Consider the following 72,089-nt stretch of genomic DNA (forward strand, 5'->3'; position numbering starts at 1 on the left):
ATAGTCTATGGGGCTTTTCACATGTCTATATGCTGTTCAATGCCATCGGTCGCTTTCCAGAAGCAGTTTTTCCATAGTTTTTGCGGTGGCTTTGCTGCCGGCGTTTTTTCTACTCTATACTTTCAAATATAGAGAGCGGAGAGATTAAAAGATGTAACATGTAGTGTAAGATAGAACATGCGCACAGCAATGTCGTTTTGACATTGCTGTGCAAGTATGTTGATTTTTTTGGAAGTGAGTTTGTGGCGCTTTTTCAAACAATTTCTAGTCGGAATCCACCTGAAAAAAGTCATGTGCACATATCCTTAAAGTATTCAGAAATCAACAGATGTCTCAGAAAACTCTCCAAGGGTATGTGCACATTCTGTCCTTAATCAATTTCTTTCAGAAAACTGCTTTAGGAAAAAGCTGCAGCGGCGGTTTTGCAGTTGTTTTCCCAAAGTCTTTTTCCAATTTCTTTTATGATAGAGAACGAGCGGCTTCTAAATGAATCCTCCCAAAAAATGAACATGTCACTTCTTTTAAACACACCAGGGTTTCGGCACCGTGAAGCATTTAAAAGAAGTAACCAAAGAGAGAAAAAGCGCACAGCAATGTCGTTTTAACATTACTGCGCACTATGTTCATTTTTTTTATGTCGCTTTTACAGGCTGAATCCATCATGGGAACATAACCCAAAAAAGGAGCATTTTCTGAAGCAATTTCCATTAGAAAATTCCTCCTTTTTCACTGCCTCGAAAAGATTCTGTGCACATAGCGTTACAATAAATTCAGGATTTCATGTAGATTTTAGTCCAGATTTTCTGCCTATATTCAATAGCAATCTGCAATCTTTGCATCTCAAGGAGGTTTCGTGCTCTGTGGAACTATTTTAAGCATATCTGCCCAAGTTGCTAAAAAATACACAAGAATAAGTGTTAGGGAAGAGTCAAGACGGGCATATAACTCGGGCGAGGATCGCAACGCAATGCTGGGACTCTCCAGACCTGAGCGTGACAGCTGCATAGAGATACATGCTGCACTCTTGGGTATAAAGGGCTTACTTATTGCTGCGTTTTCCCCTTTATTTGGGTGCAGATTTGAAATAGTGATTTTATTACAAAAAGCTTTAAAAATTCCAACATTTTTTTCAAATGCGTTTTTTTTCCACACTCCTCAGAGAAGCCCATAGAAAAAAAAACAGCACACCAACAATCGAACAGTTCAGCAGCGTCTTTAGACACACACAGTGCATTTTCAGGTCTTTTTTGAGCATTTTTTTGTGTTTTTTGGGTGGTTTTCAGATGCTTTTTTTTCATTATTTTTTTTTTCCTTTAAGCGAAAACCCTGAGAAAATACTGGGTAAGATGCCCAGGCTTATCCCGGATGCCTTTTTCCCTTCCGAGTGACTTGTGTTGTAGAGAACAGAGCGTCTTCCTAGCAAAAAAAAAAGATGGCCAGCGAGTCGGTTTGCCATAAAAGGAATAAGACCATTGTTTTTAGGCTTTTGGTTGTTGTGGCGCAATTTCTGACTCGGAAACAGACGCAGTGTGAACACGGCTTAAGGAGCTCGCTATGTGAGCAGGGTTAGAAGTATGAGTCCACTGTAAACAAATCTGAGGCGGCCTGCTATGTGCGCCTCTTTCCTGTTATATCCCTCCTGCTACAGATTCTCTCATCTCTTGGCATCACAGACTTGGCCCTATCCTGGATCTCGTCATACCTAACAGACCGGACATTCAGCGTCTCCCACTCACACACCACCTCCTCACCTCGCCCCCTGTCTGTCGGTGTTCCCCAAGGCTCTGTTCTAGGACCCCTACTCTTCTCCATCTACACCTTCGGCCTGGGACAGCTCATAGAATCCCACTGTCTGCAGTATCATCTCTACGCTGATGACACGCAGATCTACCTATCCAGACCTGACCTCACCTCCTTACTGACCCAAATCCCACACTGTCTGTCTGCTATCTCGGCCTTCTTTTCTGCTCGCTTTCTAAAACTCAACATGGACAAAACAGAATTCATCATCTTTCACCCATCTCACTCTACCCCTCCACCCCTCCACCAGACCTATCCATCAATGTCAATGGCTGCTCACTTTCCCCATGCTTGGTGTCTCGGGGTGATCCTCGACTCTGTCCTCTCTTTCAAGCCACATATCCAAGCCCTTGCCTCCTCCTGCCGTCTCAAACTCAAAAACATTTACCGTATCCACGCATTCCTTGACCACGAAACCACAAAAACACTACTGCACATGTGACGCCGCATGGTCCAGGTCGACACAGTAGCATTGCTTTCCTCACGGGGAGAGTGATGTTACGCTTGGAAGCGATGAAGGATATCTTTTATCAGGTAATCACCATACGCACAACATGTTCACACTCCAGGCCACAAGGGGGAGCTTTTGATTTTATTCCTAGGTGACTCCCCTATATATAGTGTTGTTTGGAGGGAAAGTTAGTCAGATAGTGCCAGAGAGCAGACTGGAGCAGTCTGAGGCAGGAAGAAAGTAGGAGGAGCGGTGCAGCCACGAGAAAGTGCTGCAGCTCCTGGACAGATATAATACCGAAAGCAGAACATCGTTCAGTGAGCCTGAAGGAGAGTGAAGCACAGGAGAGTGATATCAGGGGGGACCAGCTGCGAATGAGCTGCCTCCCTCTGAAGCGCAGATAACCAGTAGCCGGACCACCGAGGTTGTAAGGGACTCTACAACTTACAGCAGAGACTGGTAGGACAGCTGAACTGCAAGTTACCTGTCCGCCACACACACCTGAGACACAGTAACACATAGAGCCCGGGGCATGCTAGAGTCCCTGTAAAAAGGCTCGAGTCACCTGCCATACGGGTTTGTGTCCTATCCTATATGGGAGACAGAGAAGAACAGTGAGGACCTTATCTGAAGCCATAAGCAGTAAGAGACTACAACACCACCGCTCTAGAGGAAGGCTTTCATCTCAACCTGGTAAAGGAGAACTCTGGATTCGCTTCCAAGCCGGCAGGACCCTGCCTGCCCTGTGATCTGGTACCCTAGGCTGTGGCTGCCTGAAGTCTTCAGTAAATCAGGTAAAGAGACTGCAAACCTGTGTCCTCGTTCTTTACTGCACCATTCACCATCTTCCATCTACACACCGGGAGCCCTGGGGATATACTTCACCTGTGGGAAGTTATACCATCTAGCTGCCATAACATCACCCCAGAGGACCCCTTAAAGCAGCGTCGGTCCCCACTGACCGAATACCACAGGTGGCGTCATGAACATAAACTTTATTCAATTTCCCTTTTACATGGGCACCCAGGGCCACGGACCGGGTCGCCACCTTGACATCCTCCTGTGAACACCGGACCCGGTACCGGGTACCCCACGGCCCTGGCGTGCGACTCACACCCTGTTCATCTCCTGCCTTGACTACTGCAACCTCCTACTTCCTAGCCTCCCCTCTAGCACTTTGGTACCACTCCAATCCATCCTACACCCTGCTGCCCGACGAATCCCCGCTATTCCTCAGTCTCTCCTCTATGCCAAGCCCTGCACTGGCTTCCTATCGTCCAGAGACTCCAGTTCAAAACCCTAACTATGACATACAAAGCCATCCACAACCAGTCTCCTCCATACATCTGTGATATGGTCTCCTGGTACTTACCCACACGCAACCTTCAATCCTCACAAGATCTCCTTCTCTACTCCCCTCTTATCTTTTCTTCCCACAACCGCATCCAAGACTTCTCCTGTGCTTCCCCCATACTCTGGAATGCTCTACCCCAACACATTAGACTCTCGCCTACCACGGAAACCTTCAAAAAGAGCCTGAAGACCCACCTTTCCGACAAGCCTACAGCGATCCTTTGTCTGTTGAACCGCTACATGACCAGCTCTACCCTCTCCTAGTGTATCCTCACCCATCCCCTGCAGACTGTGAGCCCTCGCGGGCAGGGTCCTCCCTCCATCTGTACCTGTTAGTGCCTTGTTTTTTGCTCATGTTTATTGTATGTCTATATTTGCCTCCTTTTTCACATGTAAAGCCCCATGGAATAAATGGTGCTATAAAAAATTTATAATAATAATAATATCACTGAAGAAAATGGCTGTCTTTGCCGTACATTTTTACAGTTCAGCTTTCTCATACTTCTAAAAAAAATGATACTGGATAATTTTTCCCTCACAACAGGCACAGAAGCAGGCATAGGTGTCACTCAAGACTTCTTGGAAAGCTGGGTGACAACCATGACAGCCGCCATTATGGTTGTCAGCCACTTTTAGAAGTGTAGAGAAAAACTGCTAAAAGAATACGGTGACCGGTAATTACTATGGAGAAAATATGACAGGGAGTGGCATTAGTATAAAATAACAATGGTGAAGCTAACGGACCAGCGCGCTGATTCCACCTCGGAACCATCGCGCGTCGTCCCAGTTGCAGTGGGGGAATGTTTACAATGATGCACCCTAAGCGCCACACAGCGGCCAGACGCGGCAGTGAAGAGAAGCGCTGGGCTACAGAGGTCGGCGCCGCTCAGGTCGGTATCGGGGGAGCTCGGTTGAGCTCGGTCTAGCTCGGTCTGTGCGATATCTGCTCATAGACTGCCGTAAAAAAGAGCTGTTGTTTGTCAGACCGCGGTGTATTCTGGGAAATGTAGTTCACAGCGATATGTTTAGAAAGTTGTGGAAGTAATAAGTCCTGACATGTCCTGCTGGGGAAGCACAGCAAGGCGGAAACACTGGGAGGCTGCCCTATGGCAGACTGGCTTCATAACCCCCTGCAGCAACTGTATAACCCCCATCCTCCTCCATGGTGTAAGGTTTCCTCATAATGCACATTTATGTGCATTTGTTTTTTGCATTAAAGGTTTTTTTTTTTTTCTGGGTTTTTTTTTTTCATTAAAGGTTTTTTGTTTTGTTTTTTTGTTCCTTTTTTTTGCATTAAAGGCTCCCCCCCCCCCCCCTATTTTGGTGTTTTTTTTTTTTATTGCAGATATACATATATTATAATTATACATACGTATATTGTATATCTATTCAGGACTTCTTTGCTCAAAAAAAGTCTCAATAATTCTTATAAAAAAAAAAAAAAAAGTAGCGGTTTATTGAATCGTCCATCCAAAATAATCATTGCGGTAAATCCTAAACATAAGCAAAGTAAGTCCCATTGGTTAATTCATTAAATTGGCTGTGGTTTATTCAGCCATCTTTCACTGGATCCTGTGTAGACGTTTATCAGCTGCTTGTCTATAGGCCGCAGAAGCACGAGATAGCGACTCATACGTTAGTATCAGAGTCCGGGATATCCTAGACCCCGGGAGCAGGACAGCGTGTGTGTGGACCCTCTGAGTGAAGAGAGACCCCCTTCTGTGTGTCACATTGTTTATTTATTTGGTTATTTTACTTATATAACGCCATTAATTCTACATCACTTTACAGACGTCATCATCACTGTCCCCATTGGGGCTCATAATCTAGATTCCCTATATGGCTATGTGCACACGATGCGGATTTAGTGCGGATCCGCAGCGGATTTTTTCGTGCAGAAACGCTGCATATGGGCATTTTGCAAAAAAAAAATCCTTTTTTTTTTTTTTTTTTCTTTTTGTATAGCCCACTTTTAATTTTAATCTTTTTGTCTTTCCTTTTAGCTAAATTTAGGCCAGATACGTTTAAAGTGCTTGTCCTTTAAACTGCTGCTACATCCATTCTGTATGGGGCTGCCATGATCTGCCCTCAGCTTTTTCTTTCAGCCCCATAGAGAATGAATGGAATGGCTGTGAAGCGTGCACACACAACCCTACTTTCTGTGTGGGATAATAGGGCGCTGTTCTGCCAATTGGTGCAGGTACCAGCAGTCAGAAACGTGTGTTTGCCACTGCCACCAAGATGTATTATATTTTAAAGGGAACCTGTCACCCCCAAAATCGATGGTGAGGTAAGCTCACTGGCATCAGGGGCTTATCTACAGCATTCTGTAATGCTGTAGATAAGACGCCGATGTTACCTGAAAGAGGAGAAAAAGAGGTTATATTATACTCACCCAGGGGCGGTCCCGCTCCGATGGGTGTCTCAGGTCTGGTAAAGCGCCTCCCATCTTCATTCCATGACGTCCTCTTCTGGTCTTCACACCGCGGCTCCGATGCAGGCGTACTTTGCCTGCCCTGTTGAGGGCAGAGCAAAGTACTGCAGTGCGCAGGCGCCGGAAAGGTCAGAGGGCAAACAAAGTACGCCTGCGCCGGAGCCGCGGCGTGAAGACCAGAAGAGAATGTCATGGAATGAAGATGGGAGGCGCCGGAGCAGACCTGAGACACCCATTTGACCGGACCGCAGCGGGACCGCCCCTGGGTGAGTATAATATAACCTCTTTTTCTCCTCTTTCAGGTAATATCGGGGGCTTATCTACAGCATTACAGAATGCTGTAGATAAGCCCCTGATGACAGTGAGCTTACCTCACCATCGATTTTGGGGGTGACAGGTTCCCTTTAACGGCCTTCAGCTCACTCTCGAGCCATAGTGACTTGCCGAATGAAAACACTGAATGCTGTATAGCACAGCACTGTTCATTATGTAGCAGCTGCTGCTGAGTACGGCAACACAGCTCCTATTTTTTTTGTATGGGTGCTGATGTCTGACACCTCACAACCCCACTGATCAGCTGTTACTGACTCTGATGACCCTGCACAATTCTATTCAATGTGTAGCACCCACTTCCAAGTGCTGCAGATCAGCTCCTAGTCAGGAAAATTGCAACTGATCTGCAGTACTCCGCAGCGACTGCTACATATTGAGCAGAGCTGCGCAGTTACATCCTGGTGGAGGTGCCGGTTATCGGACTTCTACCAATGTGATACTAATGATCCACGTTTAGGACAGGTCATTGATAAGCTTGGACAACCCCTTTAAAGAAGATGTGGAAAGCGCAGATTTGTGGTATATATTGTAATTACAACTTGTCCTTTTTATCTCTTTCATGATTGCGCAGAGATGAAGTGTCACATCCACAGCACCGGCGGCAAACACAGTCCGATTGAGCTTCCAGATGGAGAAGGAGTCTTCCTAGGAAGAGGACCAGAGACCGGGATAATAGACAGAAAATGTTCCAAGCAGCAAGGTCAGTGTCCTCTGTCTTCTATCCTCACGTTGGGGGCAATGCATGACATATCGTGGGCACTGACCCTACCATTTAGTGGCAGCACACCCAGTATCTTGGATACTGCGAGATAAGTTCTTGATACGCTCTGAGACATTAACTGTCTCCCCACTAGGGTATCTTTTTGGTTATTTGTGTGTGTGTTTTTTGTGTGTCCCTTTCTTTTGGTATGTTAGGGTGATGTAAGAACCTGAAGACCCACCTCTTCCGGCAAGCCTACAACCTGCAGTAACCACCGATCAACCAAACCGCTGCACGACCAGCTCTATCCTCACCTACTGTATTCTCACCCATCCCTTGTAGATTGCGAGCCCTCGCGGGCAGGGTCCTCTCTCCTCCTGTACCAACTGTGACTTGTATTGTTTAAGATTATTGTACCTGTTTTTATTATGTACACCCCTCCTCACAGATAAAGCGCCATGGAATAAATGGCGCTATAATAATAAATAATAATATAGGGACTCTAGGGATACCGACGTTGAGCGGGGGCGCCATATTGTCAACAACTAGGGTGCTAACCTCTGCAGTCAGGGAATCCTCTATGACCTACTAGGGTGAAAATAGTCTCCCTTCCCTCCCTAATAAATAAAATTTCTAGTCATTTGACGCTTTGTAGATTCATGTGAGTGCTTGTATTGTCACTTTGATGTTGACATTTTAACTATATTAATAAAAGGTATATTTTAGGGGTTTTTTTTTTGTTTCGTGGTGTTTAAGGTTGATTTGGAACCCCTTTACATTCTTCTTTTGAGGTTTTTTCTTTATGACATATCATGTTAAAGGGTTATGGACATAGGTAGTCATTAGTCCCCGGAGGAACCAGACATCTTTCATTTATGGCCAAAAGCCATAACTTTATTATTCATATGAGGGCTTGTTTTGAACTCTTTTGTTTCTTTCATGTCACGGTGTGGGATTTTATTCCATTTTGTGGTACAGTATTTAGATCGCTTTTCATTACCTATTTTGGGGGAGGTTCGGCGACTGAAAACCAGTAATTCTGGCACTTTTGATTCTTTTATTTTTTTTTCTGTTGTACGATGTGTACCATATCGGTTAAATAATTTAATATTTTTATAGACCAGACTTTCATGGTGTTACCAAATTATTATTTATTTTTTTTTCTTTTTCTCTTTCATGTTTTCATTTTTAATGCATGAAATTAAAGGGACTCTGTCACCTGAATTTGGAGGGAACAATTTTCAGCCATAGAGGCGGGGTTTTCGGGTGTTTGATTCACCCTTTCCTTACCCGCTGGCTGCAATATTGGATTGAAGTTCATTCTCTGTACTCCATAGTACATGCCTGCGCAAGGCAATATTGCCTTGTGCAGGCATGTACTACGGAGGACAGAAAATGAACTTCAATCCAACATTGCAGCCAGCATGCAGCCAGCAGGTAAGGAAAGGGTGAATCAAACACCCGAAAACCCCGCCTCTATGGCTGAAAATTGTTCCCTCCAAATTCAGGTGACAGAGTCCCTTTAAGGGCAATCAATTCTTTTTTTTGTTTGTTTTTTTGTTTTAATAATTATGAAAACTTTTTTGTGTGTTTTTTAAGAAACTTCAACCTGCGATCGTCTGATCATTTGTTTAGTTTACCAGTCTCCTATGAAGGCCAAACTATGACTTGACTTCATAGGAGTACTAACATGTCAGCTAAGGGGCAGGAACCCACAAACCATAAGCACTTTGCGTCATGGTGGGTGACTGCTCATCTTGACTGATGCTGTTAGAGATTTAAGGGGTTAATTGCTGTTTTGATATGCAGATGATTGCCACATGATACAGCCGACATCTGTCACGTTTTATACGGGCTCCATACACCTGAACCCAGTGTGTGATGCACGTCAAATGTGGGGAAGCCATATAAGCCATATAAATTCTGGCTCTGCAGAGTTGCTCCTCTGTAATTTATTCTAATGTGAACTCCTTGTGTTACAGTGGAGCTTGTGGCCAACGTCGAGAAGAAAGTAGTACGTGTCACTCAGGTAAGGAACATATCACCGATGCGATCGCCGGACGTCCGATCCACCAAGAACTGATACTGGTTTATCGCTCCAGAGATAACTATTCTGAAAGGCTTTTAGTAATCTACCAGTTCAAGGGGTTGTCCACGACTTAAGGCCCCGTCACACATAGCGATTTACCAACGATCACGACCAGCGATACGACCTGGCCGTGATCGTTGGTAAGTCGCTGTGTGGTCGCTGGGGAGCTGTCACACAGACAGCTCTCTCCAGCGACCAACGATCAGGGGAACGACTTCGGCATCGTTGAAACTGTCTTCAACGATGCCGAAGTCCCCCTGCAGCACCCGGGTAACCAGGGTAAACATCGGGTTACTAAGCGCAGGGCCGCGCTTAGTAACCCGATGTTTACCCTGGTTACCAAAAAAAACAAACAGTACATACTCACCATCTGATGTCCTTCAGGTCCCCCGCCGTCTGCTTCCCGCTCTGACTGAGATCCGGCCATACAGTGAGAGCAGAGCGCAGCGGTGACGTCACCGCTGTGCTGTACTTTCACTTTGCGGCGCTCAGTCAGTGTGGGAAGCAGACGGCAAGGGACCTGAAGGACATCAGATGGTGAGTATGTACTGTTTTTTGTTTTTTTTACATTTACGCTGGTAACCAGGGTAAACATCGGGTTACTAAGCGCGGTCCTGCGCTTAGTAACCCGATGTTTACCCTGGTTACCAGTGAAGACATCGCTGGATCGGTGTCACACACACCGATTCAGCGATGTCAGCGGGACCTCAACGACCAAAAAACGGCCCAGGCCATTCCGACACGACCAGCGATCTCGCAGCAGGGGCCTGGTCGCTGGTACGTGTCACACATAGCGAGATCGCTACTGAGGTCGCTGTTGCGTCACAAAACTTGTGACTCAGCAGCGATCTCGCTAGCAATCTCGCTATGTGAGACGGGGCCTTTAGATCCTGATGAGCATTCCTTAGGATTGGTCATCAGATTGTTGGGGAGTAGTGATGAGCGAACGTGTTATCCGCACATGCTTGGGTGGTAACCGAATGTCTTCGGTGTGCTGGAAAAATATCTTCGAGTTCTCGCGACTGTTCGACAACCGCATGACATGCAGCCACGGGAACTCGAACATATTTTTCCAGCACACTGAAGACACTCATCACCCGAGCATGCTCCGATATCACCTTGTCTGAGCACGTTCACTCATCGCTAGTGAGGACCCAACATTCCCACAATCGGCTGTTTCAGCTCCCGCGTGTACGAAGCCGGGAGTCCACAGCCCCGTACACTGTGTCGTGGCTACTCCCATGTACTTGGTGTCCAAGCCGACAGTGGATGAGACCTGCACTAGTCTGGTCCTCTGTGGCGGTCTCCATTTCTGCATCCTGGGCGCCTCTTGTGTTTACCAGGCCACAGTCGCAGAGGATGCCGGCCCTCGACTACTGTTGTCCGGCTACCGCAGAGGAATGGCCTGGATGTCAGCAAATCTCTTTGCTCAACTGTTGTCTTTGGGATGCAGCTCTTCCTTTGAAGACCAAAATCTGTAATGTTCTAGGTAATTGCTCATCACTCCTCTTGGCTTTTTTTTTTTTTTTTTTAGAAATTGAAAAGTAATTTATATTTGGTTGTTTAATATAAATATATACATATATATATTTCTCCTACGCCTCATTGGGGGACACAGGACCATGGTTGGGTCTGCGCAGACCCAACCATGGTCCTGTGTCCCCCAATGATTGGCTCGGAGAAAAGGATTTTACGGTGAGTACACAAAAACCTTTTTCTAATATAATTTTCTTTTTTATTATCTTTGTAGCTGGGTTCTAATCCCACATCAGTTGGCAAGGTGAAGCTGAAGCAGGGAGAAAGCACATTGATGAATGAGAATCAGACTCTTCACTTGGTGAATTCCTTACATCCTTACACCGTCGTGTTCATTAATGAAAGTCCAAGAATCACTGGAAAACCCAAAGCCACAAGACCAGTGAGCAGAAAGCCTGTGGCTGCTGCCTCCCCAAAGAAAACGATTACTGACTTCTTTGGTGCATCAACATCAGAAAGCAACAAAAGGACCAAACGGGAGGAAGACGACAAATCCGAGCCGAGCAACAAGAGGACAAAGCTTCAAGCATCTGCACCCAAACCTGCAGAAAACAGCGAGGATTCAGAGGAGGACGATACGTCCCGTAAACTTAGAGAGTTACAAGAAATGGCATCCCAAAGGGGTAAAATAAGTACGAAGGCATCCAATGACTCCCCGGATTCCCAGAGAGGTGCTGCCTGCAGCAGAGACAGCTGGGAAGAACATGGCAAGCTTCTGGTGTTTAACAAGAAGGGAGTGCAGCCATCTTCTAAGGTACAGCAATGGATAATTCACCTCTGCGTGCACGTATAGGCAGCATCCTGATATCAAAGGGTTATCACAGCTGTGCACACCCATTAAAGGAGCTGAGGTTCTTTGCGCACCTTTTGATCAAAGTGTGTAAGCCCATCTGCCAACAACAAGGCAGACGTGGCTACCTCCATGGTTCGTGCTCCCTATCCACCCACCTTTCCTAGACTGTACTTGGCGTATAAACTAAAAGAAGAAACCTGGCACTCAACTTAATGCTCGTGTCAATTTTAATGTAGTACACAAAACGTTTCGGTCCTATGTCCGGACCTTCCTCAGTTGTGTACTTAAAGCTTAGAACGGTTACTGTTGACAAGACGTGTCAGAAAGCACACGGTGGTCTGCGCCTGTCAGTTGCGCAGTGAGGGCATAAATGAATGGCTGTAAGATTTAGCCGCGGTAGTGTGTGCCGGTGTCCAGACGCGGTATCCCCCGCTGGTCTCAGTACGTAACTGAGGAAGGTCCGGACATAGGACCGAAACGTTTTGTGTACTACATTAAAATTGACACGAGCATTAAGTTGAGTGCCAGGTTTCTTCTTTTAGTTTCACAAGGTGTGGGAACCTACCTTGGCACCTATCATAGTAGTGCACACGCCTTTATCTTTAACACTGTACTTGGCGTATGGTATAGCTTTATCCTGTTCTTCCCTATGTGAGGGCTAGGCACAGAGAGGGGTAGGTCTCTTAGGCTTAGAGATCGCCTTGTCACTGGCAGTTGGGCTCATACGCTTTGACCAAAAATTGCACTACTAGTTTCTTGTTTTTGTCCCTTTTCTGTGTCGGCACGTGACCAGACCTGTCTCTAAAAGGCCTGATCGGCTGCTTATATCAATCACTAAGCCAACCTCCTTCATTGGCTGTCAGAATAAAAGGGGCTGGCTTAGCTATTAATGCCTTTGCCCCCCAGCCTGTATTCACCTTCCTGACCAGGCCAAACTTTACAATTCCGACCACTGTCACTTTGTGTTTTAACAACTCTGGAACGCTTCAACGGATCCCAGTGATTCTGAGATTGTTTTTTCGTGACATATTGTACTTCATGATAGTGGCAAATTTGGGTCAATTGTTTTCGCGTTTATTTCTGAAAATATCACAATTGCGGCAAAAATGTTGAAAATGTTATTTTCAAACTTTCAATTTTTATGTCTTGAAACCAGTTAGTTGTGCTGTACAAAATAGTTAACAAATAACACTTCCCGCATGTCTGCTTTACATCGGCATAATTTATGAAACTTTTTTTTTTGTTTTTCTGGGAAGTTAGAAGGGTTAAAAGTTTATTAGCAATTTCAAATTATTATTTTTTTTAACAAAATTTACAAAACTGTTTTTGTTTAGTCATTTTGAAGTGACTTTGAACGGCCTATATGACAGAAAATACTCAAAAGTGACACCATTTTCAAAAGTGCGCCCCTCAAAATCCTCAAAGCTACATTCAAGAAGTTTATTAACCCTTTAGGTGCTTCACATTAATTAAAAGGAATCAGTCACCTCATTTTTCGCATATAAGCTGCAGCCACCGCCATCAGGGGCTTATCTATAGCATTCTGTAATGCTGTAGATAAGCCCCCTATGTAACCTGAAAGATAAGAAAAACAAGTTACACTGTGTTCCAAATTATTATGCAAATTGGATTTAAGTGTGATAAAGATTTAATTGTTTTGTTTTTCAAATAAACTCGTGGATGGTATTGTGTCTCAGGGCTCAATGGATCACTGAAATCAATCTTAAACACATGGGATAATTAGTTTTCCAAGTGATTCTAATTAAAGGAAAGCTACTTAAAAATGATGTTCCACATTATTAAGCAGGTCACAGTTTTCAAGTAACATGGTAAAGAAAAAGGATCTCTCGCTGCTGAAAAGCATCAAATAGTGCAATGCCTTGGTGAAGGGATGAAAACATTAGAAATTTCCCGAAAACTTAAGCGTGATCATCGTACTGTTAAGAGATTTGTGGCTGTATCTGAGCACAGATGTGTTTGTGCTGATAAAGGCATAATGAGGAAGATTTCTGCCAGGCAAGTTCATCGGATTAAGAGAGCAGCTGCTAAAAAGCCATTACAAAGCAGCAAACATATTTGAAGCTGCTGGTGCCTCTGGAGTCCTTCGAACCTCAAGGTGTAGGCTCCTTCAAAGGCTTGCTGTGGTGCATAAACCTACTATTCGGCCACCCCTAAACAGTGTTCACAAGCAGAAATGGTTGCATTAGGCCCACACATACGTGAAGACTAATTTCCAAACATTCTTTACTGATAAGTGTTGAGCAACCCTGGATGGTCCAAATGGATGGAGTAGTGGATGGTTGGTGTATGGCCACCATGTCCCAACAAGGCTGCAACAACAGCAAGGAGGTGGAGGAGTCATGTTTTGGGCCAGAATCATGGAGAAACAGCTGGTAGGGCCCTTTAAGGTTCCTGAAGGTGTGAAAATGACCTCTGCAAAGTATATAGAGTTTCTGACTGACAACTTTCCTCCATGGTATAAAAAGCAGAAATGTGCCTTCAGGAGTAAAATCATCTTCATGCATGACAATGCACCATCTCATGCTGCAAAGAAAACCTCTGAGTGATTGGCTGCTATGGGCATAAAAGGAGATAAACTCATGGTGTGGCCACCATCTTCCCCTGACCTCAACCCTATAGAGACCCTTTGGAGTATCATCAAGCAAAAGATCTATGCGGGTGGGAGGCAGTTCACATCAAAACAGCAGCTCTGGGAGGCTATTCCAACTTCATGCAAAGAAATACAAGCAGAAACTCAATGGATGCAGGAATTGTGAAGGTGATATCAAAGAAGGGTTCCTATGGTAACATGTAACTTGGCCTGTTAGGATGTTTCGGAGTTAAATAGCTCTTGTTCAGTGAATGTGACCTCCTAATGCTGCAAATTCAACAAAGGAGCATTTACAGTTCTTTAAAACATATCAAATGTTTAGAAATTCTACTGTGCCTAATAATTTGGAACAGTGCATTTTAAGTTTTTATTCATTTTGGAGATTATACTGTTATCTTTGGGAGGTTTATTCAATAAAATTCGATGTATACTCTAACGGATGATTACTTTTATTAGACTGACTGTCATTTGCACTGACCATTTAGGAAAATCAGAGAAAAATGTTATTTGCATAATAATTTGGAACATAGTGTAGATTATACTCACCTGGGGGGGGGGGCGGTCCGGTGTGGTCCAGTTCGATGGGTGTCGCGGTCCGTGTCCGGCGCCTCCCATCTTCATGCGATGACGTCATTTTCCTTCTGTTGCGGCTCCTGCGCAGGCGTACTGATTTGCCCTGTTGAGGGCAGAGCAAAGTACTGCAGTGCGCAGGCGCCGGGAAAGGTCCGAGAAGCTCAGCACCTGCGCACTGCAGTACTTTACGCTGCCCTCAACAGGGCACATCAGTACGCCTGCGCAGGAGCCGCGACAGAAACAAGGAAGATGATGTTATCGCATGAAGGTGGGAGGTGCCGGACCAGACCGCGACGCCCATCGGACCGCACCGGACCTCCCCCCCCAGGTGAGTATAATCTAACTTGTTTTTCTTATCTTTCAGGTTAAAGGTACCGTCACACTAAACGATATCGCTAGCGATCCGTGACGTTGCAGCGTCCTCGCTAGCGATATCGTTTAGTTTGACACGCAGCAGCGATCAGGATCCTGCTGTGATGTCGCTGGTCGCTGAATAAAGTCCAGAACTTTATTTGGTCGTCCGATCGCCGTGTATCGTTGTGTTTGACACCAAAAGCAACGATACCAGCGATGTTTTACACTGGTAACCAGGGTAAACATCGGGTTACCAAGCGCAGGGCCGCGCTTAGTAACCCGATGTTTACCCTGGTTACCAGCGTGAAAGTAAAAAAAACAAACAGTACATACTCACCCAGCGTCATACCTCCCCCAGCGTCTGCTTCCTGACACTGACTGAGCGCCGGCCCTAAAGTGAAAGTGAAAGCCGCTGTGCTGTTAGGGCCGGAGCTCAGTCAGTGTCAGGAAGCAGAAGCTGGGGGACGCTGGGTGAGTATGTACTGTTTGTTTTTTTTACTTTTACGCTGGTAACCAGGGTAAACATCGGGTTACTAAGCGCGGCCCTGCGCTTAGCAACCCGATGTTTACCCTGGTTACCCGGGGACCTCGGCATCGTTGGTCGCTGGAGAGCGGTCTGTATGACAGCTCTCCAGCGATCAAACAGCGACGCTGCAGCGATCGGCATCGTTGTCGCTATCGCTGCAGCGTCGCTTAATGTGACGGTACCTTTAGACGGGGGCTTATCTACAGCATTACAGAATGCTGTAGATAAGCCCCTGATGGCGGTGGCCACAGCTTATAGACCTAAAATGGGGTGACAGATTCCCTTTAAAGGGACTCTGTCACCTGAATTTGGAGGGAACAATTTTCAGTCATATGGGCGGGGTTTTCGGGTGTTTGATTCACCCTTTCCTTACCCGCTGGCTGCATGCTGGCTGCAATATTGGATTGAAGTTCATTCTCTGTCCTCCATAGTACACGCCTGCGCAAGGCAAGATTGCCTTGTGCAGGCGTGTACTATGGAGGACAGAGAATGAACTTCAATCCAATATTTCAGCCAGCATGCAGCCAGCGGGTAAGGAAAGGGTGAATCAAACACCCGAAAACCCCGCCCATATGACTGAAAATTGTTCCCTCCAAATTCAGGTGACAGAGTCCCTTTAAAGCAATGTTCAAGGAAAAAATGAACATTTAAATTTTTCACACATAAATATTAATTTAGCTCAAAATTTAGCATTTTTACAAAAGTAACAAGAAGCAATTTCTAGTGAGTATGCCAAAATCCCATATGTGGAGTAAAAGTAATGTTTGGAGGATGGAGCATTATTTGGCCTCTGGAGCGCAAAATTGGCTGGAATAGATCACATTTATCCTGCGCTCTACTCTGAACACTTATTTTGAGGTTTCCATCAAAATCGCCAAGTGACATGATTCAGATGAAACCCCTGAGGGATCCATTCACTATAATGAGGCAGCGGAGTTACTCTGGACTCCATGTGGCTTCAGCGGTGTCCTTGTTTTCAGAAGTGCACAAAACTGTGGCTGATGACACTTTTATGCAATCCTAAAAAGACGCACACCGCCGGATCACAGGTCCTATGGCGTCCATAGTGCTTCCATCTGCCTCATTATAGCGAATTTTCTGCTGGGGGGTTCCATCTGAATCATGTATTTCAGAGATTTACACGGAAACCCTGATGTAAGCGCTCAGCATAGAGCACAGGATAAATGTGCGCCGAGCCGTACTGCGATATTTGGGAGGCAGTATGAATAAATCAACAGCATGTGAAGAATTGGTTTTATTTATTTTTTGCGCCATTCGTCGTGCGGTATAAGTGATTAGGCAACTTCATTCTTCGGGTCGGTGCGATTACAGCAATACCAGAATTATATCGGGTTTTATGTTTGGCTGCTGTCACACACTTAGAGATGTTTCTTTTGCAAAACAAAGTTTTTGCATTGCCATATTTTAAGAGCTGTAATTTTTCTAGATTTCTGCTGATGGTCATATCAGGGCTGTTTTTTTTTGCAGGACGAGTTGACATTTTCATTGATACCATTTTCAAACACATTACCTTTTTTATCGCTTTCTATTCCGATTTTTGGGAGGCAGAATGAACAAACACCAGCAATTCGGGATTTTTTTTTTTTTTTTTTTTTTTTTTTAATGCCGTTACGCGTGTTGTAAAATTGATAAGGAGGCTTTATTCTTCGAGTCAGTACGATTACAGCGATGCCTCATTTATCTTGTTTATGTCACCAATATTGTATTGGTTGCAGATCATCGGGTTTGACATTGATGGAACGATTATCACCACTAAGTCAGGGAAGGTCTTCCCAACGAGCCCAGATGACTGGAGGTAAGGGGCACATTACACAAAAGACGTAAAGTCCTTCTCCTGCTTTTTATTTTGACGCTAAAGCAGATCCTCTATTTCTTAAAGGGGTTATTTCCATCTTAACACATGTGTATCATCAGATAGTGCTTGTAAATATGAGCAATTTTGCAATTTACTGATTATTAAAATTTTCAGCCGTTCCTGAGATATTAACACTTTTTTTTTCTCTTCTGTTTATATCTCGTTGCCTTGGAGACCGACCACCGCAGCTAATAATTGTAAGCAGAACGTATGCAGTGATTACAAGCTCTTTGCTATTAGGCTAGTAAACACTGTTTTAAACCTGGCCATTATCGATGTTACCTCCTAATCCCATGACTACAAGCTAGGCAGGAAAGGTGGTCGGTCTCCTAGGTAACAAACTGTAAACAACAGAAAAGTGTTAATATTTCAAGAACGGCTGCAAATTTTAATAAGCAGTAAATTGCAAAATAGTTTATTTTTACAAGCATTATCCTACAATATCCATCGATGAAACATTTATTTTAATGGCTGACATGTAATACCACCAAAAAGCCAGTGTGACTGCATTATAAGCATAATGTGGAGAACAGCCCTCTCCTTTTTTTCAGGCAGTCCCTTAGACAGTGAATGGAGCGGAGAACAAGCGTGTGCCCCCTATACTCCTGCAAAGCCCCAATTTAGAGATCAATGGAAATCCCAGCGATCAGCAAGTTAACCCCGTCATATAGGTAGGGGATATTTGGGAATAACCCTTTAAATTCTCGGAAGTCTGCTATATAATGTAGGAACATAGCGTTCATGTCCCTATACTTTTTTTACTCTGTCGCCTCATTTTCGCGCCGGCCTGGAGCCCCTTCTGGGCATCAGGCATCTAATTTAGGCCCCGGCTTCGGCCTAGCTGAAGCTGCCGCCTCCGCCCCCCGGCCCGCCCCCCGGATGACAAATATGACTCTACAGTGTCATAGAGGAGGCGGATCGAGACAAAAAGGGCGCGTTTTTACACAGTTCTGCCACCTTTTTCCAGCTCTCCGCCCCCTTCTCCCCCTTCCTCTTCTTCTCAGCGGCCATTTTCTGCTGCAGATTAACCCTGCATCTCCCGGTCAGCCGGACCAGACCCAGGCAGCCAGTGTCCAGGGGGCACGGGACTGTGGATCTTCGGCGCTGGACCTAGGGGCACACTGGTGGGGTAAGATCACAGCTGGGTTTTTTATTCAGCTGTGAATCCATATTCCCTATAAGGCTCCCCTATAGGCTTCTCTGCATAACTATAGGGTCCTCTGCAGCATAGCCAGCCCTCCTGCACTCTGCACTATACCGGGCTCAAGGTCCAAGAGAACCAGGCAGGACTGCTATTATGCATTCTGCACAGCCTGCAGGACCGCTCTCCCCAGTGGTAACACGTACCCGCATTGCCAGAACTGTATACAGACTAATGTGTTAGAGCCCCAAGAGGTCCCTGCCACTGCTTCGGTGTCTAATGCCACGACGGAATGGGTCACTCAGATGTCGCAATCTATGACGCAGTCTATAGATAACCTAACCTCCACATTGCTTCAGGCTCTGCAGGGTCATGCCTCGGCTATGACCGTTACCCAGCCAAGGGAGAGCTTGACTCAGGAACAAGATGACCCTGGCACATTCACGTCTAGGTCAGGACGCAAGCGGACCCATAGATCGAGTCCATCTGCGTCATCCCATAGCACACGGTCATCCCCCTCTAGTGAGAGACACCGTAGCTCCAGGTCATCTAGACCTTCCCATCCCAGGGACAGACAATGCAGATCTCCGCAATCCCTGACCAGAGAAAGCCTCCTCCCCAGCTCACCCAGCAGGGGAGACGCCTCAGTGATACACAGGATTCGGAAGGCATCTGCGACTCTGACTCAGACAGGGAAACGGAGGGGTCCCTGATCCCAATCCCCCCTAGCAATACAGCGCTAGTTGAGGACATAATCTCTTCCATCCATCGGGTGCTGGACATTTCTGATCCGCCACCAGAGGCCCCAGAACATAAGATTTCCTTTGAAGGACCTCTGAAGCCGCCTAAGGTTTTCTCTAACCACCCAGAGTTTAAGGCGATCCTTAAAAAGCAGCTCTCACAGCCTGAGAAAAAATTCGCTAATCGCAAATATCTGGAGGCGAGGTACCCCTTCCCGCAGAAGGACACCAAGGAATGGACAGATCCACCCGAAGTGGACCCCCCAGTGTCTAGTCTAGCAGCACAGACCCTCCTTTCACTGCCAGATAGCTCAACCCTCAGGGACGCAGCAGACCGGCAGGTAGAATGCATGGCTCGTTCATTTTTTGAGGCAGCAGGGGCATCCCTGGCTCCCGCGTTCGCCTCAGTTTGGGCTGCCAAGGCCATTCTGGCCTGGGCAAAAAATTTACAAGCTCTCCAAGCATCCGCTCCTGAGCTGTCGGACCAAGCGGTTCAAATAGCAGTTGTAGCAGATTACATGCTTCATGCAGCTCTGGATTCAGCAAGGGGAGTTGCGGGGATAGCATCAAATGCCATCACAATTCGGCGTATCCTCTGGCTGCGGGAATGGAAAGCGGACACAGCCTCAAAGAAGTCCCTCACGCACCTCCCCTACCTCAGTGGGAGACTTTTCAGTGAACAGTTGGACACGATGATATCCAACGCTACCGGGGGTAAGAGTACTTCTCTTCCCCAACTCAGAACAAAAAGGAATTACAAGAAGCGTAACCAAACTCTATTCCGATCCTTTCGGAACTCCTCGGGCTGGTCCGTCTCGCGTCCAGCACAAAATCGTAACCGTTCCCCACGCAGGGACAACTCACGATCGACGCAAAGGTCGGACAACACCTGGCAGTCAAAAGCAGGCCAACCTAAGCCCAGAGGAGGAAAATCTCAGACTTTTTCCTTATGACTCACGGACACTCCGGAAGACACCACACCAGTAGGCGGTCGACTTTTGCTCTTTCATCAAGTCTGGCTGCCTATTACAGAAGACAGGTGGGTCAGGGAACTAGTGTCTTCCGGATACAAAATAGACTTCACCTCCAACCCACCGGACCGATTCTTTCTCTCTGTCCCCCCAAAACCACCAGCCAAGGCTCGCGCCTACCACCAAGCGGTCTCCTCGCTTTTTCAAGCAGGAGTCATAGTACCGGTCCCCACGACCGACCGCTTCCGAGGGTTCTACTCCAATCTGTTCGTAGTTCCCAAGAAAGGAGGCAGCGTACGGCCCATACTAGACCTAAAACAGCTCAACAACTATGTACAGGTCCGTCACTTCCGCATGGAGTCCCTTCGGTCCATCATTGCGTCCATGGAGAAGGGAGAATATCTCGCCTCCATAGACATACAAGACGCATACCTGCATATACCTATTGCACCTGCCCATCAGAGGTTTCTCAGGTTCGCAATAGGCCAGGACCACTACCAATTCGTGGCTCTCCCGTTCGGACTTGCCACGGCTCCCAGAGTGTTCACCAAAGTCATGGCAGCCACCATGGATGTCCTGCACTCCAGACGCATAGTAGTCGTTCCATACCTGGGAGATCTACTCATCAAGGCTTCCAGCTTCAAGGACTGCGAGCTCAGCGTCTCAATCACAACCGATACTCTCAGTCGCATGGGCTGGTTAATCAACCTACAAAAGTCATCACCAACCCCAAGTCAGTCCCTGACCTTCCTGGGAATGCTATTCAACACCTCCAGGGGTCTAGTGCTCCTTCCCAAGGACAAGGCACTGGCTCTCCGCCTAGGAGTTCGCACCCTCCTCCGCAAACCCCCTCGATCTCTTTGGTTTGCCATGAGAGTCCTCGGCAAGATGGGGGCAGCAATAGAAGCGGTTCCATTTGCCCAGTTTCACCTCAGGCCTCTCCAACTAGCCATTCTCAAGTCCTGGGACAGGAATCCCTTTTCTCTCGACAGGGAGTTCCAGCTAACTTCGTCAACCAGGAGGTCCCTGCACTAGTGGCTCAAGCCAACCTCGCTAGCAAAGGGGAAATCCTTTCTCACAGGTCAATGGAAGGTTCTGACATCCGACGTGAGCCTGACGGGTTGGGGTGCAGTGCACCTACACCACAGGGCAAGTGGTCCCCAGTGGAAGCGACCATGCCCATCAACATCCTGGAAATTCGTGCCATCCTCCTGGCATTGAGGGCCTTCCATCACTTACTGGCAGCCTCTCACATCAGAATACAGTCGGACAATGCCACGGCCATGGCATATGTGAATGACCAAGGGGGGACCCGCAGTACCCAGGCGATGCGAGAAGTGTCACACATCCTCCGCTGGGCAGAGGAAACAGGGTCGGTTCTCTCGGCGGTCCACATTCCGGGTGTCGACAACTGGGAAGCAGACTTCCTCAGCCGACAAGGAATAGACTCGGGAGAGTGGTCTCTCCATCCCGAAATTTTTCGCCAGATCTGTCACCGCTGGGGGACCCCGGATGTGGACCTAATGGCATCCCACTTCAATGCCAAGGTCTCCAACTTCATGGCCAGAACACACGATCCGCGGTCGCTCGGAGCAGACGCTCTGGTTCAGGACTGGACCCAGTTCCAGCTTCTGTACATTTTTCCACCTCTCCCCCTGATACCCAGGGTGGTGAGGAAGATCAAGCAAGAGGGAGTTCCAACCATCCTAATCGCACCGGACTGGTCCAGACGTACATGGTACGCCGACATCGTACAACTTACAGCAGACCGCCCCGATCTTCTATCACAAGGCCCGTTCTACCACCAGAACTCAGGGGCTCTCAATTTGACGGCGTGGCCCTTGAGACCTGGGTTCTAACCCAGGCAGGGCTCTCGCTGGATGTCATTGGAACCATGATCAGGGCACGGAGGCCAGCCTCTGCTAAGATTTATTACCGTACCTGGAAAGCTTTCTTTACTTGGTGCGAATCTCGTGGCCAGACCCCATTCCCTTATTCCCTCCCCAAACTACTTGGTTTTCTTCAATCGGGTCTGGAGGTCAGGCTGTCCCTAGGCTCGCTTAAGAGCCAGGTGTCAGCCCTCTCAGTGCTTTTTCAAAGGCGCATTGCTACCAAGCCGCAAGTAAGGACTTTTCTTCAGGGGGTTTCCCAATTGGTTCCCCCCTACAGACGACCACTAGAAACGTGGGACCTCAACCTGGTCCTGACAGCATTGCAGGAACCACCCTTCGAACCTCTTAAGGAGGTCCCGCTCCGCCTTCTATCCCAGAAAGTGGTTTTCCTGGTGGCAATCACCTCGCTACGCAGGGTGTCTGAACTGACAGCACTCTCCTGCAGACGGCCCTTCCTGGCTTTTCACCAGGACAAGGTAGTCCTCCGTACGGTCCCATCCTTCCTTCCGAAGGTTGTGTCCACCTTCCACCTCAATGAGGAAATTTCTCTGCCTTCCCTTTGTCCGGTTCATAGAGTGGAGAAGGCTCTGCATACGCTTGACCTTTTCAGGGCATTGCGTATATGTGTCTAGGACTGCGTCCTTCCGGAGGTCTGATTCTCTTTTCCTTCTTCCAGAAGGCGGCCGCAAGAGTCTGCTGGCTTCCAAAGCTACCCTTGCCAGGTGGATCAAATCCACTATACAAGAGGCCTACCGCCTTAAGAATTCTCCTCTTCCAGCCAGTATTACGGCACACTCTACACGGGCGGTGGGGGCCTCCTGGGCCATTCGGCACCAGACTTCGGCACAACAGGTGTGTAAGGCGGCCACTTGGACTAGCCTACACACGTTTACTAAACACTACAGAGTTCATACCCAGTCCTCAGCGGACGTGAGCCTGGGTAGATGTGTTCTGCAGGCGGCGGTGCCCGAAGTATAGGGGCCTGTCTGCACAATATTCGTCCATTGCTTCCCACCCAGGGACTGCTTTGGGACGTCCCATGGTCCTGTGTCCCCCAATGAGGCGACAGAGTAAAGGAGATTTTTGTGTACTCACCGTAAAATCTCTTTCTCTTAGCCTCTAATTGGGGGTCACAGCTCCCACCCTGTTGCCCTTTCCGGGCCGTTGTAACTGAGTTCTCATTGTTTTCTTGAGCTCGTACATAGTTGCCTTCTTACAGGCATAATTATTAAGAGATTTTACGGTGAGTACACAAAAATCTTTTTTTTTTTTTTTTTTATTCCTTTTTGTATTTAATATTATTTTGTATACTTTCAGGAATATATTCTATAATAAAGTGAATTATTCAGATCAGTTTAAACTTCTCAGTGCGCGTTATACACATTTATATTGCCATATAAATTATGCTTTTCTTGCCGAAAAATTCCTTTTTTTTTCTCTCTCCTGCAGAATTTTATATCCTGAAATTCCCAAAAAATTGAAAGCGCTTTTGTCAGATGGATATAAGGTGAGTTAACCTGTTAGTCTTATGCTGAGTGGTGGGTAAATCACAGTTTACGCTGATGATTTCTTGCACAAAGGCGTTGATACCATTGATGAGCGAACGTGCACGGATAAGGTGTTATCTGAGTATGCTTGAGTGCTAACCGAGTGTCTTCGGTGTGCTCAAATAATGTGTTTGAGTCCCCGCGGCTGTTCGACAGGCGCAACACATGCTGGGATTTCCTGTTTGTTAGGCAATCTTTGCATGTATTGCAGCTGTCGAACAGCCACGAGACGTGCGGGGACTCTAACATGTTTTTTGAGCATGCTGAAGACCCTCGGTTAGCACCTGAGCATGCTCAGATAACACCTTATCCCAGCACACTCGCTCATTACTACGTAGTTAATACCTGTATGGGGGGGAAGGTGAACATGGTGAAGAATAAAAATGGATGATTTTCAGCAGCGTGTATTAATGTAAAGGTGGGAGTGTATTTTTTGTAATTTTATTTTGTCTTCATTCAGATCATCTTCATCACAAATCAGATGGGAATTAGCCGCGGCAAACTGAGGCCTGAAGTTTTCAAAGCCAAAGCGGAAGCCATATTGGATGAGTTGGGAATACCTGTCCAGGTTAGTATAGACTCGTCTGCTTTGGCCAGTTCTGGTCCTCCGAGGAATAGCTAGGGAAGTTGGACAGCAAGTGTTTACTTGAGCCGTGATGTAGAGAACAGATCGGACCTCAAGAGGAAGAGCTGCTCTGGAGAATGCAGGGGAAGTCTATAGAAGCCTTCTCTGTATAATATCCGTGTACCCTAATAAGCTTGTGCAAAGGGACAAAACATTTAGTTTGTTCCATCCCGTTTTGATGAGGAGGCATGATGCATTGAGAGGCGCACGCCTTTTACACCAGATCGCTCATCTGGATAACTGTCCTTGTTCTGCCTCATTTGAGGCCATGTCTTGCTCAGCTCAGATCTCAAGCAATATTGTCGCCATTTACAGAGTCCTTTGGCTTAAAGTTTCCAAAATGGACATAACCTCCCAAAAATCTCTTCACTTTTTTGGGAGTAAATTGGAACAAATTATTTACGGAACTATCGGTGGCAAAAGCACTTTGCTTCCTAAAAGTCGAACCTGAAGCGTCCGTCCACAAAAAAAACACATGACACACCAATTCATCTCTCTTCAACCTGCCTCTCAAGAAAAAAAGAAATTTAAAGCCAACTCCTTCCTGGCACCCATTCAGGGAAATCTGCTAGATCCAGGAACAGCAAGTTTTTCTTCTAGGATGGTGTGACTCTGTCCGCAGACGACGAGGACAATCTTTTGCCATATGCATCAACAGAGCAGCATTTACAGTTACACATCACTCATCTGTCTACAAACAGCTCAGGTCTGCATGTAATTACAAGCTCTGCTGTGCAGAGCAGCATATTGTAGGGGTAGAGACCCTGATTCCAGCGATGTGTCACTTACCGGGCTGCTTGTTGCAGTTTTAACAAAATCCCTGTTTTAGCTGCTGCAGATCTAGGTGTACTCTGAATGCTGAGCCAGGTATAACCCCGTCCACACCGCTGATTGGCTGCTTTCTGTGTACACTGTACATAAACTGCCAATCAGTGGTGGGGGGGCGGGGCTGGACTACCTGGCAGCAGGTTTACTAGTCCTTTAGTGATAATCTGCTGCTGATTTTATAAAAACTATAGCAAGCAACCCAGTAAGTGACACATCGCTGGAATCAGGGTCTCTCCCTTCATCAAGCCGCTCTCAGACTAGGTACCAAAAACCTGCTGAAAGATTCCCTTTAAGAATACATACATTAGGTTATTGTTTAACTCTCCTTGCTAATTATAAAGGTTCTTGTAATGTATTTCATTGCAGATTTTTGTGGCGACCGGTATGGGCATCTACCGCAAACCTGCTACAGGAATGTGGGATTTCCTCTGTGAAAAGGTGAGACAGGTCTATGTGGTTTATATCCAGTCCATGGGGGAAGATTGTGTGAAAAAGAAAAAAAAAATTGTGTTTTATTAATGTCGGCTCGTTTTTTTTTTTTTTTCTTATAGGCTAATGATGGCATTAAAGTTAAGAAAGAAGATTGTATCTACGTCGGAGGTAATGAACGGTGCTATTTTACTCAAGTATCGGCAAGATCTCAAACATTTATTCACTAAAGTTATATAGAAGCAAGGGTGGAGGAAAGAGAGGACTTTTTTTCCTTCGCCTCATTGGGGAACACATGACCGAACTTCTGAACCATGGTCCTGTGTCCCCCAATGAGTGGTTCGGAGGTGAGTACACAAAAATCCCTGTTTTTCGGTAGCTGTTTTGTAATGAGACTCCTAGTTGGTTGCAAATGCAACCAATGTAAAAATGTTAATTACCGCTATTTTTATTTTTTTTTAAACAAATTATGCTTGCAAATTATTCATACTATTTGTAATAATTGCAATTATTTTGGTAAATATGTGGCAATACTGGATGTCAAGACTGAGAACATATTATTTTATACCGGTATATTAGTGAGTTCATGGGGCGATTAGATAAATTAAGCCCATACGTAGTTTTCCCCACAATTAAGAGACTGTTAATATGACTTTATTACATCTGCACAGACGCTGCTGGAAGACCTGCAAACTGGGCTCCAGACCGCAAGAAGAAAGATTTCTCCTGCAGCGACCGCCTGGTAAGTCGTCTCACGACAATGTGCCTTTTTTTATCCAACCTTCATTAAACTATATTTTTCTATAATTTCTGATGAATAAAATGTGAAAAAAATAATAAAAAGCACTTGGGCACTCTTTAATTAACCTGCAGTGCTCTGACTCTGTTCTTCCCGTCAGTATGGCTGCAGCAATAACACGCTTACATGACCAATGCAGCCAGTCACCTGCCTCCATTAAACACTCAAGCGGTAGGTCTGGATTGGCCAGAGACAGTGACAAGCAGATAATCAATTTTTTTAGTACATACCCAGAGTGAATAGTTCATGGGTGTCCCAGTCATAGTTATACCAGGGAAGGGTGGATTTTTGATATGCTCTGCTGATTTAAACACACGATCCAAGAGATGTCAGGAAAAAGTGGTTTAATTTCAACGGTTTCAGTCCATCAGACTCCTTCCTCAGGACACTCACATCTAGTAATAGTTCTCTATTTTTTTCAGTTTCTTTATCAGGGGACATAGGAACCAGGGGTTAATGTGCTGACTCTGAAAATTCATCTTAGAAAAAAAGCTGACTGCTCTCCACCAGACTACACCTGGTTATTGAGTTTAGATTGGTGTCATTCGGAGGCAGAAATAGGCCTGTCATAGCCTTGGATAGGCGCCAACCTTCTCTCTTTTCAGAGAGATGGCTATTCTCCCTTCTTAGTTTTCACACCCCAGAGACAGCTATCTATGGTTCCTGTGTCCTCCCATGTAGCAACCGAGAAATTAAAGATTTTTGGTACTCACCGTAAAATTAATCCCTTTATTGGGGGATACAGCAGCCTCCCTCGTTTTGGGGGCGTCTCGGTTTTGTGTAGCCTCAAGGTTGCAGTGTCAGTGCCAGCCTTCAAGTTTTAGCATATTAACCCATGGTTCCTGTGTCCTCCAATGAAGAGAGCTCACTGTGCGTACCAAAAATCTTAGCATCGAGTGCTGCTCACTTCTTCATCGGTGCTGAGCGGGGCCGATGACGTTGTGACCAAACACCGAGATGCTTGTTTGTGTCCTGTTCATCATGATAGGATGATACATGTGTGCTTGATACTTGACGTATCTCGGTAAGTGTGTGGAGGCGTAACGTCATAACCCCTTTTAATGTTGTGTAATGGATCAGCGTTCCAACACATAGAGATTAATGACATAAGTATCACGTGTAAGCTGACGTGTTGTGTTTTCTATAGTTCGCAGTGAACATCGGCATAAACTTCTACACTCCAGAAGAGTTTTTCCTTGGTTGGAAAAAAGCTGCATTTCAACTACCGACCTTTGATCCTGTAAGTGTGGGGAAAAAAAAAAGTGCGTATATGATCTGTAGAGGTAATTTGCAGGGAAATAAGGGCAAGTCTACATGTAGTGGTTATTGTCCGCCCCTGATTTCACAGCAAATCTGAGCAAGTGCTCAACGAAATCAATATGTGGATTTCACCCTGTGCTCTGCCAAGACTGAAATCTGTGGTCAAAATACCCAGCATGCTCCTATTTTTTTTTTTTCAATGGGTATAGACGATGCTTTGAAAGCCTTATCTACATATAATGTACCGTGAATTACAGAGGATTTGTGGTTCATAATCCATACTGCAAATCCTCAGCAATTTCACCTCATCTGGCTTAGGAAAAAATATCTGGGTCAGTTAACAAATCAGAAGTCACTTTTATCAGCCTCCAACCTCTGTACATGTTCATTATTGGAGCATATGGATGGCAGGGAGCCCCCTATAGTCAAAGAGACATACTACATTTTTCGGACTATAATGCCATGTGCACACGTTGTGGTTTTTACTGCGGATCCGCAGCGTTTTTGACGCTGCGGATCCGCAGCAGTTTTCCATGCGGTTTACAGTACCATGTTAACCTATGGAAAATAAAACCGCTGTGCACATGCTGCGGAAAAAAACGCGCGGAAACGCTGCGGTTTATTTTCCGCAGCATGTAAATTCTTTGTGCGGAATCCGCAGCGGTTTGACATCTGCTCCATATTAAAAAACCGCAGGTGTAAAACCGCAGTAGAATCCGCACAAAAACCGCGGTAAATCCACAGTAAAACTGCGATAAATCCGCAGGAAAAACACAGTGTTTTTGCCCTGCGGATTTATCAAAATCCGTGCGGAAAAATTCGCACACCAGTCCGCAGCGTGTGCACATAGCCTAAGACACATTTTTAACAAGAAACACTCTTGTTAAAAACTGGTGTGCGTCTTATAGTCCGGAGGCAGTGTCCTGTGATGGAGGAGAATGTAGACATGGCGTCCCTTCCTATCAAAGAACTGAATATCTGCATATAGCAAAGCTGTGTGTGTCTAGCTGTGCATGTCTATATGTACAGGTAACAGAGCTGTGCATGTCTATGTTCATGCCGCAGATCTGTATGTATATGTGCATATGTATTAGAACTGTTTGTCTATATAGGCATATGTAGCAGAGCTGTATGGATGTATGTATATTTGCATGTAGCAGAGCTGTGTGTATGTATATGTGCATGTAGCTGCGCTGTGTATCTACCGTATATATGCATGTGTAGCAGAGCTGTGCATGTACAGTACAGACCAAAAGTTTGGACACACCTTCTCATTTAAAGATTTTTCTGTATTTTCATGACTATGAAAATTGTACATTCACACTGAAGGCATCAAGACTATGAATTAACACATGTGGAATTATATACTTAACAAAAAAGTGTGAAACAACTGAAATTATGTCTTATATTCTAGGTTCTTCAAAGTAGCCACCTTTTGCTTTGATGACTGCTTTTCACACTCTTGGCATTCTCTTGATGAGCTTCAAGAGGTAGTCACCGGGAATGGTCTTCCAACAATCTTGAAGGAGTTCCCAGAGATGCTTAACACTTGTTGTCCCTTTTACCTTCACCCCAAACCATCTCGATTGCGTTCAGGTCTGGTGACTGTGGAGGCCAGGTCATCTGGCGTAGCACCCCATCACTCTCCTTCTTGGTCAAATAGCCCTTACACAGCCTGGAGGTGTGTTTGAGGTCATTGTGCTTTTGAGAAATAAATGATGGTCCAACTAAACGCAAACCGGATGGAATAGCTGCAACACTGGTCTAATGTCCATTCCTTGTGTTCTATAGCCCAAACAAGTCTCTTCTGCTTGTTGCCTATCCTTAGCAGTGGTTTCATAGCAGCTATTTTACCATGAAGGCCTGCTGCTCAAAGTCTCCTCTTACCAGTTGTTGTAGAGATGTGTCTGTGCTAGAACTCTGTGGCATTGACCTGGTCTCTAATCTGAGCTGCTGTTATCCTGCGATTTCTGAGGCTGGTGACTCGGATAAACTTACCCTCAGAAGCACAGGTGACTCTTGGTCTTCCTTTCCTGGGGCGGTCCTCATGTGAGCCAGTTTCTTTGTGGCGCTTGATGGTTTTTGCCACTGCACTTGGGGACACTTTCAAAGTTTTCCCAATTTTTCGGACTGACTGACCTTCATTTCTTAAAGTAATGATGGCCACTCGTTTTTCTTAGCTGCTTTTTTTCTTGCCATAATACAAATTCTAACAGTCTATTCAGTAGGACTATCAGCTGTGTATCCACAAGACTTCTGCACAACACAACTGATGGTCCCAACCCCATTTATAAGGCAAGAAATCCCACTTATTAAACCTGACGGGGCACACCTGTGAAGTGAAAACCATTTCCGGTGACTACCTCTTGAAGCTCATCAAGAGAATGCCAAGAGTGTGCAATATGCAAATTGCCTCTTCTGAGAAAAAGAGGACTTAACTCTATAGCGCCACCTGTTGGAAGTAGCTATCCTACAAGTCACAATCAACCCTCTAACGAGTCGTGCAATATGACTTAGGATAAAAGTCAAATCAGTATCTCAATTCGCAGACACGGTGTTTCGGGCTGTTGGCCCTCGTCAGTGCGAAGCATGAGAACCTTTCACTGCCAGATAGCTCAACCCTCAGGGACACAGCAGACCGGCAGGTAGAACGCATGGCTCGTTCCATTTTCGAGGCAGCAGGGGCATCCCTGGCTCCCGCGTTCGCCTCAGTTTGGGCTGCCAAGGCCATTCTGGCCTGGGCAAAGAATTTACAAGCTCTCCAAGCATCCGCTCCTGAGCTGTCGGACCAAGCGGTTCAAATAGCAGTTGTAGCAGACTACATGCTCCATGCAGCTCTGGATTCAGCAAGGGGAGTAGCGGGGATAGCATCAAACGCCATCACGATTCGGCGTATCCTCTGGCTGCGGGAATGGAAAGCGGACGCAGCCTTAAAGAAGTCCCTCACGCACCTCCCCTACCTCAGTGGGAGACTTTTCGGTGAACAGTTGGACACTATGATATCCAACGCCACCGGGGGTAAGAGTACTTCTCTTCCCCAACTGAAACCTAAACGCACTTACAAGAAGCGTAACCAAACTCGATTCCGATCCTTTCGGAATTCCTCCGGCTGGTCCGTCTCGCGTCCAGCACAAAATCGTAACCGTTCCCCACGCAGGGACAACTCACGATCTACGCAAAGGTCGGACAAGACCTGGCAGTCAAAAGCAGGCCAGCCTAAGCCCAGAGGAGGAAAATCTCAGACTTTCTCCTCATCATGACTCACGGACTCCGGAAGACACCACACCAGTAGGCGGCCGACTTTTGCTCTTTCATCAAGTCTGGCTGCCTATTACAGAAGACAGGTGGGTCATGGAACTAGTGTCTTCCGGATACAAAATAGACTTCACCTCCAACCCACCGGACCGATTCTTCCTCTCTGTCCCCCCAAAACCGCCAGCCAAGGCTCGTGCCTACCACCAAGCGGTCTCCTCGCTTTTTCAAGCAGGAGTCATAGTACCGGTACCCACGACTGACCGCTTCCGAGGGTTCTACTCCAATCTGTTCGTAGTTCCCAAGAAAGGAGGCAGCGTACGGCCCATACTAGACCTAAAACAGCTCAACAAATATGTACGGGTCCGTCATTTCCGCATGGAGTCCCTTCGGTCCATCATTGCGTCCATGGAGAAGGGAGAATATCTCGCCTCCATAGACATACAAGACGCATACCTGCATATACCCATTGCACCTGCCCATCAGAGGTTTCTCAGGTTCGCAATAGGCCAGGACCACTACCAATTCGTGGCTCTCCCGTTCGGACTCGCCACGGCTCCCAGAGTGTTCACCAAGGTCATGGCAGCCACCATGGACGTCCTGCACTCCAGAGTCATAGTAGTCGTTCCATACCTGGACGATCTACTCATCAAGGCTCCCACCTTCAAGGACTGCGAGCTCAGCGTCTCAATCACAACGGATACTCTCAGTCGCATGGGCTGGTTAATCAACCTACAAAAGTCATCACCAACCCCGAGTCAGTCCCTGACCTTCCTGGGAATGTTATTCAACACCTCCAGGGGTCTAGTGCTCCTTCCCAAGGACAAGGCACTGGCTCTCCGACTAGCAGTTCGCACCCTCCTCCGCAAACCCCCTCGATCTCTCCAGTTTGCCATGACAGTCCTCGGCAAGATGGCAGCAGCAATAGAAGCTGTCCCATTTGCCCAGTTTCACCTCAGACCTCTCCAACTAGCCATTCTCAAGTCCTGGGACAGGTATCCCTTTTCTCTCGACAGGGAGTTCCAGCTAACGTCGTCAACCAGGAGGTCCCTGCACTGGTGGCTCAAGCCAACCTCGCTAGCAAAGGGGAAATCCTTTCTCACAGGTCAATGGAAGGTTCTGACCACCGACGCGAGCCTGACGGGTTGGGGTGCGGTGCACCTACACCACAGGGCAAGTGGTCCCCAGTGGAAGCGACCATGCCCATCAATATCCTGGAAATTCGTGCCATCCTTCTGGCATTGAGGGCCTTCCATCACTTACTGGCAGCCTCTCACATCAGATTACAGTCGGACAATGCCACGGCTGTGGCATATGTGAATCACCAAGGGGGGACCCGCAGTACCCAGGCGATGCGAGAAGTGTCACACATCCTCCGCTGGGCGGAGGACACAGGGTCGGTTCTTTCGGCGGTCCACATTCCGGGTGTGGACAACTGGGAAGCAGACTTCCTCAGCCGACAAGGAATAAACTCGGGAGAGTGGTCTCTCCATCCCGAAATTTTTCAACAGATCTGTCTCCGCTGGGGGACCCTGGATGTGGACCTAATGGCATCCCACTTCAATGCCAAGGTCTCCAACTTCATGGCCAGAACACACGATCCGCGGTCGCTCGGAGCAGACGCTCTGGTTCAGGACTGGACCCAGTTCCAGCTTCTGTATATTTTTCCGCCTCTCCCCCTGATATCCAGAGTGGTGAGGAAGATCAAACAAGAGGGAGTTCCGACCATCCTAATTGCACCGGACTGGCCCAGACGCACATGGTACACCGACATCGTACAACTCACAGCAGACGCCCTCTGGCGTCTCCCCGACCGCCACGATCTTCTATCACAAGGCCCGTTCTACCACCAGAACTCAGGGGCTCTCAATTTGACGGCGTGGCCCTTGAGACCTGGGTTCTAACCCAGGCAGGGCTCTCGACGGACGTCATTGGAACCATGATCAGAGCACGGAAACCAGGCTCTGCCAAGATTTATTACCGTACCTGGAAAGCTTTCTTTACCATGTGCGAATCTCGTGGCCAGATCCCACTCCCTTATTCCCTACCCAAAGTACTTGGTTTTCTCCAATCGGGTCTGGAGGCCAGGCTGTCATTGGGCTCGCTTAAGAGCCAGGTGTCAGCCCTCTCAGTGCTTTTTCAAAGGCGCATTGCTACCAAGCCGCAAGTAAGGACTTTCCTTCAGGGGGTTTCCCGATTGGTTCCCCCCTACAGACGACCACTAGAAACGTGGGACCTCAACCTGGTCCTGACAGCATTGCAGGAACCACCTTTCGAACCCCTTAAGGAGGTCCTGCTCCGCCTTCTTTCCCAGAAGGTGGTTTTCCTGGTGGCAATCACCTCGCTACGCAGGGTGTCTGAACTGACAGCACTCTCCTGCAGACGGCCCTTCCTGGCTTTTCACCAGGACAAGGTAGTTCTTCGTACGGTCCTATCCTTCCTTCCGAAGGTTGTGTCCGACTTCCACCTCAATGAGGAAATTTCACTACCATCCCTTTGTCCGGTTCCGGTTCATAGAGTGGAGAAGGCTCTGCATACGTTGACCTTGTCAGGGCATTGCGTATATACGTGTCTAGGACTGCGTCCTTCCGGAGTTCTGATTCTCTTTTCCTCCTTCCGGAAGGCGGCTACAAGGGTCTGCCAGCTTCCAAAGTTACCCTTGCCAGGTGGATCAAATTCACCATACAAGAGGCCTACCGCCTTAAGAATTCTCCTCTTCCAGACGGTATTACGGCACACTCTACACGGGCGGTAGGGGCCTCCTGGGCTATTCGGCACCAGGCTTCGGCACAACAAGTGTGTAAGGCGGCCACTTGGACTAGCTTACACACGTTTACTAAACACTACAGGGTTCATACCCAGTCCTCAGCGGACGCGAGCCTGGGTAGATGTGTCCTACAGGCGGCGGTGCCCTAAGTATAGGAGCATGTCTGCACAATATTCGTCCATTGCTTCCCACCCAGGGACTGCTTTAGGACGTCCCATGGTCCTGTGTCCCCCAATGAGGCGACAGAGTAAAGGAGATTTTTGTGTACTCACCGTAAAATCTCTTTCTCTTAGCCTCTAATTGGGGGACACAGCTCCCACCCTGTTGCCCTTTCCGGGCCGTTGTAACTGTTGAGTTCTCATATTGTTTTCTTGAGCTCGTACATAGTTGCCTTCTTACAGGCATAATTATGTTATTCATGTTACATTCCTCCTACTGCTTTTGCACAAAACTGGAGAAGGCTGACGCCGTCCAGGGGTGTATACTGCAGAGGAGGAGCCACAGTTAATCTTTTTCAGATTATGCATATTGTCGCCTCCTAGTGGACAGCAGCATAACACCCATGGTCCTGTGTCCCCCAATTAGAGGCTAAGAGAAAGAGATTTTACGGTGAGTACACAAAAATCTCCTTTTTTCTCAGAAGAGGCAATTTGCATATTTAATTTCCCAGAGGAGCATTGTACGGCAAATAAGCCTCCTTACCTTGACAAGCCAGAGATGGTATGTCACTCTCCATAAGGAGAAACGATACCCCTTAGACAAGAGTGTGCAAAGCAGTCATCAAAGCAAAAGGTGGCTACTTTGAAGAACCTAGAATATAAGACATAATTTCTCCTTCGCCTCATTGGGCGACACAGACCGTGGGTGTATGCTGCTGCCACTAGGAGGCTGACACTAAGTAATACAAAGAAAGTTAGCTCCTCCCCTGCAGTATACACCCCTAAGCTGGCTCTCAGCTAACCAGTTCTTGCTTAGTGTCCGTAGGAGGCACGCGGACGGGTCTGCTATTCAGACCCAAAGAACTCTTTTTACTTTTACCTTTTTTACCTTTTACAACGGACGAATGGGGCGACGGATTCTTTCATGTTCCGATCTCCCCGAACCAACAACAGGCGAGCACGGGAGTTTTACCTCTCCGTATCCTCTCCTGCGACGTGGGAAGCCACTGCCTGAGCTGATTCTAGGGGCGACGGGCCCCTTCAAGGGCACCGATATCCCCCCTCCCTTATCAGACGAGCACTGGAGTGGCACCTCCAGTATCCTCTTCTGCAGCCAGGCCTATTGCCGGACATTCAGCCCTGCCCACCAGGTTTTACCCTCGGCTGTACAGAGGCACTCTCCAGCGTGGCGTCCGAGCAGCCCCCACTGCACCACCACTATTAAAAGCGGATGGTACAAGGAAGCGGATGGTTCCTCTCCTCCTCCCTGCTAAAGGGACGATGGATTGAGGTTTTCTCTATTCCTGCACCGTCCAAAACAGCAGCATCAGCAGAGGATCGCTTCTTAATGACCTGCTGAACAGAGCTGCATACTCTGCCTTGTGGCAGATTCCTAGGTAAGTGCTGGGATTTGAGCGGCTGGAGGGCTCTGCGCAACCGGGGGTCTTTTCCCCTTCTTTCTCTCTCGGCCCCGGCCGGCACCAAAAACTTAGCCTTCGGCTTTGGGTAGGCCGCAACCCAGAGTCTCCGCCCATGCTAGGCTGCGCGTTTAGGCTCCGCCCCCCCCCCCCCCCCCCCCCGCCATATTCTCGGCGGCCATGTTCATCTCCCTGCCGCTTCCAGACACGAGCTGTGTATATCCGGAAGCGGCTGCTGCATCGGTCCCGGAGGTGTTTTTCAGCGCTGGAGAATCTAATCCAGCGCTGACGGGGGATTCAGGAACCGGGTAGGGAGACGCCGCTCCACCCCTCCCCCGCTCTCCTTTCCCCACAACCCCCTCCGACAGCAGAGGTGGATAATGGATAAAAAAAAAAATCATAAACGCACGACCAGCATGAACACTATGTCCAGTATTCCCTGGTCCTAGATCTAGTCTTAAAAGCTCCGGACCAGCAACCCCTAGTCTTATAGGTACTTGACCAGCATCCCTGGTCTTAAGGTTACACGACCAGCATCCCCTGGTCTTAAGGGTACATGACCAGCATTCACTGGTCTTAAAGGCACAGGACCAGCTTTCCCTGGTCTTAAATGCACATCACCAGCATGGTCTGAAACGCTCATAACCAGCCGAAGCTGGTCAGAATAATTAGTTCAAATGAGCACAGGAGCCTTCCGCCGCCGCCGATCCCAGTCTTTTTTCCCAGAATGCCTAGTTCCTCTGAGTTCGCCACTGCCGCAATCCGTGGCTTCTCTGACCAAGTGATTTTACCCCTATTTGAACCCGCTGTGGTTCGGAGTGCTCGCAGGACCAATACAAATGGATCCTCTCCTACACGGGGGCCGTCGGCTAGCAGGCCACAAATATTTTAAACGTACAGGCGTCTAGAAAACGGGAGCTTCGCTTCTTGATTTCCCTCACCAATGATTTGCTGGGAACTAAACTCCGCATCTGAATCGGAGATGACCTTGGATCTGGACTCTCAAAAGCCTCGGCCAAAATACGCGAATCCAGCTTGTGCTATCAACCAATCTCTGTCGATTCACAAGGACTATGTTTCTGCTCTAGATCGTTTCCTCCAAACGGAGATAAACTTCCTAGTAGTGCATTTGCCCTTTTTTCCTGGACAGCAAGCGTTCGGATAAGCGATTCACTGGCAAGCGCCATAGTAGCGCAGTGAAAAACACTGGTGTTTATACAGCATGGGAGTCCAGGATTCCGGCCTTACCATGAGCAATCGCAAATGGTCTTGCTCTAGAAACAGAAGCCTCTTCAAGCGACACCAGATGCCATGCCTGATTTAATAGTTTTTTAACGGCGACGGGTCCTTCAAAGGACACCGATCTCCTCACACCATCATCAAATCAACACATGGAGCGTCGCCTCCTCGTATACTCTGGGCGTCGGGTCCTTCAAAGGACACCGATCTCCTCACACCATCATCAAATGAGCTCATGGAGTGTCGCGTCTACGTAGACTCTGGGCGACGGGTCCTTCAAAGGACACCTTTCTCCTCACATCATCATCAAATGAGCACATACAGTGTCGGTTCCACGTGTACTCTGGGCGACGGGTCCTTCAAAGGACACCGATCTCCTCACACCATCATCAAATGAGCACATGGAGTGTCGCCTCCACTTATACTCTTCTACAGCTGGGCCTAATGCCAATCCGGTCCTCCCAGGGACTTGAACTACGTGGATGTACAGATGCCCTCCTTTTGACGTCCGAGCAGTTCCCCTCTGCATCGCCACTATTTAACGGACAATGCGTGGTGGCGGACGATTCCTCTCCACCCCCCTGTTAAGGGGTTGGTGGATTGAGAGTTCTTCTTTTATCTCTGCACGTTCAATGACGGCAGCAACTTAGGAGATGGCTTGTTTTCCTCGCTGTGGCGGATGCAGCCACGCACTTTGCTACCTGGCAGCTTAACTTCTGTGGTATACCTACCAGTATCCCTGCCCGATGGATCATCTTTTAAAAATACCATGGACTGTCAGACAATGACTCGTTCTGTCTTGTGGTCTCGAGTTCAGCGCTTTACCTTTCCTTAGCCCGCACGGGTTGCCAGACCAATGGTCTACTGGCCGGAGACCTTAGCTACCTTGCTTCACAATAACAGAAAACATTTGGAGTAGTGTCCGCAACACATAGGAGTGTCCTATGTAAATGTGCTATTCACCCCACCACAGGGTGTTTAGTCTGTATTGCTTTTGTTACTAATGGTTCCAGTGTTGGTCTATATTTATTTGATTCAGATTAGTTCTCTCTCTTTCCGGAAACAGTACAGCTGGCCAATCAAATCCCGTGAGCGGGAGGCTTTGTGGTACACGCCTCTTTCAATGCGGCTAGTTGCGGGCGCTGTCTGCAGCGAATGCCATTACATTCAGAAGGGCTTATGGATCAGAGAACGGAGGCATACTCTGCGTTCTTAAAAAAAACCCAAAACCTCTGACATCACGCCCTTACAGAGTGGTCGCTGTGTGGGACTGGGTGTTCCCTACCTAGGAACAAAGGATCGCAAGTGTCCTATAGATCCAACCAACAGTTGAAGGATTGTCCAGGACAGTCTAGATCTAAGGGATCTTGGTTCCAAAAGAGGACCGAAAAGTAAGACCGATCCTGGACCTAACTTCTAACAAGCCTCAAAAAGGTCCTCCTTCTTGGATAGAGTTCCTCCACTCGGCCATCACTTCAATGGGAAAAGGTGGAGTTTTTTGTCTGGAATCCATCAACATTCGGGATGATTACCTTCACAAGTCACGACCTTACCTTTCGGCTTTGCTACTGCTCCCAGAGTGTTCGCCATTATCATGGTGGTGGTCATGTCCCTCTGGCACTCTGGGTGTGTGGCCGTCCTCCCTTATCTGGTCATCTTCCAGCCGTTCTTCCAGGATTACGCTGAGCCCGTCTATATACAGTCATGGCCAAAAGTATTCACACCCCTGCAATTCTGTCAGATAATACTCGGTTTCTTCCTGAAAATGATTGCAAACACAAATTCTTTGGTATTATCTTCATTTAATTTGTCTTAAATGAAAAAACACAAAAGACAATGAAGCAAAAAGCAAAACATTGATCATTTCACACAAAACTCCAAAAATGGGCCAGACAAAAGTATTGGTACCCTCAGCCTAATACTTGGTTGCACAACCTTTAGCCAAAATAACTGCGACCAACGTCTTCCGGTAACCATCAATGAGTTTCTTACAATGCTCTGCTGGAATTTTAGACCATTCTTCTTTGGCAAACTGCTCCAGGTCCCTCATATTTGAAGGGTGCCTTCTCCAAACTGCCATTTTTAGATCTCTCCACAGGTGTTCTATGGGATTCAGGTCTGGACTCATTGCTGGCCACCTTAGAAGTCTCCAGTGCTTTCTCTCAAACCATTTTCTAGTGCTTTTTGAAGTGTGTTTTGGGTCATTGTCCTGCTGGAAGACCCATGACCTCTGAGGGAGATCCAGCTTTCTCACACTGGGCCCTACATTATGCTGCAAAATTTGTTGGTAGTCTTCAGACTTCATAAGGCCATGCACACGGTCAAGCAGTCCAGTGCCAGAGGCAGCAAAGCAACCCCAAAACATCAGGTTACCTCCGCCATGTTTGACTGTAGGGACCGTGTTCTTTTCTTTGAATGCCTCTTTTTTTCTCCTGTAAACTCTATGTTGATGCCTTTGCCCAAAAAGCTCTACTTTTGTCTCATCTGACCAGAGAACATTCTTCCAAAACGTTTTAGGCTTTTTCAGGTAGGTTTTGGCAAACTCCAGCCTGGCTTTTTTATGTCTCGGGGTAAGAAGTGGGGTCTTCCTGGGTTTCCTACCATACAGTCCCTTTTCATTCAGACACCAACGGATAGTACGGGTTGACACTGTTGTACCCTCGGACTGCAGGGCAGCTTGAACTTGTTTGGATGTTAGTCGAGGTTCTTTATCCAACATCCGCACAATCTTGCGTTGAAATCTCTTGTCAATTTTTCTTTTCCGTCCACATCTAGGGAGGTTAGCCACAGTGCCATGGGCTTTAAACTTCTTGATGACCCTGCGCACGGTAGACACAGGAACATTCAGGTCTTTGGAGATGGACTTGTAGCCTTGAGATTGCTCATGCTTCCTCACAATTTGGTTTCTCAAGTCCTCAGACAGTTCTTTGGTCTTCTTTCTTTTCTCCATGCTTAATGTGGTACACACAAGGACACAGGACAGAGGTTGAGTCAACTTTAATCCATGTCAACTGGCTGCAAGTGTGATTTAGTTATTGCCAACACCTGTTAGGTGCCACAGGTAAGTTACAGGTGCTGTTAATTACACAAATTAGAGAAGCATGATTTTTCGAACAGTGCCAATACTTTTGTCCACCCCCTTTTTTATGTTTGGTGTGGAATTATATCCAATTTGGCTTTAGAACAATTCTTTTTGTGTTTTTTTCATTTAAGACAAATTAAATGAAGATAATAATACCAGAGAATTTGTGTTTGCAATCATTTTCAGGAAGAAACTGAGTATTATCTGACAGAATTGCAGGGGTGTGAATACTTTTGGCCATGACTGTATACCTTACGATACCCTTCCTCACTTGGGTTGGCGGATAGACTTAGACAGGTCTTACTCATTTCCAGCCCGGCATCTATCCTTATTAAGGATGATCCTGGACACCCCCAGAGGTTGGAATCCTCCCTTGAGACAAGCCCGTGATCCTTCAACAGGGCGTCCCCCCGCACTTGGTCACTCATCCCCACATTCCGTGTCGGAATGGCCATGCGGCAATTCTGGCAAATGCCAGAACAGCCTGTCTGTTCGTGGGCTATCTCTTCTGCTACGTCTTTAAAAGAAGCGGGTTCTCAAGACAGGGCTGGTTTTCAGCCCCGGTCCGTGCCTGCCCTCATTCCTTCTGATTTGCTGTGAGGATCCTTTGGTGGGATAATAGCAATGGAGGCAGTTCCCTTCGCTCCGCTTGTTTTTTTCTGCAGGTCAAACAGGTTTCCAGAGGGTAATCTCTGAGCATCTTTCTCGTCCAGGGGAGATCTCTTCTCCCGGTTCTATGGTTGCTAGTGTCTACAGAGCGTCACCACCCTGCTCAAGGCCTCTGGTTATCTCAGGAATCCAGCCTCCGATCCCTTTTTTTCTTGGGATCCCAACGGTACCTCTGCTCTTACAGCAGGCCCAATGCCCTCTGACAGGTCTCCCCATCCAAAATTCAGTTGGATATTATCACGGCTGTGCAATACCTCTATTACCTAGCAGGTACCCGCGGTCAGGCACATTCACCTACGTACCTCACGCTCTCTCATGGGCCAAGATCTATCACTCGGTGGTCTCGGCAGTACTCATCCCAGGAGTAGAATTCTGGGCGGCAGTTTTCTTCCTCAGCCGCCAGGGTCTCGCCTCAAGCGAGTGGGAACTTCATCCGGAAGTCTTCCAACATATCTGCCTTCACTGGAGCACTCCAGGTGTAGATCAGATGGCGTCCAGACTGAACGCAAATGCACTCGAGTTCATGGTCCGGTCTTGAGACCCAAAAGCCATCACAGTGCATACTCTGTTTCTTCTCGGATACCAGCTCCAATTCGCCTCTTCCACTAGCTCCGAGGGTCTTTGGGAAAAAGGAAGGCCCAAGTGGTCCTGGAAAATCTACACTGTCCAAGTCAATTTAGACGAGTCTTCGGAGCTGGCGGCTCTGTTCCTTCAGATCTTTTTTCCTTCATTACCATCTAGGCAAGGTTGTCCTCAAGCCGTCCCCATCCCTTGTTACCAAGGTGGTATCGTACTTCCACTGTTACGAGGGTATCGTTCTTCCCTCTTCTCTTTCGGCTCCAGTCCACAAAACGGAATGGGTTCCCCATTCCCTGAACAATGTGAGAGCCCTGAGTAGGTACGTGCTGAGGACAGCGTCCTTCGAGAGGATGGACACCTTCATTTGGGCTTCTTGACGCTTTTTTCAGGAAGGCCTTAGCCGTTTTTTTCTTCGGCTATGTTAGCCTGGTGGATTCTTTACATCCAGAAGTCCTTCTGTGTTAGACTTCAGCCTTTTTTTCACTCCACTCGATCAATCGAGGTTTCTTGGGTTCCAGACTCCAGGCGTCAACAAAGCACGTCTGTCAGCTTCGCGGGTTCGTCCAGTCCGCATGCACCCTTGAAGCACTATACTTTCCGGTCTTCCGCAGACGTGAGTCTGGGCAGGCGGACTCTGCAGGCCGCGGTGGCGCATTTGTAAGTAGCGGTTACACAGGGCCTGATCTGATGTTGTTCCCACCCAGGGACTGCTTTGGGACGTCCCACGGTCTGTGTCCCCCAATGAGGCGAAGGAGAAATAGGGATTTTTGTGTACTCACCGTAAAATCCTTTTCTCCGAGCCATTCATTGGGGGACACAGCTCCCACCCTGTTATTAGCTTGTGGTTGTTTTATAACATATATAATTTGACGTGCTATACTCTCATATATGATTTGACATACTATACTCTCATGTTATTGATCTCCTACTGCTTTTGCACCGAACTGGTTAGCTGAGAGCCAGCAGAGGGGTGTATACTGCAGGGGAGGAGCTAACTTTTTTTGTATTACTTAGTGTCAGCCTCCTAGTGGCAGCAGCATACACCCATGGTCTGTGTCCCCCAATGAATGGCTCGGAGAAAAGGATTTTACGGTGAGTACACAAAAATCCCTATTTCAGTTGTTTCACACTTTTTTGTTAAGTATATAATTCCAGATGTGTTAATTCATAGTTTTGATACCTTCAGTGTGAATGTACAATTTTCATAGTCATGAAAATACAGAAAAATCTTTAAATGAGAAGGTGTGTCCAAACTTTTGGTCTGTACTGTATATATGCAGTTAGGAGAGCTGTGCATGTATATATGCAGTTAGGAGAGCTGTGTATGTGCAAATGTATCAGAACTGTATGTCTATATAGGCATATGTAGCAGAGCTGTGTGGATGTATATATCTGCATGTAGCAGAGCTGTGTGTATGTATATGTAGCAGAGCTTTGTGTGTATGTATATGTGCATGCAGCAGAGCTGTGTATGTACCGTATTTATGCATATGTAGCAGAGCTGTGTGTGTATATATGCAGTTAGGAGAGCTGTGTATGTGCATATGTAGCAGAGCTGAGTATGTCTATATGGGCATGTAGTAGAGCTGTTTAGTGTGTATAACACTGCAGAGAGACACAAACAATAGATATATTACCTCCCTATTCTACACCAGTACATTAAAATGAGTGATCATGACTTTTTCATCACCAGGGAAGTTTTAATGAATAGGAAAAAATGTTTTACTCTGTCGCCTCATTGGGGGACACAGGACCATGGGTGTTATGCTGCTGTCCACTAGGAGGCGACACTATGCATAATCTGAAAAAGATTTACTGTGGCTCCTCCTCTACAGTATACACCTCTGTACGGCGTCAGCCTTCTCCAGTTTTTGCTTAGTGTCGCATAGGAGGCAAACCTAAGATTTTTTACTCTGTTTTTTTTCCGACGGATTACCGATGAAGAAAAGTGGGTCTCCTGTGAGACTCTCGGCATGGCTCCTTCCTAGGCCCCCTATTACGGGGTGCCCGGTTGAAGTAGAGATGGCTATTCTCCATGTCGCTCCTTCCCCAGTCCCTCGGGTGCTGGTTCGAAGTCGAGACTCCCCCTCCTTCCCCAATTCCTTTTGGTTTCTGGGTTGAGGTCGAGGCGAGGATAAAGCCCCCTGAAGGTGACAACCGCACCCTCCCTAATCCCCCTCTGGGGGTATTAGGTTGAGACGCCTCAGGTAGGGCCTGTACAGGCAGCATTCTACAGCTCCCAGCAATGGGCCAGCACACTGCGCCTGCATCCAGGGACCCTAGCCCAGCTGCGGGCTCCTGTCGGGGCCGGGGGGAGTGCAGGCAGGCATGGCACATACAGACACAGGGCTCCCTGCGCCCCTGTCTCTGCGGCAGCACCAGCTCTATACTGCCTCAGGGGGACCCCTCACAGGGCTCCCCTCCCACTTGCAGCCCCACCGTTATCCTGCCTTTAAATCCGGGGGGTCTGGTTCTGATCCGATTGCCCCCCCCCCCCAGACTTCCGCGCTGGCCTGGAGCCTTTCTGGGCATCAGGCATCTAATTTAGGCCCCGGCTTCGGCCTAGCTGAAGCCACCGCCTCCTCTCCACCCCCCGGCCCGCCCCCCGGATGACAAATATGACACTCTACAGTGTCATAAAGGGGGTGGATCGAGACAGAAAGGGCGCATTTTTACACAGCTTTGCCGCCTTTTTCTCAGCTCTCCGCCCCCTTCTACCCCTGCCTCTTCTCTTCGGTGGCCATTTCTACTGCAGCAAGGATTAACCCTGCATCTCCCGGTCAGCAGGACCAGGCCAGCCAGTCTCCGGGGGCACAAGACTGTGGATCTTCGGCGCTGGACCTAGGGGCATACTGGTGGGGTCAGATCACAGCTGGGTTGTTTTACTCGGCTGTGAATCCATATTACCTATAAGGCTTATAGGTTTCTCTACCCCTGTAAGGTCCTTTGCATAGCAGCCCTTCTGCACTCTGTGCACTATGCCGGGCTCAAGGTCCAAGAGAACCAGGCAGGACTGCTATTATGCATTCTGTACAGCCTGCTGGACCGCTCTCCCCAGTGGCAGCACGTAACGCGCTGCCAGGACTGCATCCAGACTACTGCGTCAGAGCCCCATGAAGCCCCTGCCAATGCCTCGGTGTCTAATGCCATGCCGGAATGGGTCACTCAGAGGTCGCAATCTATGACGCAGTCTATAGATAACCAAACCTCCACATTGCTTCAGGCTCTGCAGAGTCATGCCTCGGCTATGACCGCTACCCAGCAAAGGGAGAGCTTGACTCAGGAACAGAACGACCTGGCACATCCATGTCTAGGTCAGGACGCAAGCGGACCCATAGGTCAAGTCCATCTGTGTCATCCCATAGCACACGGTCATCCCCTTCTAGTTAGAGACACCGTAGTTCCAAGTTATCTAGACCGTCCCCTTCCAGGGGCAGACAATGCAGATCTCCACAGTCCCCGACCAGAGAAGGCCTCCTCCCCAGCTCACCCAGCAGGGGACGCCTCAGTGATACACAGGATTCGGAAGGCGTCTGTGACTCCGACTCAGACAGGGAAACGGAGGGGTCCCTGATCTCAATCCCCCCTAGCAATAGAGTGCTAGTCGAGGACATAATCTCTTCCATCCATCGGGTGCTGGACATTTCTAATCTGCAACCAGAGGATTTCCTTTGAAGGACCTCTGAAGCCGCCTAAGGTTTTCTCTAACCACCCAGAGTTTAAAGCGATCCTTATAGAGCAGCTCTCACAACCTGAGAAACAAAAAAACAAAAAATTCGCTAATCACAAATATCTGGAAGCAAGGTACCCTTTCCCACAGAAGGACACCAAGGAATGGACAGATCCACCCGAAGTGGACCCCCCAGTCTCTAGACTAGCAGTACAGACTCTCCTTTTCACTGCCAGATACCTCAACCCTCAGGGACGCAGCAGACCGGCAGTTAGAACTTATGGCTCGTTCAATTTTCGAGGCGGTAGGGGCCTTCCTGACTCCCGCGTTCGCTTCAGTTTGGGCTGCCAAGGCCATACTGACTTGGGCCAAAAATGTACAAGCTGGCCTCCAAGCATCTGCGCCTGAGCTGTCGGACCAAGCGGTTCAAATAGCAGTTGTAGCAGATTATATGCTTCATGCAGCTCTGTATTCAGCAAGGGGCGTAGCGGGGATAGCATCAAATGCCATCACGATTCGGCATATCCTCTGGCTACGGAATGGAAAGCGGACACAGCCTCAAAGAAGTCCCTCACGCACTCCCGTATCTCAGTGGGTGACCTTTCGGGGAAAAGTTGGACACTGATATCCAACGCCACCGGGGGGAAGAGTACCTCTCTCCCTCAACTGAAACCTAAAGGCACTTACAAGAAGTGTAACAAAACCGATTCCGATCCTTTCGGAATACCTCGGGCTGGTCCGTCTCGCGTCCAGCACAAAATCGTAACCATTCCCCACACAGAGACAACTCGTGGTCGTCGCAAAGGTTGGACAAGACCTGGCAGTTAAAAGCAGGCCAGTCAAAGCCCAAAGGAGGTAAACCTCAGATTTTTTTCCCCCCTCATGACTCACGGACCCCGGAAGACATCCCACCCGTAGGCGGCCGACTTTGCTCTTCCAGCAAGTCTGGATGCCTACTACAGAAGACAGGTGGGTCAGGGAACTAGTGTCTTCCGGATACAAGATAGTGTTCAACCTCCAACCCACCGAACCGAGTCTTCCGCTCTGTTCCCTCAAAACCGCCAGCCAAGGCTCGTGCCTTCCACCAAGCGGTTCCCTCGCTTCTTCAAGCAGGAGTCATAGTACCGGTTCCCAGGGCCGAGCGCTTCCGAGGGTTCTACTCCAATCTATTCGTAGTCCCCAAGAAAGGAGGCAGCGTACGGCCCATACTGGACCTAAAACAACTCAACAAATATGTACGGGTTCGTCACTTCCGCTGGAGTCCCCTTCGGTCCATCATTGCGTCCATGGAGAAGGGAGAATATCTCGCCTTCATAGAAATACAAGACGCATACCTGCATATACCGATTGCACCTACCCGTCAGAGTTTTCTCAGATTCTCAATCGACCAGGACCACTACCAGTTCGTGGCTCTTTCATTCGGACTCGCCACGGCTCCCAGAGTGTTTACCAAGGTCATGGCAGCCACCATGGACGTCCTGCACTCCAGAGGCATAGTAGTCGTTCCATACCTGGACGATCTACTCATCAAGGCTCCTACCTTCAAGGACTGCGAGCTCAGCGTCTCAATCACAATCGACACTGAGTCGCATGGGCTGGTTAGTCAACCTACAAAGGTCTTCACCAACCCCGAGTCTGTCTCTGACCTTCCTGGGAATGCTATTCAACACCTCCAGGGGTCTAGTGCTCTTTCCAAGGCACTGGCTCTCCGCCTAGGAGTTCGCATCCTCTTCCGCAAACCCCCTCGATCTCTCCAGTTTGGCATGAGTCCTCGGCAGGATGGGGGCAGCAATAGAAGCGGTCCCAATTTGGCCCAGTTTCACCTCAGGCCTCTCCAACTATCCATTCTCATGTCCTGGGACAGGAATCCCTTTCTCTACAGGGAGTTCCAGCTAACGTCGTCAACAAAGAGGTCCCTTCACTGGTGACTCAAGCCAACCTCGCTAGCAAAGGGGAAATCCTTTCTCACAGATCAGTGGAAGGTTCTGACCACCGATGCGAGCCTGACGGGTTGGGGTGCAGTGCACCTACACCACAGGGCAAATGGTCCCCAGTGGAAGCAACCATGCCCATCAACATCCTGGGAATTCGTGCCATCCTCCTGGCATTGAGGGCCTTCCATCACTTACTGGCAGCCTCTCACAGAATACAATTGGATAATGCCACCACTGTGGCATATGTGAATCACCAAGGGGGGACCCGCAGTACCCAGGCGATGCCAGAAGTGTCACACATCCTCCACTGGGTGGAGGACACAGGCTCGGTTTTCTCGGCAGTCCACATTCCGGGTGTGGACAACTGGGAAGCAGACTTCCTCAGACGACAAGGAATAGATTCGGGAGAGTGGTGTCTCCATCCCGAAATTTTTCGTCAGATCTGCCATCGCTGGGGGACCCCAGATGTGGACCTAATGGCATCCCACTTCAATGCCAAGGTCTCCAACTTCATAGCCAGAACACACGATCCGCGGTCGCTCGGAGCAGACGCTCTGGTTCAGGACTGGACCCAGTTCCAGCCTCTGTACATTTTTCCACCTCTCCCCCTGTTAATCAGAGTGGTGGGGAAGATCAAGCAAGATGGAGTTCCAACCATCTTAATCGCACCGGTCTGGCCCAGACGTACATGGTACGCCGACGTCGTACAACTTTCAGCAGACGCCCCCTGGCGCCTCCCCGACCGCCCGGATCTTCTATCACAAAGCCCGTTCTTCCACCAGAACTCGGGCTCTCAATTTGACGGCATGGCCCTTGAAACCTGGGTTCTAACCCAGTCAGGGCTCTCGCCGGACGTCATTGGAATCGTGATCAGGGCACGGAAGCCAGCCTCTGCCAAGATTTATTACCGTACCTGGAAAGCTTTCTTTACCTGGTGCGAATCTCGTGGCCAGACCCCACTCCCTTACTCCCTACCCAAAGTACTTGGTTTTCTCCAATCGGGTCTGGAGGCCGGGCTGTCATTGGGCTCGCTTAAGAGCCAGGTGTCAGCCCTCTCAGTGCTTTTTCAAAGGCGCATTGCTACCAAGCCGCAAGTAAGGACTTTCCTTCAGGGGGTTTCCCGATTGGTTCCCCCCTACAGACGACCACTAGAAACGTGGGACCTCAACCTGGTCCTGACAGCATTGCAGGAACCACCCTTTGAACCCCTTAAGGAGGTCCCGCTCCGCCTTCTCTCCCAGAAGGTGGTTTTCCTGGTGGCAATCACTTCGCTACGCAGGGTGTCTGAACTGACAGCATTCTCCTGCAGACAGCCCTTCCTAGCTTTTCACCAGGACAAGGAAGTTCTTCGTATGGTCCCATCCTTCCTTCCGAAGGTTGTGTCCAACTTCCACCTCAATGAGGAAATTTCACTACCATCCCTTTGTCCTGTTCCGGTTCATAGAGTGGAGAAGGCTCTGCATACGCTTGACCTCGTCAGGGCATTGCGTATATACTTGTCTAGGACTGCGTCCTTCCGGAGGTCTGATTCTCTTTTCCTCCTTCCGGAAGGCGGCCACAAGGGTCTGCCAGCTTCCAAAGCTACCCTTGCCAGGTGGATCAAATTCACCATACAAGAGGCCTACCGCCTTAAGAATTCTCCTCTTCCAGCCGGTATTACGGCACACTCTACACGGGCGGTAGGGGCCTCCTGGGCCATTCGGCACCAGGCTTCGGCACAACAAATGTGTAAGGCGGCCACTTGGACTAGCCTACACACGTTTACTAAACACTACAGGGTTCATACCCAGTCCTCATCGGACGCGAGCCTGGGTAGATGTGTTCTGCAGGCGGCGGTGCCCTAGGTATAGGGGCCTGTCTGCACAATATTCGTTCATTGCTTCCCACTCAGGGACTGCTTTAGGACGTCCCATGGTCCTGTGTCCCCCAATGAGGCGACAGAGTAAAGGAGATTTTTGTGTATTCACTGTAAAATCTCTTTCTCTTAGCCTCTAATTGGGGGACACAGCTCCCACCCTGTTGCCCTTTCCGGGCCGTTGTAACTGTTGAGTTCTCATATTGTTTTCTTCAGCTCGTACATAGTTGCCTTCTTACAGGCATAATTATGTTATTCATGTTACGTTCCTCCTACTGCTTTTGCACAAAACTGGAGAAGGCTGACGCCGTCCAGGGGTGTATACTGCAGAGGAGTAGCCACAGTTAATCTTTTTCAGATTATGGATAGTGTCGCCTCCTAGTGGACAGCAGCATAACACCCGTGGTCCTGTGTCCCCCAATTAGAGGCTAAGAGAAAGAGATTTTACGGTGAGTACACACAAATCTCCTTTTCCTGTTTTCTGCTCTCTAAACCTGGGGGGGGCGTCTTATGGTGAGGTGCGTCTTATAGTATGAAAAGGTTCGGTAAGTTAAACCGGTTCTGTCTGGCAGACCTAGACCATCCATGATTTGCAAGGTCGGGTACTCTGTATTTCCAGATTAATTGCAAATGTATGTCCTGATAAATTGTCAGGATTCAGATTTGTGATCAGCCACTGGACAAGATTTAGATGTTCCGTTAAGAGAAAGTAAATTCGCCAGTTGATCGATCCGTAAGGGAGCGTTACACATTTCAAAATGAGAGGGCTCTAAGTTTTTAATGGAAATGTGCTCCCTCCCCTCTATACCTTGAAAAAAGAACTGGGCATCTATGGTGATGACTGTATGGACACCACAGCTGGGATTATGCACAACATATGTTAATCATCTCCTGTTTTGCCTTCAGAAAGCTCTGGATCCCAATGGTCCGCCCTACGAGCCTGCGTCTTCCTCGCTGGTGTCGTCATCTGTAGAAGTTGTAGTAACCGTTGGCTTTCCTGCAGGTAATTATTATGTCATGGTTACATAGGTTTGTAGGACTTTTTAGTTTTTAGTGATGTTTTCTTGGAATAAGATCACACAGCCATTCTCTGTCACCCCAGCTCTACTCCGCCATGCCCGTGAGAGGAGACTTATAGGCCATACAATTCTCAGTTGGGAAATTAAAAATACAAATTGACTCTTCAGAGAAAAAGTAGACTTGAACTCTACTATTGGAAGTAAAAATCCTAAAAGTTAATGTCGACCCTTGCAACACGACGTAGGATAAGAAACCAAACAACATGTTTCGGGTTTGTTTGCCCCTCATCAGTGCAAACCAAGAGGCAGGTGTGGTAGTCAAATGCAATCTCTTGCTGTGCACTGATGAGGGGCAAACAATCTGAAGCCCTCGTCTGCAATAAAAGGGTCTAGTTTGATCCTAATTCATGTGTCGAAGCTCATTAAAGCGTAGATATGGAGTTTTGGTATTGAAACATCCAGTAGACGGCGCTAGAGTTCCTGTCCTCTTTCTCTCTGTGGAGGCTATTTGCATATACATTTGGAGGACTGGTGGGGGTGTATAGAGTTGGCTAATAGTGGCTATCATGAGTGTGGATGTAGTGAGATCATGAGACATCAGGGGCCATGCTCCTGCAGGACGGACTTGTGATGTAATTCCGTCTTAAACATGGAGACACGTTCTGGGCCGCCGGCCAGCAATGAGGTATAGTATGAGCAAATTAGATTTCAGAAAATACTGACAGCTTTAATTGAAGTGGTAATGATGAAATTCCATCTGGCGGCACAATATTACTTTCTGCAATATGTGGTTTAGGCATTTTCTATATTTGCACAAGATTGTAGGGTGCGAGTAGTAGTGCACACACTGATACAGCTGTATGACACGGCAGGACAAGGGTCATCTGCCGGGATCCGGCTAGGAAGCAGCCAGCGGGGATCTTGGAACAGGGATTATATATCTATCTATTCAGAAGACAGTGCTCCAAATTCCCTGCGAAGACAGAGTTAAAGGGATGACCCAGCATCTAAAATGAACTATCAACTGTCCTTATCCACTTTTGTCATTTATTTTATTACACTATTCCATATCTATCTAATCTCTAAATGTGTTTTTTTTACTTTACTTTCTGTGACGTTTTGTTTGAGAGGAGACTCAAACATGACGTCACAGGATGCTGGGGCTGCACTCGCTCTTTGCAGCATCCATTACCTGGAAAAGGACATTGCAGGAGGCAGCGAAGCTGTTATTCACTTGTTTCTGGCATCTCCACCTCCTCTAAATACAGGTCCTTCTCAAAAAATTAGCATATAGTGTTAAATTTCATTATTTACCATAATGTAATGATTACAATTAAACTTTCATATATTATAGATTCATTATCCACCAACTGAAATTTGTCAGGTCTTTTATTGTTTTAATACTGATGATTTTGGCATACAACTCCTGATAACCCAAAAAACCTGTCTCAATAAATTAGCATATCAAGAAAAGGTTCTCTAAACGACCTATTACCCTAATCTTCTGAATCAACTAATTAACTCTAAACACATGCAAAAGATACCTGAGGCTTTTAAAAACTCCCTGCCTGGTTCATTACTCAAAACCCCCATCATGGGTAAGACTAGCGACCTGACAGATGTCAAGAAGGCCATCATTGACACCCTCAAGCAAGAGGGTAAGACCCAGAAAGAAATTTCTCAACAAATAGGCTGTTCCCAGAGTGCTGTATCAAGGCACCTCAATGGTAAGTCTGTTGGAAGGCAAAAATGTGGCAGAAAACGCTGTACAACGAGAAGAGGTGACCGGACCCTGAGGAAGATTGTGGAGAAGGACCGATTCCAGACCTTGGGGAACCTGAGGAAGCAGTGGACTGAGTCTGGTGTGGAAACATCCAGAGCCACCGTGCACAGGCGTGTGCAGGAAATGGGCTACAGGTGCTGCATTCCCCAGGTAAAGCCACTTTTGAACCATAAACAGCGGCAGAAGCGCCTGACCTGGGCTACAGAGAAGCAGCACTGGACTGTTGCTAAGTGGTCCCAAGTACTTTTTTCTGATGAAAGCAAATTTTGCATGTCATTCGGAAATCAAGGTGCCAGAGTCTGGAGGAAGACTGGGGAGAAGGAAATGCCAAAATGCCTGAAGTCCAGTGTCAAGTACCCACAGTCAGTGATGGTGTGGGGTGCCATGTCAGCTGCTGGTGTTGGTCCACTGTGTTTCATCAAGGGCAGGGTCAATGCAGCTAGCTATCAGGAGATTTTGGAGCACTTCATGCTTCCATCGGCTGAAATGCTTTATGGAGATGAAGATTTCATTTTTCAGCACGACCTGGCACCTGCTCACAGTGCCAAAACCACTGGTAAATGGTTTACTGACCATGGTATTACTGTGCTCAATTGGCCTGCCAACTCTCCTGACCTGAACCCCATAGAGAATCTGTGGGATATTGTGAAGAGAAAGTTGAGAGACGCAAGACCCAACACTCTGGATGAGCTTAAGGCCGCTATTGAAGCATCCTGGGCCTCCATAACATCTCAGCAGTGTCACAGGCTGATTGCCTCCATGCCACGCCGCATTGAAGCAGTCATTTCTGCCAAAGGATTCCCGACCAAGTATTGAGTGCATAACTGAACATTATTATTTGATGTTTTTTTTGTTTGTTATTAAACACTTTTATTTGATTGGACGGGTGAAATATGCTAATTTATTGAGACAGGTTTTTTGGGTTATCAGGAGTTGTATGCCAAAATCATCAGTATTAAAACAATAAAAGACCTGACAAATTTCAGTTGGTGGATAATGAATCTATAATATATGAAAGTTTAATTGTAATCATTACATTATGGTAAATAATGAAATTTAACACTATATGCTAATTTTTTGAGAAGGACCTGTACATCCTGGAGGCTGGGTTATGGACGCCATTTGAGAGGTGAGTGCAGCGCCAGCACTCTACTTGTTGAAGAAGATGTCATCAGTAGCGGTGATGGAAGTAGGATGAGGGAAAGCAGCGCTGCTCCCTGGGTGTAAAGATAGATATGCATGTAGAAAAGACGCGGTGTCTCCGGTGTTGGATGTTTTGATCTCCCCGAGGTCATTCATCCTTGTGTTTGTAAAGATAGATAGTTAGAAAATACATTCTAAGTGCTTGACTACCCCTTTAAATGATTACTTCTGCCTGTCTGAGCCGTTTTATATAATGTCTATCTGAAGCTTCAAAAAGTATTAAAAATCTGGAAAATATCTGCACTGAAAAAGCGATGAGAAAAATTTCTCCTGCTTAAAGCAAATTCTTATACTGCAGGGACGATGAAAGATTAAAAAAAGTTATGACCGCTGAAAAATGGAGAGGCAAACACTAAGGGTATGTGCACACGTTGCAGATTTGACGCTGCGGATCTGCAGCTGTTTTCCATGCGTTTTACAGTAGCATGTAAAGCTATGGAAAACCAAATCCGCTGTGCACATGCAGCAGAAAATTCCGCAAGATTTGCTGCAGTTTATTTTCTGCAGCATGTCAATTCTTGTGCGGATTCCGCATCGTTCTACACTTATTCCTTAATAGGAATCTGCAGGTGAAATCCGCACAAAAACCGCAGTAAATCCACAGGTAAAACGCAGGGCGTTTTACCTGTGGATTTTTCTGATTCTGTGCGGAAAAATCCGCACACGAATCCGCAATGTATGCACATACCCTAAAAAAAAACATTGAGATCTTTTCAGGTCTGGTTACTAGAGGAACTGTCCACCTTTTGGAGACTTTTTTTTTTTTATTTATTTTTTTTTAAGTATTGTGTGTGTTTCAGTAAAAATCGTTTTTTGTAATTGGGTTAGTTAAGTTAACAATGTTGCACACCCTGCCTTCTTTAGCTCCTGTGTTTGTACTGTTTATTGCAGGCTGCAGAATGAGTTAACTGAGAATCCATCAGAGAAAAAGAGTTACAACTCTACCATTGAACCGTCAGATTCAGAGTGCCTCGCAGCTAATTTGTGACCACAGACCACATCAAATTTGTATCTGCAGCAAAGCAAAGAGCCTTAAAGAGCCAAAACTGTGCAAAATTTGTAATTAAGCCCAATTGCAAAAATTTTTTGTAACCACAAATATATGCATTTAACCCATTACTTGCAAAATTAGCAATTTTCATTTTTTTTTTTTTTTTTTTTAATGACAGATTTTTAATGATTTGGGTCCTAATGAATCAGAAACATAATTTTCAAAATTTTTACAAGTACGGATTTTTCAGAAAAGGGCGTCCTAATATTCAATTAAAAATGACAATGACATGATTTCCTATTTTGAAAACATTCATTTTACAAACACAGCACAAAAAATTGGACCTAATTATAAAAATTATTAAATCTTAGTTGCTAGAAGCTAAAGATTAGGCGTTCCAAAAAAAGGACTTTGGTAGATAATGGGTTAAGTAAAAAAAAAAACCCCATGCCTGTCATTGAGAAGCTACTATGAGCGCTGCCCGTGGCCATCATTCATAGCAGATGAGCCTTTCTGCTACACATAGAAAGGCTTAAGCCCTACTATGTGGATCACAAGTTATCAGAAGATCGCAACTATTGAAGTAATTAAAAAGTTTAACAAAATAAATAAAATAATAATAAAAAAAATAAAAAGTTAAAATCACCTCCCTTTTTTCCCCATTCAAAATAGAGCAGTAAAAAAATCTAAAATACACATTTGGTATCGTCCAATCTATCAAATTATAAAAATATTTAAGCCGATTGGTAAACGACGTAACAAGAAAAAAAAAAACCGCCAGAATTGCATTTTTTGGGGGTCTCCAATAACAGGCGATCAAAATGTCGTATCTTCCCTAAAATGGAATCAATAACACATTAACTCCCCGCTCAAAAAATAAGCCCTCACCCAGCCCTAGATCATATAAAGTGGAGACGCTACAGAGCTCGGAAATGGCGCTTTTTTTCTTTTTTGTTAATACATGCTTTGGATTTTTTTTCATCACTTGAATAAAAAAGACTCATGTTTCATATTTGGTGTCTATGAACTCGTAATGCATGTAGAGAAGCTGCGGAGACACCATCACGTGTTTCTCAACGCAAGCAATGAATAGCCAGGCCTTTCCCCGGGAAGGAACAACCACGGGAAGGACCGCATCCAATAAAGGAAAACATCCAATAAAGGAAAACCACCTATGCCAAACATGGTATCCATCCACAGATAGCTGTTTCGGGGTATTTGCCCCTCATCAGTGTGGAGTAGGAAACTGGCTATTAGGAGCAGAGCCTAGTGAAAAGGCTGAGAACATAAGGATGAATGACCCCGGGGAGACCAAAACATCCAACACCGCGGAGACACCATCACGTGTTTCTCAACGCAGTGATCCAGAACACTGCCCCCATCCCTTATGGGAAATATGCAAATGCATGTAGAGAAGCTGCGGAGACACCATCACGTGTTTCTCAACGCAAGCAATGAATAGCCAGGCCTTTCCCCGGGAAGGAACAACCACGGGAAGGGCAGCATCCAATAAAGGAAAACATCCAATAAAGGAAAACCACCTATGCCAAACATGGTATCCATCCACAGATAGCTGTTTCGGGGTATTTGCCCCTCATCAGTGTGGAGTAGGAAACTGGCTATTAGGAGCAGAGCCTAGTGAAAAGGCTGAGAACATAAGGATGAATGACCTCGGGGAGACCAAAACAACCAACACCGCGGAGACACCATCACACCAGTTTCCTACTCCACACTGATGAGGGGCAAATACCCCGAAACAGCTATCTGTGGATGGATACCATGTTTGGCATAGGTGGTTTTCCTTTATTGGATGTTTTCCTTTATTGGATGCTGCCCTTCCCGTGGTTGTTCCTTCCCGGGGAAAGGCCTGGCTATTCATTGCTTGCGTTGAGAAACACGTGATGGTGTCTCCGCAGCTTCTCTACATGCATTTGCATATTTCCCATAAGGGATGGGGGCAGTGTTCTGGATCACTGCGTTGAGAAACACGTGATGGTGTCTCCGCGGTGTTGGATGTTTTGGTCTCCCCGAGGTCATTCATCCTTATGTTCTCAGTATGAACTCGTAATGACCCAGATAATCATAATGGCAGGTCAGTTTTAGGACTTGGTGAACGTAGTATAAAAAAAATTGTAAAATTGCGCTTTTTTCCTTGTTCTTGGAATTTTTTCCTGTTTTCAAGAACACGATATGGTAAAACCAATGGTTGCAGTTTTTTCATGGTGCACTGCAGCATCAACACAGAATTTTGGATCCTAAAAATGACTTTAAAAGATTAAGGTTTGCTTTAATACTGTTTGGATGGACAAGAGAGAAGTAAAAAAAAAAAAACTTTCATTTTATCCCTAGCTGGAAAATCTACTTTTATTAAAGAGAACCTGGTGCCCAAAGGTTATGTGTATGCCAACAGGGTGAGTAGATGGGAAATCGCGTAATAATGAGTATTATAACATGCTACGTTGTAGGAGAGAGTAGAAATTCAATCACGGATTTCCCTGACATGTTTATGTCTGTTTTAGGACACCCTTGGAACGTGGCAGAAGTGTGTCGCAGCCTGTGAAGAAGCTCTGAAAAGCAAAAAGAGTATAGTAATAGATAATACCAACCCTGACTTGGAGTCTCGCAGCCGGTTAGTAATGTATTTCCACTGTTTTAATAAATACATTTATTCCTCATCCTCATATATGGCAAGTTTAAAGTATCCTTTTCTTAAAACTTTGCATTATATTATCCCTCTGTTATTCCTCCTGGAAATGAGGGACAAGACTTGTTGACGAGGCATGCTCAGATACTGTACAATCCTTGCCGACACTGTCAGACTCCGTGTGGGCACTTCATATTGATGCTTACATTTCCAGGAGGTATAACAGAGGAACAACACAGTGATGCTTTATCATTGTTTTATAATAAGAATAAAACGTTTTTACCAAAACAGACATGTCAGGACAGTAAAGCTGTGATTTTTTATTTTTTTTTGTTCCAAGCAATTGGTAATGTGATCTACCCCTATAATCCCTCAGGTACATTAACTGTGCAAAGAAGGCAGGCGTTCCGGTCCGTTGCTTCTTTTTCGTAGCACCTATCGAGTTGGCTAAGCACAACAATCGGGTAGGTGTGAGTACTTATTCTAGCAGATCTCTTTTAAAGATGACCTGTCACCTGGTCTTAAGTGACAAGTATTTAATCCTGTGTTATTTCTGCTGCTCCCCTGATTATTCAATTTTTTGTTTTTTTGAAATCCGCCATACGGTTCCAGAGATATGAGTCTTTTTATTCAGTTAGAATTTTTGAAGAGGCGTGGCTCACGATCCTCTGGGGCGTGTCTTTGGGCTCCTCTGCTTGTGAGCACCACCCCTGGTAGCGCTAAATAAAAAAAGAGTTATATCTCAGGAACCGTTTAACGGATTTTAAAAAGGAAAAAAGTGGATTACTCAGAGGAACAGCGAGAATAAAATAAAAGCTAAGAAACTGTCCACTTTTGACCTGGCGATAAGATGTCTTTAAGGCTCGACATAACAATTTTTTTACCTCTTCACAGTTCCGGGAGATGACCAGTAAAGGACACGTGTCAGTAAACGACATGGTCATGAATAGCTACAAGTAAGTTCATAACACTAGTAACTGTGCCAATAATTTCCATATTTTATGATATTGTAGTGATGGGACAACATGCTTTGTGGAGTATTCCCTTCTCAAGTATTTATGGCATATATACCATAAATGTACAGCATGCAATCCACTTTGTAAATGTTGCTGTTTTTAACGGACAGGAGGTCGGAGACAGAATCAGGTCCTGCTGTTGTGACCCACATATGTTATATATTTATTTTATATCCTGTACATATGCCATAAACACATGAGAAGGCAAGGGGCTGTCCCTTTTCTGAAAAGTTTTAGTAGTAAAAATAAACAAAAAACAACAGCTGTGCTTTACCCCCCCCCCCCCCCCCCCGGTCCAAAGTTGAGTCTATATATGATGACTTGTTTAACCGAACATCCCCTTTAAATGTAGACTTTCACTTCCGTCTTCAATAAAAGTGAACTTTAAATAAGCCATATAAAAATTTGACTTTTTATTTACTATGTATTTCTTTTTGTTTGTTTTTGTTATGTCCGTGTAGAAGTAAATTTGTGGCCCCCTCTTTGACCGAAGGTTTCAGCGAAATTCTCAAAATCAATTTTGTGCCAAATTTCAAGGATCCGGATCTAAAAGCGCTGTATCAGCAATTCTCCGAGGGCTGAGATTCATCTTCCACAATACAGGAGTGGTTGTCATTCTTTTTTAAGTTTACATGTAAGCACCTTTATTTCCTCCTTGGATAATATCAAGGTCACGCCATTGCACTCTCTTACCATTCGGTGGCGCCGTTGATTTGTAGAATTTGATGTCTTTTTTTTTCCTAATGCTGATTGTTCTTATTGATAAATAAATATAATGGTCCAATCTGAAAAGAATCGCAGTCATTATAAATATGGAAGTGATTATAGCCATTACTGGGACTGACCTTCAATTACAGGACTGAATGACACCTTATGTCTTCTTGACATTGCACCCGTGCCAATGATTTCATTCCTTGGCGCGCTCACAAGCTTTTGAGATTGCTCAAATATGTCCCCCTAAATGCAGGCACTTAAACGCCGGAACATTTTCTCGGCTGATGAAAAACATTGAATTCTTCACAGATTCCTAATGGAACACACTGACAATGTGCCGGCATCGGGAATATCAAGCAGACTGGGTTTCTAGCTACGGAACGGAGGGAGGGGGCCGTATGCATCTCCTGCAATTCCCTTAAAGGGGTTATCAGAAGAACAAACGGGATCGTTGATTGGGTCTGATCGCTAGGACCCCAGAGAGTGGGATTACCGGAGTGACCTGTGAACGGAGTAGAGGTGTCCATGTATGATCACGTCTATGGGAGCTGTGGCCCTACATGTGCACCCCTGTGCAGAAAAAAACCCAACTCTTTCTCAGATTTCCAGAGATCAGACCCCTCCAGCAATCATTAAGTGATTCCATATCCTTGCACCATCATTGACAAAGATGGGAAATGCTTCTTTAAGGGGAGTCTATTATCGCAGAATGACTGTTCAAACCAAGCACAGGTGCTCGCTCGGTGCACCTTGGCATGGCCAAACGATTCAGTGCACCTTCCCACCTAGTTGTTTTCCAGCTATCTCCACTCTTCTCCAGTTCTTTGAGCTGTCAATCAAAGAGGGGTGTGCGGACATAGAGGGGAAACAAGAAGGTAAGAAGGTGCAACTCAATATTTTGCCACACCGTGATGCATCAGGAGCCTGTGTTTGGTTTGAACAGTCAATCTGTGCTGACAGAGTCCATAAAGACTCTATTCGGGGGGGAAACTGGTACCACCGTACGCCCGCAGCATAATCCCTTCCCCTTTCAGGATGGATTTTGTCTCTCTTTACTAACAGTGAAACCTATTCTAAGCATTCACGAAGACTGCCGGGATATTAAAACCGTCCTAAGAATGTCCCCGCCAGTAACACTGTGTCCTATGAGCCCGGATGAACTATGACTGCAAGGAATAACTACATGCTAAAGTCATTGTCCTCACTGGTCTTGAGTGACAGCACCAGGCAGGAAGCGTTACTGAATACGCGGGCGTGGGGTTGGATTATTTGGAAGGGTTAATGGGCAGCAATGATATGTTGACACTTTTTCATTAGAGAATGAAAATACAGGGCAGCAAGAATGACAGCAGCGTCTGTGCCTCGGGCAGAGGATGCACGGGCAGAGGCCGGGGATCCAGCTGTTGCTGACCTACTTCTTCAATGATGCTCAGCCGCCCAATATTGCCTCGTTTTGCTCTGTAGATATTTTGTAGAACAAGACCCAAATCTGTTATGTATGCACCTTATAGACTGGGAATCACAATGGCAATGTCTGTAATAAAAATTTAAAAAAGGGGTTTCTCCTACGCCTCATTGGGGGACACAGGACCATGGGTGTTGTGCTGCTGCCACTAGGAGGACACTAAGTAATACATAAAGAATAGCTCCTCCCCTGCAGTATACACCCTTCTGCTGGCTCCGAGTGAACCAGTTCTTGCTTAGTGTCTGTAGGAGGCACTTGGGTCTGCTTTCAGACCCCACCGATTTCTATTTTAATTTTTTACTTTTTATTCTATTTTTTTTCCCTTAACGGAGCGAATGGGGGCGACGGATCCTTTCTAGGTTCCGATCTCCCCCGAATCATCAACAGGCTAGTACGTGGAGCGTTCCTCCCGTATCCTTTCCTGCAACGTTGGATGCCAGCCCTGAGCTCACCTTATGGGTGACGGTTCCTTCACATTCCGATCTCCGCCCCCCTCCATAGCAGGCGACCACATGGAGTAGCCCTCCATCTACCTCTCCTGGAGCCAGGTGCATAGCCGGACATAAATATGTATGGCGTCCGTGCAGCCCCCCTCTGCATCACCACTGATATAGCGGATGACGCAAGGCGGCAGAAGCTCTCCACCCCCTCCTTGACTATGGCGACGGTGGGTTGAGCACCGGCCCACCGCATCTACCGTGAGTACACTGCGGGGGCCAAGGCGCTGGGGGGTCCGCACCTTAAAGCCCGGGTTCGTGGGTGGCCCGCAGTGCGGCAATTCACTCAGCAGGCCGCAACCGCAGGTTAAAAATTTAGCCCCCGGCTTTTCCCCTTCATACAGGCCGGAGTTTTGACCACGCCCACCGGCAGTTACCGCCGCCCACTCTTTCTGGCGCTTCTCGTTCCCTGTGAGACAGTCACTTCCTGATCTCGGCAGCCATCTTGGTACACCCACAGGGCTGATGCTGCAGCGCTGCTCCAGCCTTTTGAATCACAGCCTTCAGGACTAGCGATTTCTGGGCATACACTGCGGACCTCCCCTGAGGACTCAAGACACAGGACCTGGGTAAGCTGCAGAAACATAGCTTAACCCTTCCCCTGTTAGTAAGCGCTCTCCTCAACGCTATGCTATGCCTCAGTCAAAGCCTCAAAAAGTCTGGGAAAACCCACACTATGTTTTTTGCGGCATGTACCGCTCGTAAGGTGTTATTAGCCCGGGGTCACAATACTGCTTTATGCGCAGCTTGTGAAGTGGTGACTACTCAGGAACCACCTGTTACTGATACCGAACCCAGTGAGCCTAGTCCCCCTAAGTGGGCTACCTCCCTTACCCGGTCTATGACATCTCTGACAAAAGCGTTAGAATCGTTCCGAGACCCTTCCTCTAACCAGGGCACTATTTCGGTCGACGCTTCCGATGATCAGAACCCCTTGTACTCCAGGGGTCGTACCTTGCCAAGGAGCTCTCGCTCTTCCAGGAAGAGGACTCATGCCATATCCTCAGACCAGCACCGGGATTCGGGTTCTGAGAGCTTAATTTCTCGCTCCCCTTCCATTGGGGCTAGTAGAGAACCTGTTTTAGAGGACGATTCTGATACGTCCCTAGATCAGGAATTTCATCACGATCAGGAGACTCTCGACTCTCTCATTGAGTCAGTGAATAAGGCTTTGAAGCTTGAGGAGGAACCTTTATCTAAAACGGATCATGCCGTGTCCTTTAAGAGGACCAAGCGAGCTCACAGAGTATTCGCCACTCATCCCGAATTTAAGGGAATCGTTGAATCTCACAAGATCCGTCCAGATAAACGATTCACAGGGCAGAAGCCCATGGAGTCAAAAATCCAAGAAAAGATTGGTCGCAGTCTCCCCCGATCGCGCCTGGCTACTAAATCTGTTTTATCCTCCTCGGAGGGTGCCTCTATTAAAAAACCCAACCGATCGTCAGATCGACAATATGGTGCGTTCAGCCTTTGAAGCCTCAGCGGCAGCACTCTTTCCGTCTTTTGCTGCTACGTGGGTGGCTAAGGCTATAACCCACTGAGCTGAGGTCTTGTCTTCAGCAGTGCTGGATACCAATCTTCCCCCCGGGATAGCAGACCTCGCTACTCAGATAGCCAGAGTTGGAGATTTCGTAGTAATTGCATCCCTGAATGCCGCTAACTGCGCTTCTCAAGCAGCAGCAAACGCCATCACCATCCGAAGGTCCTTATGGCTCAGGGACTGGCGTGCGGATTCTGCTTCCAAAAAGTCACTGACTTCTCTACCATATCAGAGCGGTAGCCTTTTTTGGTGAAAAGCTCGACCAATTGATTTCCGACGCCACTGGAGGGAAGAGTAAATTTCTTCCACAACCACAGGCTCGGTCCTGATTTTTTTCGTTACAACTCAAACTGGTCCTCTACTTCCACATCTCCCGGTTCCGGCCGGGCACAACGTGCAGACAAAGGTTCCCAGGCCTCTTATACACCTTTCCCTTGATGGAGGGGCAGGCCTAGGCAGTCGGGATCCAGAGGCTCCAGAACGGGCAGATCTTCCACACAATGACTCCCTGTGGCATCCGGGGGACACCCTCACAGTAGGCGGCCGCCTGCTTTCCTTCAGTGCCGCGTGGCTCTCGGTCGTTCACGACGAGTGGATCCGCGACTTAGTGTTCTCCGGATACAAGATAGACTTCTTATCTTGTCCTCACAGGGCAAAAGCTTCAGAGTTCTTCCAAGCTATATGCTCTCTTGAGTAAAGACGGACTTATTATTCCGGTCCCTCAAAGCGAGCGGTTTTAAAGTTTTTTTTATTCAAACCTCTTCTTGGTTCCAAAGAAGGAAGCTACAGTACGGCCCATTCTGGACCTAAAACTGCTGAACACATTCGTCAGGGTGCGACGGTTCCAGATGGAATCGCTTCGTTCTGTCACGCCTCCATGGGAAAAGGCGAGTTCCTGGCATCTATAGACATCCAGGACGCGTACCTCCACATTCCTATTTTACCTTCCCACTAAAGGTTTCTTCGCAGTTCAGGAACAACAGCTCTGCCCTTCGGCCTCGCCATCGACCCCAGGATACTCACAAAGGTCATGGCGGCTGCCGTGGCCATACTCCACTCCCGAGGAGTGATGGTGCTACCGTATCTTGACGATATCCTCATCAAAGGCCCCTCTTTTCGCACCTGCAAGGAGGCCATGAACATCACAATAGATACCCTTTCTCGCCTGGGTTGGAAGATAAACTTCAAAAAATCTTCCCCAGTACCGGCTCAGCGAATTTCCCTTCTAGGAATGATACTGGACTCGTCCCAGGGGTTGGTGCTTCGTCCCCCGGAAAAGATCTCAGCCTTACAGCAGGAAGCTCTCCCAACCTCGCACTCACTCTCTGCGCTTCAGTATGAGAGTCCTCGGCAGGATGGTAGCAGCCTTGGAGGCAGTTCCATTTGCCCAAATTCACCTCCGTCCCTTACAGCATGCCCTCCTGGCCGTTTGGGACAGGAACCCGTTCTCCCTCGACCGTCGGTTATTCATTCCCCAGCGAGTCAGACAGTTTCTCAGGTGGTGGACATTAAAGTCCTCCCTGAATCAGGGGAAGTTTTTTCTTCCAGTACATTGGCCAGTTGTGACAACAGATGCCAGTCTTCTAGGCTGGGGAGCAGTGCTCTTACATCACACTGCTCAGGGCCGCTAGTCACTTCAGGAATCACGCCTTCTGATCAACATCTTAGGAATTCGGGCAATCAGGTTAGCTCTTCTCCAATTCCATCCCTTCCTGGCGGGTCGTCCCATCAGGATGCAGTCCGACAGTGCCACTGCCGTGGCATACATCAACCGACAACAGGGAACCTGCGGCATGGCAGCCATGAATGAGGTAGGCTACATTCTCCGTTGGGCCGAGGAAAACCGCTCAATGATTTCTGCCGTTCACAGTGGACAATTGGGAGGCAGATTTCCTCAGTCGTCAAGGCCTCGACTCCGGGGAGTGGTCTCTCCATCTGGAGATTTTCCACCAGATCTGCTGTCGTTGGGGCTCCCCCGACGTGGATCTGATAGCCTCACGGCTAAATTCTAAGGTCCCCGACTTCATAGCTCGGTCCCACGATCCAGCAGAAATGGGGGCAGATGCACTCGTACTCCCGTGGCATCATTTTCAGCTTCCGTACATATTTCCCCCACTCCCCTTACTGCCGAGAGTCATCAGGAAGATCAGAGCGGAGGGAGTACCGGTAATCCTGATTGCGCCAGATTGACGCGACGGGCGTGGTACGCGGAACTAGTTCAACTAGTCGCCGATGTTCCCTGGCAATTACCGAATCGCGCAGGCCTCCTTTCACAGGGCCCCATTTACCACCAGAACTCCGAGGCCCTGTGTTTGATCGCATGGCCGTTGAGTCCTGGGTTCCAACCCAGGCAGGTTTCTCTCCGGAAGTCATCTCTACCATGATCAGCGCTAGACAGCCTACGTCTATGCGCATTTATCATCGCACTTGGAAAACCTTCTTTTCCTGGTGCAACGACCGGGGACGTTCTCCTCTTGAATTTTCCATTCCTTCCATCCTCAAATTTTTACAAACGGGTTTGGACTTAGGTCTCGCCCTTAGTTCTCTCAAGGGGCAGTTTTCAGCCCTGTCCATTCTGTTCCAACGCAGGATTGCTAACAGATTACAAGTGAAGACGTTCATTCAGGGAGTCTCCCATAGGGTGCCGCCCTATAAGATGCTGTTGGAACCATGGGACCTTAATCTGGTCCTCGGAGTCTTGCAAGAAGCTCTTTTCAAACCTCTACAGGAGGTTTCCCTGTCTTTTCTTTCAAGGAAAGTTGCCTTCCTGGTTGTGGTCACATCCATTAGACGAGTCTCAGAGCTGGCGGCTCTGTCTTATCAAGTTTCCATTCCTGAATTTTCATCTGGATAGGGTGGTTTTGAGAACATCCCCATCCTTACTCTGTCGCCTCATTGGGGGACACAGGACCATGGGTGTTATGCTGCTGTCCACTAGGAGGCGACACTATGCATAACCTGAAAAAGATTAACCGTGGCTCCTCCTCTGCAGTATACACCCCTGGACGGCGTCAGCCTTCTCCTGTTTTTGCTTAGTGTCGCATAGGAGGCACACCTAAGATTTTTTAGTCTGTTTTTTTTCCGACGGATTACAGATGAAGAAAAGTGGGTCTCCTGTGAGACTCCCGGCATGGCTCCTTCCTTGGCCCCCTATTACGGGATGTCCGGTTGAAGTAGAGATGGCTATTCCCCATGTTGCTCCTTCCCCAGTCCCTCGGGTGCTGGTTCGAAGTCGAGACCCCCCTCCTTCCCCAATTCCTTTTGGTTTCTGGGTTGAGGCGAGGATAAAGCCCCCTGAAGGTGACAGCAGCACCCTCCCTATTCCCCCTCTGGGGGCATTAGGTTGAGACGCCTCAGGTAGGGCCTTATAGGCAGCATTCTGCAGCTCCCAGCAATGGGCCAGCACACTGCGCCTGCATCTAGGGACCCCAGCCCAGCTGCGGGCTCCTTTCGGGGCCGGGGGGAGTGCAGGCAGGCATGGCACATACAGACACAGGGCTCCCTGCGCCCCGTCTCTGCGGCAGCACCAGCTCTATACTGCTTCAGGGGGACCCCTCACATGGCCCCCCTTTCCGCTTATAGCCCCACCGCTATCCTGCCTTTAAATCCGGGGGGGTCCGGTTCAGATCCGACAAACCCCCCCCCGGACTTCGGCGCCGGCCTGGAGCCTATTCTGGGCATCAGGCATCTAATTTAGGCCCCGGCTTCGGCCTAGCTGAAGCCGCCGCCTCCTCTCCGCCCCCCGGATGACAAATATGACTACAGTGTCATAGAGGGGGTGGATCGAGACAGAAAGGGTGTGTTTTTACACAGCTTAGCCGCCTTTTTCTCCTTCGCCTCATTGGGGGACACAGACAGTGGGTGTATGCTTCTGCCACTAGGAGGCTGACACTAAGTGATACAAAGAAAGTTAGCTCCTCCCCTGCAGTATACACCCTCCTGCTGGCTCTCCGCTAACCATTTTTTGCTTAGTGTCCGTAGGAGGCACACGGACTTGTCTGCTAGTCAGACCCCAAAAACTCTTTTTACCTTTACAACGGATGAATGGGGCGATGGATTCTTTCATGTTCCGATCTTCCCGAACCAACAACAGGCGAGCCCGGGAGTTTTACCTCTCCGTATCCTCTCCTGCGACGAGGGAAGACACTGCCTGAGCTGATTCTAGGGGCGACGGGCCCCTTCAAGGGCACCGATCTCCCCCCTCCCTTATCAGACGAGCACTGGCGTGTCACCTCCAGTATCCTCTTCTGCAGCCAGGCCTATTGCCGGACATTCAGCCCTGCCCACCTGGTTTTACCCTCGGCTGTTCAGTGTTCAGAGGCACTCTCCAGCGTGGCGTCTTGAGCAGCCCCCACTGCACCACCACTATTAAGGCTACTTTCACACTAGCGTTTTTTTGCATACGTCGCAATGCGTCGTTTTTGCGAAAAAACGCATCCTGCAAAGTTGTCTGCAGGATGCGTTTTTTCTCCATAGATTTACATTGGCGACGCATTGCGACGTATGCACACAGGTTGCAACCGTCGTGCGACGGTTGCGTCGTGTTGTGGCAGACCGCCGGCAGCAAAAAACGTTACATGTAACTTTTTTTGTGCCGACGGTCCGACATTTCCGACCGCGCATGCGCGGACGGAACTCCGCCCCCACCTCCCCGCACCTCACAATGGGGCAGCGGATGCATGGAAAAACAGCATCCGCTGCCCCCGTTGTGCGGCGCTTGCACAGTATGCGTCGGTACGTCAGGCCGACGCAGCGCGACGGCCCCGTACCGACGCTAGTGTGAAAGTAGCCTAAGAGCGGATGGTACAAGGAGGCGGACGATTCTTCTCCACCTCCCTGCTAAAGGGGACGATGGATTGAGGACTTTTCTTATCCCTACACCGTCCAAACAGCAGAAACAGCACAGGATCTTTTTCTACCTTCTGACCTGCTGTACAAAGCTGCACACTGGGGTAAGTGCCGGGACTCGAGCGGTTGGAGGGCTCTGCGCATCCGGCGGTTTTTTCCCTCGTTCGGCACCAGCTGGCTTAAAAAATTTAGCCCCCGCCTTCGAGTTTGTGTAGGCTGCAACCCGTAACACCGCCCATGCTAGGCCGCGCTTCAGGCTCCGCGCCCCCATTCAGGCGCCTCTCATTCAGGACGAGAACTCTATTCTCGGCAGCCATCTTCATCCTCCTGCCATTTCCGGACACAAGCTCATCCGGAAGTGGCTGCTGCATCACAAGGCCCGTTCTACCAACAGAACTCAGGGGCTCTCAATTTGACAGCGTGGCCCTTGAAACCTGGGTTCTAACCCAGGCAGGGCTCTCGACGGACGTCATTAGGACCATGATCAGTGCACGGAAGCCAGCCTCTGCCAAGATCTATGACCGTACCTGGAAAGTTCTCTTTACCTGGTGCGAATACCTGTTTTTTCTCCAATCGGGTCTGGAGGCCAGGCTGTCCCTGGGCTCGCTTAAGAGCCAGGTGTCAGCCCTCTCAGTGCTTTTTTTCAAAAGGCGCATTGCTACCAAGCCGCGAGTAAGGACTTTTCTTCAGGGGGTTTCCCGATTGGTTCCCCCCTACAGGCGACCACTAGAAACGTGGGACCTCAACCTGGTCCTGACAGCATTGCAGGAACCACCCTTCGAACCCCTTAAGGAGGTCCCGCTCCGCCTTCTCTCCCAGAAGGTGTTTTTTTCCTGGTGGCAATCCCCTCGCTACGCAGGGTGTTTGAACGGACAGCACTCTCCTGCAGACTGACCTTCCTGGTTTTTCACCAGGACAAGGTAGTTCTCCGTACGGTCCCATCCTTCCTTCAGAAGGTTGTGTCCAACTTCCACCTCAATGAGGAAATTTCTCTGCCTTCCCTTTGTCCGGTCCCGGTTCATAGAGTGGAGAAGGCTCTGCATACGCTTGACCTTGTCAGGGCATTGCGTATATATGTGTCTAGGACTGCGTCCTTCCGGAGGTCTGATCCCTTTTCCTTCTTCCAGAAGGCAGCCGCAAGGGTCTGCCAGCTTCCAAAGCTACCCTTGCCAGGACGATCACATCCACCATACAAGAGGCCTACCGCCTTAAGAATTCTCCTCTTCCAGCCAGTATTACGGCACACTCTACACGGGCGGTAGGGGCCTCCTGGGCCATTCGGCTCCAGGCTTCGGCACAAGTGTGTAAGGCGGCCACTTGGACTAGCCCACACTATTTTACTAAACACTACAGGGTTCATACCCAGTCCTCAGCGGAAGCGAGCCTGGGTAGATGTGTTCTGCAGGCTGCGGTGCCCGAAGTATAGGGGCCTGTCTGCACAATATTCGTCCATTGCTTCCCACCCAGGGACTGCTTTGGGACGTCCCATGGTCCCCCAATGAGGCGACAGAGTAAAGGAGATTTTTGTGTACTCACCGTAAAATCTTTTTCTCTTAGCCTCTAATTGGGGGACACAGCTCCCACCCTGTTGCCCTTTTCGGGCCGTTGTTACTGTTGAGTTCTCATATTGTTCTTTGAGCTCGTACATAGTGGCCTTCTTATAGGCATATCTGTTATTCATGTTACATTCCTCCTACTGCTTTTGCACAAAACTGGAGAAGGCTGACACCGTCCAGGGGTGTATACTGCAGAGGAGGAGCCAAGGTTAATCTTCTTCAGATTATGCATAGTGTCGCCTACTAGTGGACAGCAGCATAACACCCATGGTCCTGCGTCCCCAAATTAGAGGCTAAGAGAAAGAGATTTTACGGTGAGTACACAAAAATCTCCTTTTTTGCCAAAGGTTGTCTCATCCTTTCATCTCAATCTGGAGATTGTCTTACCGTCTCTCTGTCTGGCACCAGTACGTCGCATCGAGAAGGCCCTAAACACACTGGATTTAGTGAGAGCTCTCAAGAGATACGTCTCGCGGACGGCGTCCTTCCGCAGGTCGGATGCACTGTTTGTGCTCCATGAAGGGCCAAGGAAGGGGTTTCCCGTTTTCAAGGCGACAATAGCAAAATGGATTCGTTCAGCTATTCAGGAGTCCTACTGAGTCAGAGGTCATTCTGTCCCAGCAGGGATTAAGGCTCGTTCCACTCGGTCAGTGGATGCGTCTTGGGCCATCCAGCACCAAGCTTCGGCAGCACAAGTTTGCAGAGCTGCGACCTGGTCCAGTCTGCATACGTTTACAAAACATTGCCATATTCATTCTCAGGCCTCGGCAGATGTGACCGTCAGCAGACAAATTTTGCAGGCGGCTGTGCCGCATCTGTAACCTGTGGGTACAAGGAGCAATTACAGTTGATTTGTTCCCCACCCAGGGACTGCTTTAGGACGTCCCATGGTCCTGTGTCCCCCAATGAGGCGTAGGAGAAATAGGGATTTTTGTGTACTCACCGTAAAATCCTTTTCTCCGAGCAAATCATTGGGGGACACAGCACCCACCCTGTTAGCCTAATGGCTCCTGCTTTGTTACCGAACTGGTTCACTTGGAGCCAGTAGGAGGGTGTATACTGCAGGGGAGGAGCTATTCTTTCTGTATTACTTAGTGTCCTCCTAGTGGCAGCAGCATAACACCCATGGTCCTGTGTCCCCCAATGACTGGCTCAGAGAAAAGGATTTTAGGGTGAGTACACAAAAATCCCTTTTTTTTTGTTGTTTTTTTTTTTCTTAAGCCAAAATATTGAGAATTCTTTACAAAAGGCATCATTGCAGCTCCTAATTTTATCGCAGAAGCAGAGGATACATTGTAGCACAAAAAAGAACATAATTCAAAATTCTAGTCTATTTATTTCATTGGCTGGAAGTGAATAGAAACCCGAATTCTCACTGCCGCCCCATATCTTAATATTGACTCTTTATAAGATTGGAATACCTGATTTTAAAGGGGTTGTCCATTAAACAACTTCCACTGGATAGATAAATGTATGATCACTTAGGGGGTAGCTTCTGAACCCCCCACCACCAAAGCCAAGAATGGGGGCCCAAAGTCTACTTTTGTGAATCTAACCCTACTGAGCATGTGCGACCACCACTCCTATATGATGTGTGGTCGCACATGCTCACTACCTCTATTCACACGGGTTTGTTCTCCAGTTAGCTGGAACTCCCTGCTGTCGGACCCCCAGAAAATATATTTATCACATGACATGTTAATTATGAGGTAGCCCCTATAAAGGTTTGTCCTCTTTTTTATAAAATGGTTCCCTATATGTACAGTTTGTGTGTAGTAAAATAAAAAATTCTTTACTTACCCTCCCCGGGTCCATCACTCAGTGTGTTGCCTTGTCCACATCTCTGCAGCTAATCGCTGAGCTCAGTAAACGGCACAAGATGTTGAGCTCAGTGTTTGGCTGCAGAGATGTCGACATGATTTCACCGCTGCAGCCAATCAATATAGATTCAGCGCTGGACCTAGGGAGGGTGAGTAAAACTGTTTTTTGCTCTATGTACAATAAGAGAGGAGAACCGCTGTTTGTGTAAGAGATAAGGAAAATAATGAGGATATTCCTTACATGGTGAGGGGGGGGCATTTTGCCAACTATGACCACTTGTCTGACAACTGTCGATAAGTTTCACAACCTCACCCTTTTAGGGCGACAGATTTAGATGGGTGTGTCATGGAATTTCCGGAAATACTAACTTTCTAAATGCAGATTCATTACTCTGTTATGTTACGGCTGTATCTTGGCTACTTCATAAGAGTGAGTCTGAGGAATGTTTCTCCTTGTGGAGAGCGCCAAGGAGAATCCTAGGCCATGTGAGCGCTACCTATTGGATGTAGCAATCCTAAAAGTCAATACTGACTCCTTAAAATCAAAGGAATGTAATAATAGCAACCCCTGTCCATGTATCCTAGTTCATATAGATGTCAAAGATGATCCAACTGCAGAAGACCCCTCTCTATGACCCGAAAAGAAGAACTTGTTCTGTCCAAGCGGCTGTTGTTTTGGCAGACTTGAACCGTTACATGGATGGTACTTCATCTTCGGCCTCTTCAGGGTAAATGTCTGCTTTCCTGCTGATTACTCTTGCAAAATCAGATGATTGGCAGTAGGGTTGAGCGACCTTGACTTTTATAGGGTCCAGTCATGTTTCACGAAACCCGACTGTTGGAAAAGTCGAGTCGGGCGAAATCGGCCGATTACTGCGCAAAGTCGAGGATCGGCCGGAACACGAAACCCTATGCACGTCAATGGGGATAATTTTTTTTTTTCTCTCTCTCTCTCTCTCTCTCTCTCTCTCTCTCTCTCTCTCTCTCTCTCTCTCTCTCTCTCTCTCTCTCTCTCTCTCTCCATCGTTACTGCGCACAAGCGATGAAATGATGATAGGCATGCACGCCCTAACCCCTATGTCATCACTCTGCCCACGCTCCTTCATTGGCTGTAAAAATGGCGCTAAACGCGTCATACGAAACGCGACTTTGGCGCCAAGATCGCGTACTGCATGGCCGACCCCACACAGGGATCGGGTCGGGTTTCATGAGACGCCGACTTTACCAAAAGTCGGCGACTTATGAAAATGAACGATCCGTTTCGCTCAACCCTAATTGGCAGGAATGGGGCCACATTTTGAAAGGTTTGTCTCTCACTTCCGCACCGGGAGGTGATCTTGGCTGGTGATGTTATGTCTACAGATAATGTCCGTCATGCTTTTGGTACACCAGGTGCCCTCAAAACACTTCCCAGTCTCTCACCCTTTGTATTCAAAGAAGTACTTCTGAGTTTTGTTTTTTTTTTTACTCATCCATTCACTTATCCCCCAATATATAAAATTCATCTAGTATTACCTTATGTAGTTGTTTCTATTGATAAATTCATAGTATACGTTAGTTAATTGTGAATTACATGGGTTACTATCTCAGTCATCAGAGCTTCCTGTATGATGAAATGGCATGGACTGTTCTACTTAACAGGAAAGAAGACTGGAGCTGCTATGACAGTTACTAATGATGACTGCACAGCTCCTCTCACACAATCATAAATCAGGAGATTGCAGCACAGGTTCCATGACTTAGAAGGCCCTTTTTAGTTCTTTGCTCCTATTGTGTCTATGAATGTACCAGTTCTCAGCTTTCCTGGTGTTGATGCAGTGAATGTTTTCTAGTGGGTACCACCTGTGTCCGTATCTGTTTGCTTTCCAGCTCAGTGCCTGCTTGACTGCTTTCTTCGATTCACAGGAATCTGTCCATACGTACCATCTACACACAATCTCTAGGCCACCCCTTTCCTGGATTAGCTCACCTATTAACTTTTGGCCCTACCTCCTTTTGCATCTGGAAATCAAAGCTCTTAACGTTCAGAGCTTCTGGTTTATGGCCGCAGTGCACGGATGGGACAGTCCTACCAAATTTGCTTTCTATTCTAGCTCATGGTTGGTTTCCAAGTGTGGTACCCCTTTTACAACATCCATATTTGTAGCCCTTTCAATTACCCAGGGTTCATCCCTCAAGTTTTAGGTTAATCTCCAAAACTTGATGCATCAGAAATCTTAAGTTCAGCTTTGGTTGTCAATAGCTGTAGATAATAAGAAAAATGAATGAAATTTGCTTGGAAGCTTTCCTTATTACTGATGTCATTACTCCATGAGCAATTTGGGAAATTTCCTAGTAGAAAGATATCTGCACAGAATATGTTCTCTGTTTATTTTCAGAAGAACGCTCCCTTGTATCAGCTCTCTATGTTCTGGAATATCCACTTGCCCAACCCGTGACTGGTCACATTACTTCACCCAAGTAAGCACATTTATGTGATAGGACACTTCATTGTTACACCTGAGCTGACAAGACATGACCTCAACCAGCTTAGGTAATGCCTGCTGACTGTATTGAACAGACTGTATGTCTCCAAGGCTCTGATTCATGATGGACACCTCATTACATGCCCGGTCGGAGGAGTTCACTTTACTAGAATTCAATGTATCACCAGTTTCACTTATAATAACTTCTACAATAAATCCCATCATTGTTGGAGGTAAGCAA

General features: G+C 47.5%; 1 protein-coding gene across 1 annotated transcript; it reads left to right on the forward strand.

The window, feature by feature from the left end:
• The first annotated feature begins 4,364 nt into the window (after positions 1-4,364).
• On the forward strand, positions 4,365-57,728 carry PNKP (polynucleotide kinase 3'-phosphatase). Its single transcript, XM_077259724.1, has 17 exons — positions 4,365-4,494; positions 6,943-7,071; positions 9,054-9,100; positions 10,911-11,450; positions 17,290-17,369; positions 23,623-23,680; positions 24,181-24,288; positions 25,540-25,611; positions 25,725-25,773; positions 26,274-26,344; positions 27,549-27,641; positions 49,191-49,287; positions 55,630-55,691; positions 55,800-55,909; positions 56,301-56,388; positions 56,819-56,880; positions 57,402-57,728. The coding sequence occupies exons 2-17, from the start codon at positions 6,945-6,947 to the stop codon at positions 57,520-57,522; spliced, it is 1,785 nt and encodes a 594-aa protein (XP_077115839.1). The 5' UTR covers positions 4,365-4,494; positions 6,943-6,944; the 3' UTR covers positions 57,523-57,728.
• The last annotated feature ends 14,361 nt before the right edge of the window (positions 57,729-72,089 follow it).

Source organism: Ranitomeya variabilis, chromosome 4 (assembly GCF_051348905.1).
Source record: "Ranitomeya variabilis isolate aRanVar5 chromosome 4, aRanVar5.hap1, whole genome shotgun sequence".
NCBI classification, from domain to species: Eukaryota; Metazoa; Chordata; class Amphibia; order Anura; family Dendrobatidae; genus Ranitomeya; species Ranitomeya variabilis.

Excerpts from the sequence above, each read along its gene's own strand:
- PNKP (XM_077259724.1), top strand. The coding sequence starts at position 6,945 with ATGAAGTGTCACATCCACAGCACCGGCGGCAAACACAGTCCGATTGAG. Across the intron at positions 27,642-49,190 it reads AACTACCGACCTTTGATCCT|AAAGCTCTGGATCCCAATGG; the intron begins GTAAGTGTGGGG and ends TTTTGCCTTCAG. Across the intron at positions 49,288-55,629 it reads AACCGTTGGCTTTCCTGCAG|CTGGAAAATCTACTTTTATT; the intron begins GTAATTATTATG and ends TTTTATCCCTAG.